Genomic DNA, 72,089 nt, shown 5'->3' with positions numbered 1-72,089 from the left:
CTCCTATTATTCAACCCCTAATTGGTCTCAACCATTCGAACTGATGTGTGATGCTAGCGACTTTGCTATTGGTGCGTGCTAGGCCAGCGGCGTGACGACAAACCCGTTGTCATTTATTAAGCTAGTAAAACTCTTAACGGATGCTCAAGCGTAATTATACCACAACCGAGAAAGAGTTCTAGCTGTTGTCTATGCTTTGGATAAGTTTAAGCCCTACCTAGTTGGAACATCGACCATAGTATATCGCGACCATGCCGCATGATTCGGTACTTACTTTCGCGAAAAGGGGCCTTAAAACAACGATTATTCTGTTGGATCCTTCTCTTACAAGAATTCACCACGGAAATCAAAGACAAGAAAGGAACCGAAAATGTAAGTAGCCGACCATTTATCAAGGCTGGTTGGTGAAATCGATAGTGATTACGAAGCTATCGGTGACTCCTTCCGGGACGAATACTTGTACTCTATTTTCTCATCTCCATGAATGTGCGGATATCGTTAACTACCTAGATTCTTGAGGAAGTCCCCTCCTTTTGGTCGTCGATCATAAAAGTTCTTATCCTTTGTAAAATATTATTTACGGGATGAACCCTACCTCTTTAAGTATTGTTCCGACCAACTCATTTCGTCATTTGCATTCCCGGTTTGGGAACACCGGCGTATTATCCTTTTGCCATGAACAATCTTGTGGAGGTCATTTCGATGGAAAAAAACTGCGGCCAAAGGTGTTACAATGTGGTTTTCTTGGCCTACCCTTTTAGCGCGATGCACCACGAACATTGCGTAGCTTGCATTCGTTATCAACACTTAGGTCGAATTACCAAAGCGAAATATGATGCCCCTAAATCCTATATTGATTGTGGAAATTTTTGATGTTTGGGGCATTGATTTTATGGGACCCTTCCCTATTTCTCAAGGTTTTCTATACATTTTAGTAATTTGTAGACTATGTGTCCAAATGGATTGAGGCACTTTCGCATGTATTTCGAATGACCATAAGGTATGTCGTGAGATTTTGTAAAGAAAACATTTTCTCGTTTTTGGTGTTCCCAAAGCTATCATCGATGATGGGGGTACACATTTTGTAACAAAATTTTTGGGTTTTAATGAAGAAGTATGGAGTTACTCACAAGGTTGCTACTCCATACCACCCACAAACGAAAGTGGCCAAGTGGAAGTCTCAAGCGAGGAGAGAGATAAAGTCTATTCGGAAAAAACTATCAACCCATCAAGAAAATTTGGTCTCTCCGCTTATCGGATGCCTTATGGGCATACCGAGCGACATTTAAGACACCTATAGGGATGTCTCCTTACGCATTGTTTTGGAAAACCTTGTCATCTGCGCGGTTGAACTTGAGCATCGTGCCTTTTGGGCCATCAAAGCCTCAATTACAATATCATCGAGGCGGTGAAGCGAAAACTGCAATTAAATGAAATGGAGGAGATTGGAGTGATGCTTATGATCTCTCGAAATCCTACAAGGCTAATATGAAAGAGTGCGACAAGCAGATTTTTCGTAAGGATTTTAAAATTGGCCAAAAGTTTTTTTGTACAACTCGGTTACATCTTTCACGGTAAATTGAAAACACGATGGTGCGGTCCTTTCATTGTGTCGGTTTGTGAAACATTATGGGGCAATCTCTTTGCTTAATCAAAGATATAGCGAATTTCAAGTCAATGGACAGCGCCTAAAACATTACCACAAATTCGCTCACGGATGTTGAGCGGACTCTTCTTGAATCCACATTTTACACCGACTAGATGTTTCGTTTGGCGTGCTTTCGATCTTGTTTCTATAGAAGTGCGCCATTTTGGTAGCGGGCCATCTTCTATCTTATGATCTCCAAAGTTCTTTTGAAGTGTGTGGTTGCGGCGGAACCTTAGTCCGCGAAAACTCTTTTACTGAGCGGAATTATAAATGTATTACGTACCACACGAGCAAAGCGTGCTTTCACGGTAAGCGATGGGTACCTAAAATTTCAACTCCTTCCTTCTCTTCCCTTTTCTACTCTCTACCTCGCGAACTTCAGCTAATCATTTGGTGTAAGTCTCACTCATCCACGAATAGGGAATGGCGTGTAGTTCTTTTTGCTTTCGTAAGCGGCGTCTTGTGAAGGATGGGCTGGTGTATGCATTGCCAAACACCCCATACATCTAGGCCGGACTTCCTATCGATACTAGCCGGTTTAAGGTATACTTTTGTCTAACACCAAAGCGCAGGGGGATAATCTTCGTCGCCGCGCCGTTTCTCCACCATCGGGTTGGGATTCGTCTTGAGAATCGGCGATAAAAGACTTCGATTCGTCTTGAGGATCGGCGTTAAAAGACTTCGCCTTGTAAATATGTTTATTTTGTTACCTTTTCCCTTTGCATTAAGTTTTGCACAAAGGGATTAGGTGTCAAACCTCGGATGTTGCATACTTGGAACACAAGCGGGCAATGGATTCCACCGGACCAACCCTAGAATTGGTTACTTTGAGTCCCTTGGGGGCGGTTTGAGGATAGCCGTATGTAAAAGGGCAATTTATTAGGCCGTAAGCGGCGCGGTCCGGGATGGTACCGATCTGCCCCTAACCCCATAATACATAGAGGTGAAACCCACGGTCGGCTGGATTGGGTTCGCTCGAGCCGACATGGCGGTTGTCTATGATTTAAGATGGTGACTCCACGGACATCCGGTGTTTTCGCGTATATCTCCCTTGTATGTAAATAAAATCCTTAAAAAAAAAAAAAATTGTAACTTTCAAGAATGACTCATACAATTGGATAGAATTTTTTCGTACCGATCGTTTCGATATCTCATTTCGTCAATTCGGAGTCCAAGCGAGTCATGGAGATGCGCATTTAGATTTTTAGGTCTAAATCGGGCTTTAGGCTTGATTTGGGCTTCGAAAAATTTTTGGCCCAACCCAAATATCGATTTCTCGACCCATTTAAACCCAAACAACCCGATAACAGCGTCACTATTCCACGATTCGTCTTCCTAAAACCGGATCTTGCCCCTCTCGAATCGGTCTCGCCGCGGCAGGGCCCACTAAAAAACCGGGTCTCGCGAGACCCTCCACACAATTTCCGTTCAAGATTTCCTTCCGTCGGATCATCCCAATTCTTCCCCTCATCAATAATCAATAGCCATCCTCCCTCTTAGATCAGCAATGGCTGGAAGCGAGGGTTTTGTGTGGAAAAAAATTTTGGAAATTTGTTTGAAAAGGGATGTTTGCTCCATTCTTTGATCGCGAAATTCACTCTAGAGGATGGGAGAGTTTGTTATATACCAATGGAGGGCTTTATTCTAAGGATTTGGTGATGAAATTCTACGACAATGGAAGCTTTAATGGCGACCATTTTTGGATCACCGTCGAGGGTGTCGCCCGCGAAGTCACACGGTGTTGCTCTCGGGATCGCGGGCATTCCAGCGGTGCGACCGCGGTTGACTTCGGCAGCAGTCCGTGTACCCACGGACTTCACGACCTAATGCTCGACATGCTTATCGAGGGAGAGTACAACATCGGGGGAAATCTTGGCGTATCGGTATTTCGGTGCGGCGGCGTAACCGCTAGCGGTGACTTCAATGGTTTGGGGACTGAGCGTCATTGGCACCTCGAAGCCTTCCGACATCAACAAGACCTTCCTCCACCTTCTCACGGATCCTCCGGGGCGAAAGGGTAACTTCACGCATCGTTACCTTTCTTTTTGATATTATCACACATGCCACTCTTAGGTCAGACCCCCCTTGCCGTTCTAGTGCGCCAAGTCATGATTAATCTGGGATTTACATGCGCCCCCCCACTACTCCCTATACCACAATATGAGAATATGCTAGTCTTTAAGAAATGCATACAAGACCCTTGGGAACCCACGGCACCTAGGGCTGCGAGCCGCTAAGCGTAGGATCCTCTCACCCACCATACTTTGATGAGGACTGCCATGAGTAAGATCACCCAACCCCATAGAGGCCCTACATGCGGTGAGCGATTAGTCGAGACATGTACACTTTCGCCCGGTATCGATGGGGCGTACCTTGGGCGAGTTAAGGACCGATATGACCACTTCGCCCGCGAGTCGATAATGACGGCATGGGTGAATTCAAGGAAATGAGAGCCTCCATGACTACATTTCGGGGACGGTATGCTTAGTCGCGAGAACCGGTTTATTGAATGTTCATGGCGAGCGACATCGATTCGAGCTTCAGGTGATGGATACTCGGTGATATCCGGGAGCAGTTAGCCTCCACGGGAGCTCGTCTTTGCCGCGACGTCTTGAGGACTCTCGGTTCTTCTACGCGGCCCAGGGACTCTGCTTCTGACCGGAGGATCATCAGTAGCTAGTTTTATTTTATTCTGGTCTTGTATAATATTTTTATTTAGATACTTTATTTACGTGTTTGAATTTTCTAGCTTAATAGTACATGGTTCCTAAATATTTCTATCTTAACATATTAGCTATATCTAATATTTTAGTATATAGGTAGGAACATATATTGGTAATAATAAATTATATATATAAATATATTTTAAATGTCATACTTAAACAACAAATTTTAGCGTAAACTAACGTTTTATAAAGCGTTCATAAACCGATAATGAAAAAGCATCTAAAAAGCGGTCGAGAAAGCGGTCATGAACCACATCTAAAAAGCGGTCGAAAAGCGGTCATGAACCACATCTAAAAGCGGTTGAGCGAGAAAACGGAAATTTTCTTCCTATAAATAAGTTCAACTCTTCCTCCCTATTCACTCATTTCTTATTCTTCCCTCTTCACTTCTTATTCTAAAAAGCGTTTTTAGATCACTCCAAGTTCAAGATTTATGGATGCACTAGAAAAGTTTGAGCGTGGCGCGACTTGAATATGCTACTCAAGTTTTCATGCTTTCGGTTGTTTTGTTATAGTCATGTTGTTAATGTGGCATATAATTCTATCTAATATTTAGGTTTGTAGTTAAGTCATCGTATCATTATGTTGTGTTTCCATACCATTTATGCGTTCTTACATCCTATTGTGATAGTATATCTACATTTTCCTTGTCCTTCTATTTTACCCTTTAAAAAAAAAAAAAAAAACAAAGGGGCACTCCTTGTCACATGCCCCATTCTTCTCATCTACACTTCATCCACTTTTGCGCACATCTTAGAAGATACACGTGGTCTAACTACCCTGTGACACCTCGAAACGTATCTTTTACATTTTCGGATGGGTGGCTATTTATACCAAGGATAGACACCTCAAAATATTTAACTTTCCTTTTTCCAAAATAATTTTTCACCACTCCATCTTTAATGGCCCTCACTCGAAGTTTCGTGCCTGAGCAAAATTTTATGGAAAATTTTCAAAATGGTCTTTTTCATCCTTTTTTTGACACTGAAATATTACGTCGAGGATGGTACCCTCTTTTACACCATAAGCAAACATTTTATTCCAGAGAATTGGTCTTGTTATTTTATAAAAGCGGTTATTTCCAAAACGGACAATTCTTTGTCCGTGCTAACGGATGCGAGCATGAATTAACTATGGAAATCATCTCTGAGGTACTTCAAATTCCTATTACAAACCAAGGAGTACACCTTCAGGATTCACCTTTCGATAATATCCGGCATCGATGTTTGCAACTATCCTTCACGGCGAATACAACCGGAAAAACCGTATTTTTTATCAGCGATCTTTACAAAAGAACCAATTATCCTGTGATCCAATGGGTAGCTCATAATGTCCTAGGCACATCTAAGACTTCGAAATAACCAAACCACTCCTCCATTTACTCACGGGTGTTGCGGACTAAGCTGCAATGATTTTTGCATTATTAAATTTCTGCGGAATGCGATCGACGCGTGCGGGGAAAAAGGCGACTCCTTTACCAACCATTGTAACACTTATCATGATACATTGGGGTTTTTCTAGCAGTTCTCCTCATACACCTCTTGAGCGGCTAACATTCTTACCATTCACTTTCGGTATGTAGAAGCGGATTACGGAACCCGGCGTTGCAAAGAACCATGTCGATCTGAGGACCAAGCGGCGATTGTTCCACCGACAACATTTTCTTGAAAATGCATTATGCAGCGTATTTAATCCAATGGAAGGGCTTCGCTTTAATTCAACAAGGACTGATGACATTATTCAAGCGTCGAACATTATTATCACCGGCCTTCTTGAATTTAGGGGACTGCGGACAATAAGCGAAGAGGAACAAGCACAATTTTGCCGACCACAACCGGTTCTTGGCAAATCACACTCTCATAATGGAAAACCACGCCAAGATTTACGGAATGAGAAAGCAAAATGTTGCTTGGTAATTTGCAAGGATTTGACATAGAAAATCTTATAAAGCGGATCCCTTCCACAACGGGATCCTCGCCCGTTACTTGGGCCAATGAAACCATTTAAATTTTGCAATTTTATATTATTTATCATTTTCTTTTTAGTTTTTAATTTTCATTATGGTAAATTGTTTTTACGTAATTATTCTCATCATGCTCTAATATTTGTTTATCCTTGTCTAAACAGGTCACATTTTTTTTTCACACAATGGAAGCTCAAAGATGATTCGAACAATCCTTCCATTCATTGTTGAATTCTCCGGCATATGGACATCTTTTCAGAGACTACATCACTCAAGTTGGGTGGAACTCTCTCATTCTACACCCGGAGCAGACATACTCCCCAGGTTTGGCAGTTTATTTTTATGATAACATGGAAGATCTACCACCTGTCCAGGGTTTCCCTTTGAATGGGTTTACACTACGTATTGGTAACACCCGACACGCCTTTTATGAGCCAACAGTGGCTATGGCTCTAGACCTTCCTCCTCTTCAGCCAGATCTCCCCATCCAATACATGATAGAGAATGACCTTAATGACTATTCTAGAGAAGATTTTGTTGCCCGCTATGGCAATGGCCTTGCCCACGTCAAAGAACGTGCCGAAGCTAGCCGATGGCCAGAATTCACTATTCCACTAGCCAGTATGACCATGAATGTTGGAACTGCCATGTTATTTATTCTTCTTAACATCATGGGAGATTGGCATTTTTCCACGGCATCGAAGGCAGCATGTAAGACATTCCATGCATTGGCCCAGTGATAAGAGCCCAAAACTGTAGTTTTAACCCCTTAATAATCATACTGTTAGACCAATTATGTGAATAATAAGTAAGAGTTAACACCGATTACGCGTTTTATGCATTTCAGGGCTTCAAAGTCCATTATGTGCAGAAATGTACCACTTTAGCGAGATCTGAGGGCAAAAAGTCGTGAGAACTTCAAAAGCCGTATCTTTGGACTCGGACCTCAAATTGGGCATACCTTATGTCAAAACGACCGGCTCGGAAAGAGCTTTGTAATGGTCAAGCCTTGACCCAATCAGAGGAGCAGAAGTGGACGAAAAGTCTGTGGAAGTCAACTGCAGCTGAAGAGGCCTTTTGGGAGTGAAAGAATTGGGTTTTGGGGCGATTCTGCGGCCCAACCCATGGCTCCAAGCCCATGCACGAATTTTGGATCTGAATGTATAAGAACAAAAGCTTAGTTCATTGTTAATGGTAGATAGTTAGGTTAGAAAATAAATTAGATTAGTTAGCCTCCATTAAACCTTAATTCTAGATCTAGTTTTCATTAGATTAATTAAGTTTAATTTCATTTCAATTCTTGTTTTAGATTAAACTCTCAAATTATTGTTCTTGATTGATTAGATAATAAAAATAGTTATTTTGACAATTTCGATTTATAGATCTAAATTCCATTATTGTTTGTTATCATTTCATAGTTATTAATTAGATTTCGATTATTGTTTAGTGAAATCGCATAAAAGTTAGAATCTTTTCATTATGTTTAGTTTATATTCAATGGGAAATGTTAGTTTAATGAATCAAGGCTAAAACCTCCATTAGAGGGTTGATGAAGCCTTGATGAAAACTTAGTTGTTAGTGTAGAATTGTTTGTAGATTCTATTCCACTCTAGAAAGTCGTGTTTAAGCCATGAGAATGGGTGGGCGACTTCACATGCTAGTTATTACTTTCGGTAGAAATGCCATGAACACTAGGGATTAGAACTTCGAATTTCTTGCCGTAGAGCGTGAGAATCGAGATACAAGAATCTATACTAGGTTATTAAGTTGGATTCGAGGTGGATTCAATTCCCCTACAATCCTTTATCTAGATTCAAAAACAAGCATATTCCCATAGTATTAGTAGTTAAATTCAACGTAGACTCATTTTAGTTTCATCATTAGTATAACACCCTTCATAAAGCTCTCATTGACTTAAAAGAGCTGACTAGTTAGACTTAGAAAACAATCCGTGCTAGGGAACTAGGAGTGGAGCGAACCCATTACTCCATTTAGTGCAATTCGCATTGAGAGTAGAAGCTTTGATAATAGACACCGTAAAAGTATTAAGTTTAGTTTACTTACGTTTGGATTCATCGTTCATTTTAAGTAGGTAAACTATTCATTTTACATTTATCAAATGGTACCGCCATCTTAGTTGCACTTTAGCATTGTTTTCTTTGTAGAAGTAGTCATTTTTAAGTCCCATTAAACCCACCCACCCTTGTTTGATTCATCTTGTGGTTGCCGTTTTCAGTTTTGGAAAAATTCCGAAAAGAAAACGCGAAGGCCGCCAGCCAAAGAAAGCGCGACCAGCTATCTTCTTGGACTTTCGCTTATACTGGCTGGCGCCAGCTAAATTCTAAGAGAAGCGACCAGCTAAGTTCTTGGAACTTCGAATTTGGAACTTCGAGGCAGCCGCCCTACAAGATAAGCGCGCCGCCGCCATTTGAAATTCGGATTTCCCGGGTTTGATTCGAACCGAGTTGTCAAGTTTTTCGGTGTTCTAATCTCTTATTTACACTGAACACGCGTAAAACAAGGCGCTATTATTCAAACGCGTAGCAAGGAGGCATTGGTACTCCTTCTTCCACTCCTCGCATCTTACGTGGGAGGAGTTTTAATTCTAGTATAATCGGGGGCTTTTTTCGTAGAAATAAATACAACACGCCTATCTAGAATTTCACACACTACACGATATTATGGTGAAGAAGAGACTCTCTCTCTCGACTTTTATAAAGCTTTGGCGATAGCCCTAAATCTTGCATCGTTCTAGCGGACTAACGGGGATTTTGAATTCCCCAAACATATTTAATCTGTTACCCGTTTTCCATGGTCTAGACCATGAAAAACCTTACCAACATCGTAGGATTGAACAAGTCCTTACAACATTCCATCATCCTACCGTTGGTGCGGACAGATTAAACCGAGGGTATTTCCCTTCACCTTAGCTGATAAAGGCGTCTTGGTTAGCGCTTGGCCTAATTGCAATGGACTTCGTGGGCCAAACTTGTTTCAATTTGTTTATGGAACATTTTACCCCCCCTAAAGGCGGATGAGATGCTTTCCAAGATTCATTTTTTCGACAAAATCCTCATGAATCATTTTACGAGGCTTGGAATCGTTTCACCGATCTGCTTATAGAGTGTCCACACCATAGCTTAGCTAAAAGACCGTTAGTTAGGTGCCTTTTTCAAAGGACTTCTACACCACCATAAAGAAGTCCTTGACATAATGAATGGGGGTAGTTTCCTAAGTAAAGGAGCCAATGAGGGCTTACAAATTTTTGGAAGATCGGACTAAAGCGTAATAATAATTGGGGGGTAGTGGCGATTACTCCGCTCCGCTAGTTCTTCCTCCACGATTTAAGGCTACCCGGTATGTTTGAGGTTAAATCAGATCTAGAGCTTAAAACTCTAATTGAATCCCTCACTAAAAAGGTAGAGGCTATTTACGTGCAACAAAAGCCTATCCCGTCATGAATGTAAATTCAAATCCATGTAGTTTACATTTGGAGTCACGAGCATCCCGACTCCTTTGTCTATAGCCTATGAACATTCTTGTTCTATTAATAGTGAACCTAACGCCCCTTGGAGACAAAATCCCAACCGGTTGGAGAAATAACCAACAAGTCACACCTCCGAGTACAATAATCAATATGTTTAGGCCAACACACGGTTATAACCAAGCTCCTCGGGACAAGGGCGAGTCGGGGTAATTATAATAATTATAACAACCAAGCCTGACCTCGACAAGGTCAAGCACAAGGTCAATATAGTTATAATAATTATAATGCTAATAGAGGTATCGTTAGGTAAATAATAACTATCACAATCCGCCTATAAATAATCAAGCGACATAGTTCAGTCCACACCACCCGTGACTATTACACCCACACAACGGATCGTCTTGACACCTTCATACAAGTGAGCCAACAACTTTTCCAAACCATGGCTCAATCTAACCAACACATTCTACAATGTTAATAATTTAAACCAGCGGTTAGCCCAAGAGAAGCCCAACCAAAAGGCGTGTTTCCGGGCCAAGCGATACCCAACCCTAGAGCGGCAAACCACGACCTTTTGGGTAGCGGTAATACTAGTACGGAAACTACAAGCGTGGGTGAGCTAAATGCCATCACCACTCTCCGTTACGGAAGAGTGGTTGATAACAAAGTAACTATGCCTATAGTTACCCCATCGATACTCCTACAGCGGATATCGAACTAGATATGCGAAATAGAAGCCGAAGAGCCTACAACTGTAGAGGTACCGGTTAAACCACAACCTAAGAAACAAAAGCCAAGGTTAAACATCCTGTTGATCCATATGCTAATTATAGAGAAAACACCGTTTCCCCAAAATTAGCCATGTTAACTAGGGATACAAATTATGAGGAGATTAGGAGCGTTTTCAAAATCTAACTATAAACCTTCCCTTTTCGAAGCTATTAAAAGCTACCACACCATGCTAAGTTTCTTAAGGAGTTGTGTACTACTAGGCGTAAGACCAATATACCAAAAGACTTTTTTTAACGGAACAATTCAACGCTATCTGAAAATAATGGAATTGTTAAGTCTGAGGACCCACGGTAGATCCCTCTTGTACAATGCACCTTAGGAGATTCTCACGACGACGACGTATTTACTAGACACGGGGGCTAGTGTTAACTTACTCCCGTTTTATTTGTATAAACAAATAGGTCTAGAGGAGATGCAACCTACTAAAATGACATTGCAATTAGCTGGTCGGTCTATTAAGTATCCTAAGGGTGTAGTGGAAAAGCGTGCTTGTTAAGGTCAAGGATTTCTACTATCCGGCTGATTTTGTTATCCTCGATCTGAAAGTAAGCTAATGACTCTGTACCGATCATATTAGGGCGTCCTTCTTGGCGCTCGCCCGCCGGCGGCTTATAAACTGCGCGATGGTTCGATGTCCTTGTCCTTTGGCCATCTTTCTGTTGAGGTAAATGTTTTCAAAACTAGGACCGCGATATCGATTCATCTACAAATGGAGAGGTTAGCATGATCGAGCTTAGCTCAAGATTACTTCAAAAACATGTTTCGGAGAAGCAGTTAACAAATTCCTTTCCCGGAAATTCCGACTTTAACAATGACTCCCTGGTAGTAGGCGAAATAGAAGAAGAATTCCTGCAACTCTTTTGCACGGCTTCTTTACCAACAGCGAGTCCCCTTGCCAACAACCATACATCCTTTGATGCTATGGCCGGAAGATGAATTTTTCAATCTCTATCCCGGTGATCCTTTTGACCCAACTATTGAGGAATGTCTTGCACATATCAAGATTTCGATGATATGGACTTGAGAGCTCTAGGCGAGAATCATTCACCTTCCCTCACCAATATTCCCCACCCTCCACCTTTTCAAAGGAACCTCGAGTTTGCACTCGATCCTTTAGTTTCTCATGTGCTTCATGATTTTTTAAATCCACCTATTAAACAAATACTTCCCAAGGATAAACCACTAGACACCTTCATTTTTAGACTTGAGGCGGTCCCTAACTACACCATGAATGAGTTTTGTGCTAAACCCACATCCTCATTTTTTCCATGCTTTCCCTTTAAAACTTATCCCAATCCACCATATCTTCCACAACCATTCACTTTTCCACACTTATTCACTAGGACACCCTCTCATTCAAAGATGAAACATAAGGTGCCTACTTTCGGTTATGTTATAGGTCTATCCGACTTGGCTTTCATTCCACTAGGTCGTAGGAAATCTTGGTGCTTGATTGTGTTTGGATATGTTTTCTTTGATATTTATTTATGGAGCGATCCACAACTATTTAGGTTGTTGATATATGATAAACTACATATTCATACATATGTTTAGATAAAGTCTCGAGTATCGACTATAAGCGACTCAATTCTTGTGTTTGGTGCATTTCCTTTCATTTCCTTATATTGGTGAATGCACCATTCAGGTAACGGACCCTCCCTATGGAGTGTGTGGCTGTAAAGTACGGATCCTAAGTCCACGTTTCACATAATTCCGTTTTCCACTCTTGCATGTTTTTCGGTTTTGAGTCATGTTTCTCTATGGTGTGAATTATGTCTTTCTGCTTATTGTTTTCCTTTATATTAAACCTAATTCATAAAAAGTAAAAAGTTTAAAGCTATAAAAATAGTAATCTAGCAAGTCTCGGGAATCGACTTTAAAAGACCCCGTTTTAAAACAAATTTTACAAACCTGTTTTCAAAAATTTGTTTGGGGAATAAAGGTGTTTGGTTTTTCCATTCTTGATCACTTAAATTCCTATTCTTACCCCACCTCGCTCCTTGAAGAGTAGCTAGATTTCTACTTGTTTGTTGTTTTGATGTTGTCTTTTATTATTTTTAGTAGATAGGATGTTACGTTGTTAAATTCCGTAGTTAATTTTGACTTTTGTAGTGAAATGTTGTTTGAATGACAATATGAATATAATGTCGTTATTTTCATTGTGCGTGATTAGTTAATGTTGATCCCACCTTCCCAAACTGTTTGGGGGTGGTGTTATCTATTCCAGCATGATTTTATATAAACTTCATTCATTCTACACTCACAACCTACACTACACCTAACTTCCATCACTCACCTTTCACTCCCACGTTTCGTCTCAATTTTCAATTTTCAGCAACTCCGCGCTTTTCGCTCGCCTCAGGGGAAGCGCCTTTCGGCGCTCTCAGATATATTTTGTTCTGAATTTTGCTTTCGAGGCGCCAGCTTCAATTTGACCACCCTCATCTACTGGACCTAGAAGCGCCCATACCATGTTGAGCGCGACCCGCGCTAAAACACTGGAATTCTAAAAATTTCAGAGCGCGACTCGCGCCTTATATGAGCGCGCCCGCGCCCTGACTTCCGTGGACCAGAAAAATTCCAGTTTTCTACGGGTAGTTTCCAGATCATTCATAGCTATTCCAGAGCGTAATTTTGAGATGACATCTCCTATAATAATACCAGAACAGTCTTTCAAAGATTTGTTCCAAAGCACTACTTATGATGCTTGGTTTCGCGAGGTGATCACACACGTAGGCTAGGAACCGCTTATGGGTCTTGCTAGAAATTGTTCTTGGACTTGCCATGCCCGCTGAAATACAAGACCCATGATGCTATTGGGTAGATAATATGCATGTCCGGGGTGGAGGTAAGTTTTAGTTTACGTTGAGTGTGCGCTTATGTCCCAAGCAATTTAATTACGTTAACCCCATAATGGGTGGAACTCTTATAGAGTTCGCGTCAATTTTTATTTCCTATATTAGTACGTTCTAACCTTGTTTTTGCGGATGTTTCTGAATTTCACGCGGCGTTTCCATGGTATTTTTCTACCCTCTTTATTTAAATGCTTTGAGGACAAAGCATGCTTCTTGTTTGGGGGGCATAGAAAACGTGTAATTAAGACATCCGCTAGGATATAAATATATAATATGCATTTGTTTTCTAGTTAAAAATTTCAAAAATTTAAAAATATAAATAAATAAGTTATGCTATACACTTAGGAATATTGGTATTGTTCTTTCTCCATGCTTTTAACAATCTAGAAGTCTCAATAAGTAGCATTTGCATCGGAATAATTGTTAGAAACTTAGGTTAATCGTAGGTAATAATCTTTGCATCTATCTATAAATATATTACATGAGTATCTATGATTGTTAGCGATGAAGTTTCTGAAATCTAGGCTAGAGTACTTTATTCTACAAAATCTGTGAGAATATAGCCTAAAAGCCTTATATGAAGCGAAACATTTGAGAAATGACACAAGGGAGAAGTAAAATCCGGATAGAGAAATCACACGTCCACTTGCTTGATCACTAAACCATATCCTAAGTGAGAATTTAGGCGCTCTTTGGATCGATATAGCCAGAAATTCAAACCTATGAATTATTTTCCGCTAGTCGCCACTCGAGCCTCTTCTTTAGCCTTCCATACACCACAATTCCTTTTACCCTTTACAAAAAACAAAAACAAAATAAAAAAAAAAAAGAATAAATCAACCTACCCAATTTAGAATAAGTCGAGAATAGAATGAGTGAAGAAAGAAGAAAGAGAAAACACAGTGTAAACAAAAATTGTTAGTTGCTTCAGAAAATAAAGAAAAGAAGTTTCCATCCAAAGAAAAGAAAAATAGAAATAAAATAAAAACTCCAAAAAATAGAATAAAAAGGAGTCAAAAGCCAAGGAAAAAAAAAAAAAAAATGGCTAAGGATGGAAACAAAGTGTAGAAGCAAAAAGAAAATAACAAGGTTTTCTCTAAGTTACATAATCTGAAGACTCTATTATCTCGGACTTGTCCTTTTTGAATATCCATTTCCTTCCTTCTTAAACCATCTCCTAATCCCGTAACACCTAATAAAAGACCTCTAGCTCGATTAGGAATAGGTTAGTGTGATAGTAAATTGGCGGATGTGTTTGATCGACCGGCTTCCTTGTTGTCATTGAGATTGTAAGGTAAAGTGTGCCCACTACCTAATTGGAGTAGCGAAACTTGAGTGGAAAAATCAGAGTGTTGTTTCTTGACTATTATTGTGAGAACCTATTTAAGGACGCTTATTCGAAGTTTCGAGGAAACAAACCCGCTAAACATTTGATAGTACTACTCATTGTATATATGTTTATTGTAGATGATTGATTATTATGCATATATTAACTTAGGGTTTTGATTTGGTTATTCTTATGTAATTGCTAGAGATGTATAGATAGTTGAGCATGAATAAGGAAACAATAGTTTTATTTTCTTAGTCGTTGTAGTATAGATGAAGTTTGTGAGTACCTTGTTTGGAAACTCTCCGAGGGCTATAACTTCGTCCACTAGGGAATTCCTAGTGGTTTAAGGCCTTGTTGCATATGGTCAATGCAATCGCACTCAGTTAAACGAGAGTAGTTAGAACTCCATTTTTGGTCACTTATTCTAATTTCTCATATTTGCTTGAGGACAAGCAAAATCTTTGTTTGGGGGTGGTTTGATAAGAGCCCAAAACTGTAGTTTTAACCCCTTAATAATCATCTTTGTTAGACCAATTATGTGAATAATAAGTAAGAGTTAACACCGACACGCGTTTTTATGCATTTCGGGCTTCAAAGTCCATTATTATGCGAAATGTACCACTTTAGCGAGATCTGAGGAGCAAAAGTCGTGAGAACTTCGAAAGCCATATCTTTGGACTCAGACCTCAGAATTGGGCATACCTTATGTCAAAACGACCGGCTCGGAAAGAGCTTTGTAATGGTCCAAGCCTTGACCCAATCAGAGGAGCAGAAGTGGACGAAAAGTCTGTGGAAGTCAACTGCAGCTGAAGAGGCCTTTTTGGGAGTGAAAGAATTGGGTTTTGGGCCTGATTCTCTGGCCCAACCCATGGCTCCAAGCCCATGCACGAATTTTGGATCTGAATGTATAAGAACAAAAGCTTAGTTCATTGTTAATGGTAGATAGTTAGGTTAGAAAATAAATTAGATTAGTTAGCCTCCATTAAACCTTAATTCTAGATCTAGTTTTCATTAGATTAATTAAGTTTAATTTCATTTCAATTCTTGTTTTAGATTAAACTCTCAAATTATTGTTCTTGATTGATTAGATAATAAAAATAGTTATTTTGACAATTTCGATTTATAGATCTAAATTCCATTATTGTTTGTTATCATTTCATAGTTATTAATTAGATTTCGATTATTGTTTAGTGAAATCGCATAAAGTTAGAATCTTTTCATTATGTTTAGTTTATATTCAATGGGAAATGTTAGTTTAATGAATCAAGGCTAAAACCTCCATTAGAGGGTTGATGAAGCCTTGATGAAAACTTAGTTGTTAGTGTAGAATTGTTTGTAGATTCTATTCCACTCTAGAAAGTCGTGTTTCGCCATGAGAATGGGTGGACGACTTCACATGCTAGTTAGTACTCGGTAGAAATGCCATGAACACTAGGGATTAGAACTCGAATTTCTTGCCGTAAGAGCGTGAGAATCGAGATACAAGAATCTATACTAGGTTATTAAGTTGGATTCGAGGTGGATTCAATTCCCCTAATCCTTTATCTAGATTCAAAAACAAGCATATTCCCATAGTATTCGTAGTTAAATTCAACGTAGACTCATTTTAGTTTCATCGTAGTATAACACCCTTCATAAAGCTCTCATTGACTTAAGAGCGACTAGTTAGACTTAGAAAACAATCCGTGCTAGGGAACTAGGAGTGGAACGAACTTCGTACTCCATTTAGTGCAATTCGCATTGAGAGTAGAAGCTTTGATAATAGATTAACGTAAAAGTATTAAGTTTAGTTTACTTACGTTTGGATTCATCGTTCATTTAAGTGAGGTAAACTATTCATTTTACATTTATCACTTGAAAGAACGCACCACTGACATTACATTGAGAACTAGTAATTGAGAATCTTAAGAAGGCTCGGTCTTTTTCGGCAAGACTATATCACCCCCGCGATTCTGGCATGGAGGATAGTGAGGACGTACTTCCCTGAGTTTGCAGCCACCTTTCAGGACTGGATAAAGGTCGACTCCATGTGTCCAACAAACAAGATAATTCGTTCCTTGCGATTTCGGACATGGACACGCCCTGCAAGGTATCTTAAGAAAGTTCGTTCTTTCCCTAATGATGAAAAAATGATAGCTCATCTAGACAATGCAAAGAAGAGGAAATGGAGTGAAGTCTGGAAAGCTATGATAGATTGGCGGGATGCGAAGGAATGGCATTTCTACAGGGACGAGGCAAGGAGGGACTATCCCCCAGTTCAAGGCTGGGGCAATGTGAGTTGATGCTTGTACATATTGGTTTTATGTTTTGATGTGAAATAAATAAGTGACCTAACAGTGTGCTACTCTAACAGTGTGCTTCTACTTTTATGATGTATAATATATAGTGTGGTACAATAAATTTCTGTGGATGACGTCAGCTTTATTTTTGCCCAAAGACTCTCAGGTATAATCTTTCTTCCTCTAAACACTTTGAGGACACAGTGTCCGACTGTTTGGGGGTGGTGAGAACCTTTTGCAAAAATTAGGCATGCATTGTTTACTTAATGTCTAAATAAACGTATTTAGTGACAAATTCTCGTTTCTCTTTCTATGATGAAAAATATTTAGAAATCTCACCCTAGCATAAAAATTAGGACTTGTTCTTAGAAACTTAATTTAATACGTATGCAATAGTTTTTACATCTTTTCATGAGCATTCATGCACTGACTATCATTAAATGTATACAGCAGTAAGTTTCTGGGACCCAAGGTTAGACAACTTAGTTTCCATATCCTGTAAGAATCTAACCAAAAGCCTCAAATGTATGATATATGAGTAATGACACAGAGGAGTAGTTCTTCCGAATAGAGAAGTTCACACGTCTACTTACTTGATCACTACCCAAATCCTAGGCGAGAATTTAGGCCTCCTTTGGATCGATATAGCCAAAAAATTCGTGACCTAAAAAAATTTTACCGCTAGTCGCTTAATTGAACCTTTCATTAATCCTTTCTACTTTACCAATAAAATCATTACCCATCTAGTAACCACAAATAAATAAGCCTACCTAGATGATGAGTATGAGAAATAGGATTAAGTCGCAGAAAAATGAAGAGAAAAACCTTGTCACAAATCAAAATCGGTTACTGCTTTTTTAAGAGAAGAAAAAGAAAATAGAAATATGTTTCCAAAAATGGAAGAAATATCAAGGTTAGAATTTCCCCAAAGATCAAATCAAAAGGGAATACAAAAGCTTGAAAAATCCAAGTATGGAAACCATGTTAGAAAAAAAAAAAAAAAAAAAAAAAAAAAAAAAGTATAAATATCTCAAGACCTTATTCTCTCATACTTATCATTTTTGAACTTTCCATTCCATTTTCTTCTACACTACCACCTAAGCCCCATAACACCTAATAAAGACCTCTAGCTCAATTAGGAATAGGATAGTGTGATAATAAGTAGTAGTTGTGACTTCGACCTCGGCTCCTCCGACCGTCATTGAGTATGTGAGGAAACGCGGTGCCCATCGCATTAATCGGAGATAGCAAAGCTTGAGTGGAAAAATAAGAGAGAAATTGTGTTTCGACACATACCTGTGAGAACCTACTTAAGGACGCTATCCAAAGGATCCAGAAACGGCCCTGCTCATACTTTTCATTATTAGATCACTGCATGCATGCTCATATGTAGATGTTTCGATTATTGTATGTATATTAACTTGAATTGAAAAGAATTAAATCCTTGTTTCCCTTACTAGTGAGATGTCTAGATACCTGAGATTAATTAAAGAAACAAGCCTTTGTTACTAAGTCGTTGTAGTATAAATGAAGTTTGTGAGTATCTTCTCTCGAAAACTCTCACGAGGCTATAACTCGTCCACTAGGGAATTCCTAGCGGTTCAAGGCCTTGTTGCATACGGTCAATGCAACCGCGACTCTGCGAAAATGAGATTTAGCTTAGGACAACACATTTTTATCACTTATCGTTTTATGTCTCTTCTTTGCTTGAGGACAAGCAAAGTCTTTTTGGGGTAGTGTGATAAGCACCCAAAATTGTAATATTAAACCCCGAGACATAGCATTTTGGTCGATTATGTGTTTAATAATCATGTAATAATTATATTTTCGTACTTTTGCAGGTTTCTGCGATTAAAATGAATATAGTGATAAAACATGCATCAAAAGTACGTGAATACGGGAATATTTGGAGTTTCCCACTCGACCCCGTGAAGCCGAAGTTCCCAAAAGAACAGAACCAGGGCAGAACGGGCCAACATATAAAGAAGCAAGAAACTTCCGATGCTCAAATCGGATAAATCTAGGTGCCGACGTTGGCTAGTGAAGCTGCCAAATACAAGAATCTGGGAATATTGGAATTCCCGCTCAATCCCCGTAAAAGCCCAACAAAGCCCCGACTAGAGCGAAGTTTCCAAAAGAACAGAACCAGTGCAAGACGGGCCCACATATAAAGAGGCAGGAAGCTTCCGAAGCTCAAATCGGATAAATCTAGGTGCCGACGTTGGCTAGTGAAGCTGCCATAGCGACCACGGGCTAATTTAACTCTACGCAAGGACAAAAAGTCGTAAAAACGCCAAAATCAGCGCCGCCACTGGACACACTAAGTGGACACACTCTGCGGGCCCAGAAGGCATGATGAGTCAGCATAGGCAGGTGGCAAGTTTCTTCTTCAATTTGATACCACCTGGCAAGAGAGAAGACACGTACCAATTCAAACCAGGTGGTTTAAATTGAAATGAGCTACAAGACGAAACTTAAAATCTGCAAAAAGACAAAACTTTAATACGTTTAAAACAAAACTTTGATTCTCAAAGTTTTGAACTTTTCAATTAGCTAAAAACCAAACCTGATTCGATACCAAATGAATTCACGTGAAGGGACATCCGCTATATATATATGGGGGTTCGCCTTCATTAGAAGGTCTTCAAAGATATTAATGCTTTAGCTACGCTTTAATTTTTTCTTCTTCAAGACTTACATTTTTCGGCCATTTTTATTTCAAAGAAATTTTAATAAAGTAAGTTATTTTACCCTTAATAACAGCTTATTTCTTTTCTTGTTTAATTTCGTCCGCATTTATTTACTTAATGTATACAAACAAGTTTTATTATTCCTTCTATGATGATGAGCTAATCCCCCTCGGGGAGTGGTTATCTTCGCTTCGTGTAAAATCGGATTGACTCGTTAATATTCTAGAATCACTACTTAGGAATTAGGCATAGAATTAACATCCGTCCCAAAATGACGGAGATCGCACAAAGTTAGAGTGTCGATGCTCGGGATAGCCTCGCGTCGCGATCCAAAATGTCTCGCGACTCTGCGGTGTCGGTGTCGACGACTCTCCAATTCGTCCAGCTGATGTGAACTTGTGCCAGGAGCGGAAATAATATACCAGAGATGAGGTATTATCGAAACTCCTTATGCTAGTGAAATGCGACCTAGAGATGTGGGCATGCACTAGGGATCAATACTCGACGTCGTCTCCGAAACGAGACGAACTAGAGATGTAGTGATTTAGTAATAAAAACTGTTGAAAAATGATTCTTGCATGAGCATGATTAACTCTCTCCCTGTTTCTCTACATTTTGTTTACCTATATTTAATCACCGTAGTAATTTACATTACCGTTAATTTAATTAAAACCAACTAAAAAGAAACCTAAAATCCTACTCACTTTAAGTTGTAATTCCAGTTGTGAACCTATCCAAACCCTAAGGCTTGGACGATCCCTTACTCGACCTATCCTACCAATCCCACGTGAGTAAGGTAACTTGACTAAAACGTACGACTATACGGACGTTGGAGTTTAGACTTTGGACTTGGACTGTGGACCTCGGACTTTGGACTGTGGACCTCGGACTTAAGGAAATAAGTAACTGAAAACCAAGGAACGTGTAAAATAAGTGTTTTTATCATAACTTAAACTTAATTACTCTACTAAAAACTAGATCTAGAGTTCTATATAGTTTTAGGTCTAACTAGCTACCATTAACAAAGAGTTAAGCTTTGGTTTTTATACTTTCAGATCCAAAAAATTGTGCATGGGCTTGGAGCCATGTTTTCGGCCAGAGAATAAGGTCCAAAACCCAATTCTTTCAGTCCAAAAAGGCCTCTTCAGCTGCAGTTGGCTTCAACAGACTTTTCATCCACTTCTGCTCCTCTGATTAGATCAAGGCTTAGACCATTGGAAATCTCTTTCCGATTCGGTCGTTTTGACATAAGGTAGGCCCCATTCCGAGGTCTGAGTCCAAAGATACGGCATTCGGAAGTTCTGCTGACTTGTGTGCTGTTTCTGCCCGCGTCGACTTTTCAGCTTTTGACCGGGCTTTAGAAAGGCTTTGTCTTCTTGAATCTTGGCCTTTAATCACAGAACTGCTTAGTAACCGACCTTTGCTCCTTTATCTCGCTAAAGTGGCACATTTCTGCACATAATGGACTTTGAAACCTGAAATGCATAAAACACGTGAATCGGTGTTAACTCTTAATTATTACTCACATAATTGGTCTAAAAGTATGATCATTCTGAGGGTTAAAACTACAGTTTTGGGCTCTTATCAAACCACCCCAAAAACAGCATTTTGCTTGTCCTCAAGCAAAGATGAGAAATTATAATAAGTGACCAAAATGGAGTTCTAACTACTCTCGTTTATTTGAGTGCGATTGCATTGACCATATGCAACAAGGCCTTAAACCACTAGGAATTCCCTAGTGGACGAGTTATAGCCTCGTGAGAGTTTTCCAGTGAAGGTACTCACAAACTTCAACTATACTACAACGACTAAGAAATAAAACTATTGTTTCCTCATTCATGTCCCAACTATCTATACATCTCACTAGCAAATGAATAAGAATAACCAAGTCAAAAACCTAAGATAATATATGCATAATAATCAATCATCTATGATACAAATATAAATACTATGAGTAATACTATGAAATGCCTAGCAGGTTCGTTTATGAAAACTCGGAATAACGTCCTTAAGTAGGTCCTCACATAAATGTCAAGACGAAAACCACTCTGATTTTTCCACTCAAGTTTCGCTACTCCAGTATGCAGTGGGCACACTTTACCTTACAATCTCAATGACAACAAGGAAGCCGGAGTCGATCAAACACATCTGCCACTTACTATCACACTAACCTATTCCTAATTGAGCTAGAGGTCTTTATTAGGTGTTGCGGGGATTAGGAGATGGTTTAAGAAGGAAGGAAATGGATATTCAAAAGGACAAGTCTGAGATAGTAGAGTCTTCATATTATGTAACTTAGAGAAAACCTTGTTATTTACTTTTGCTTCTACACTTTGTTTCCATCCTTAGCCATATTTTTTTCTTTTTCTTTGGCTTTTAACTCCTTTTATTCTATTTTTTTAGAGTTTTTATTTTATTTCTATTTTTATTTTTCTTTTCTTTAGATGGAAACCTCTTTTCTTTATTTTCTGAAGCAATTAACTAACTTTTGTTTACACCGGTTTTTCTCTTCTTCTATCTTCCTCATTCTATTCTCAGACTTATTCTAGATTGGGTAGGTTGATTTTTTTTTTTATTTATTTTGTTTTGTTTTTGTAACAGGGTAAAGGATTTATGGGTTATGAAAGGCTAAGGAAAGGCTCAGAGGGGCGACTAGCTGAAAATAATTCATAGGTTTGAATTTCTGGCTATATCAATCTAAAGAGGGCCTAAATTCTCGCTTAGGATATGACATAGTGATCAAGCAAGTGGACATGTGATTTCTCTATTCGGAATATACTTCCCCGAGTTTTAGTCGCTAGTCTTAAGAGAGCCCAAAGCATGAGGCGTAAGTATCTTCTTATGCCTGTTTTGGTAAGCCGCATCATGCTTAGTTGTTTACTTGTATTCTGTGCCCAATTCACATATTGGAAAAGGGTTGAAGTCATGAGACCCACCAATTGGGTGGTTCGCTCATTGCGAATTATGACTTGGCCGGGATGGCAGGTGCAGCCTCATTTGGTCACCCCGTACATCCCATCAGACATAATAACACTTAACAGGTTAGCATTAGTAGATGATAAATGGCGGCAAGCTTGGCAAGTTATAATGGCCTGGCAGGATGCGAAGGAACCTCATCTCTTTGATGAGGAGGAGGATGCTTAAGCGGGAGATAAGGTAAGTTTTTAGTTTTGTTATTGTCTGCTTATGTCCCAAACAATTTAATTCTGTTAACCCCATAATGGGTGGAACTCTTATAGAGTTGCGTCAGTTTTCCTTCCAATATTAGTATGTTCTACCCTTGTTTTGCAGATGTTCTAGAATTTCACGCATTTCCATGGTATTTTCCTACCCTCGTTATTTAAAATACTTTGAGGACAAAGCATGCATTTTTGTTTGGGGGGGGGGGGGCCATAGAAACACGTATAATTAAGGCATCTGTTAGGATATAGATATGTATAATATGCACTTGTTTTCTAGTTAAAATTTTAAAAAATTCAAAAATATAAATAAATAAGTTTATATTATACAAGTAGGAATATTGGTATTGTTTTCTTTCTCTATGCTTTTAATAATCTAGAAGTCTCACGTAGCTTTTGTATTAGAATAATTGTTAGAAACTTAGGTTAATATGTAGGTAATAATCTTTGCATCTATCTATAAATATATTACATGAGTATCTATGATTATTAGCAGTAAGTTTCTGAAATCTAGGCTAGAGTACTTATTCTACAAATCCTATGAGAATATAGCCTAAAGCCTTATATGAGCGGAACATTTGAGAAATGACACGAGGGAGATGTAAAATCCGGATAGAGAAATCACACGTCCACTTGCTTGATCACTATGCCATATCCTAAGCGAGAATTTAGGCCCTCTTTGGATCGATATAGCCAGAAATTCAAACCTATGAATTATTTTCCGCTAGTAGCCCCTCTGAGTCTTTCCTTAACCTTCCATAAACCGTAAATCCTTTACCCTATTACAAAAACAAAACAAAATAAAAAATTCAACTTATCCCATCTAGAATAAGTCTGAGAATAGAATGAGTGAAGAAAGAAGAAGAGAAAAACCTGTGTAAACAAAAATTAGTTAGTTGCTTCAGGAAAAGAAAAGAAGTTTCCATCCAAGGAAAAGAAAAAGAAAAATAGAAATAAATAAAAACTCCAAAAATATAATAAAATGGAGTCAAAAGCCAAAGAAAAGAAAAAGAAAAATATGGCTAAGGATGGAAACAAAGTGTAGAAGCAAAAGTAAATAACAAGGTTTTCTCTAGTTACACAATATGAAGACTCTATTATCTAAGAATTGTCCTTTTTGAATATCCATTTCCTTCCTTCTTAAACCATCTCCTAATCCCCGCAACACCTAATAAAGACCTCTAGCTCAATTAGGAATAGGTTAGTATGATAGTAAGTGGCAGATGTGTTTGATCGACTCGACTTCCTTGTTTGTCATTGAGATTTAAGGTAAAGTGTGCCCCTCTGCACACTAGAGTAAAATAAACTTGAGGAAAAATCAGAGTGGGTTTTGTCTTGACATTTATGTGAGGACCTACTTAAGGACGCTATTCCGAGTTTTCAGAAATGAACCTGCTAGGCATTTCATAGTATTACTCATAGTATATATATTTGTATCATAGATGATTGATTATTATGCATATATTAGCTTAGGTTTTGACTTGATTATTCTATATTCATTGCTAGTGAGATGTATAGTTAATTTAGAGCATGAATAAGGAAACAATAGTTTTATTTCTTAGTCGTTGTATTATAGATGAAGTTTGTGAGTACCTTCACTGGAAAACTCTCACGAGGCTACAACTCGTCCACTAGGGAATTCCTAGTGGTTTAAGGCCTTGTTACATATGGTCAATGCAATCGCACTCAGCAAAACAAGATTAGTTAGAACTCCATTTTTTGGTCACTTATTCTAATTTCTCATATTTGCTTGAGGACAAGCAAAATACTGTTTGGGGGTTGTTTGATAAGAGCCCAAAAATGTAGTTTTAACCCCTTAACAATCATACTTTTAGACCAATTATGTGAGTAATAAATAAGAGTTAACACTGATTACGTGTTTTTATGCATTTCAAGCAGTAAAGTCCATTATGTGCAGAAATGTGCCACTTTAGCGAGATAAAGGAGCAAAGGTCGGTTGCTAAGGAGTTCTATGATTAAAGGCCAATTTTCAAGAAGACAAAGCGTCTGTAAAGCCCGGTCAAAAGATGAAAAATCAAAGTCCACAAAGTCAGCAGAACTTCCGAAGACCATATCTTTGGACTCAGACCTCAGAATTGGGCCTACCTTACGTCAAAACGACCGTCTCGGAAAGAGCTTTCCAATGGTCTAAGCCTTGACTAAATCAGTAGAGTAGAAGTGGACGAAAAGTCTGTTGAAGCCAAATCTAGCTGAAGTGTCGTTTTTGGACTAAAAGAATTGGGTTTTGGGCCCGATTTTCCGGCCCAAAACATGGCTCCAAGCCCATGCACGATTTTTTGATCTGAAGCATATAAAAACAAAAGTTTAGCTCTTTGTTAATGGTAGCTAATTAGACCTAAATTATAGATAATTCTAGATCTAGTTTTAGTTGTTTTTAATTAAGTTAGTTTCAATTCAATTCTTGTTTTAGATTAAACTCTTAAATCATCGTTCTTCATCATTAGATAAATAAATTAGTAGATTCTTGTTCATTTCGATTTTTTGTCATTTACAATTATTTAGATCTAAATTCCTTTATTACTTGTTATTCATTTCCTAGTTATTACCTAAGATTTCAATTAATGTTTAGACAAATTGCATAAAGATAGAATTTTTATATGATGTCTAGTTTTAATTCAATGGGAAATGATAGTTGTATGAATCAATGCTAAACCTCCATTAGAGGGGTTGAAGAGGCCTTGATGAAGCTTGATCTTTGTTAAAGTTAGAAATCGTTGTGATAATTATTCCACTCTAGAAACGATTAATTCACCATGAGAATGGGTTTAATCGCTCACATGCTAGTTATGAATTGGTAGAAATGCCATGTATAATTAGGGATTAGAATTACTATTTTGATATGTGAAGCATTCAATTTGGATCACGACGAGTCTTTGTTAGTAGGATTAAGTCGACTTAAGGTGGATTCAATTCTCTTTAATTCTTTATCTAGATTCAAACCCTTAGTATTCTCTCATTTCGTTATTCGTAACTTGTTAATTGAATTCACCTCGTAGTATAGAATTCCCCTCGTAAATCTCTCACTAGACTTATGATTGATTAGTTGACACGAAACCATCGCATGCTAAAAAACTAGGAGTGGAACGAACTTCCTACTTTACTATATTTTAATTTGATTGAGAGTAGAAAACTTTGATAAATTAGGCACGTAAACTATCGTTTAGTTTTACTTACGTTTAGAGTTTCATCGCTTTATTCATTAGTAAAACTATTCTTTTTACGGTTATCATCAGCATACCATCGTGCACAAAAAATAGTATACAGATGCTCATCCGAAAAAGACTCAGGTATGGAGTCAGAATCACTATCATCGTCGTTTGTAAGTCTAGATAAGTGGTCGGCAACTACATTTTCGACCCCTTGTTTGTCCTTTATTTCTAAAGTGAATTCTTGTAGGAGAATAAATCCATCGGATTAATCTCTGCTTAGCATCTTTCTTTGCGAGAAGGTATCTAAGGGCTGCATGGTTCGTTTAAACTAGAGTCTTAGAAGCAACCAAATAAGGACGAAACTTATCTAAAGCATAAACGACAGCTAAGAATTCTTTTTCAGTAGTTGTATATTTCCTCTGAGCATCGTTTAGAGTTTTACTAGCAGAATAAATAACAGTGGATTTATTATCTAGTTTCTGTCCCAAGACAGCACCAACTGCATAATCACTAGCATCACACATGAGTTCGAAAGGTTTAGACCAATCGGGAGGATGTATAATGGGTGCAGAAGTTAAGGCGGCTTTTAAAGTTTCAAAAGCCTGTTTACAGTTACAATTAAAATCAAAGATGGCCTTCTTTAAAAATAGATTAGTTAAGGGTCTAGCTATTTTCGAAAAATCTTTGATAAAACGCCTATAAAAACCTGCATGGCCTAGAAAGGCTTTAATATCACGGACAGTCCGTGGTATAGGTAGAGTCACTATCTTATCTAGTTTGGCCTTATCTACTTCGATGCCATCACTAGATATGATGTGACCTAGTACTATGCCTTTTTTCACCATTAAGTGACATTTTTCCCAATTTAAAACGAGACTCTTCTCTTCACATCGTGTTAAAACTTTAGACAGGTTAGACAGGCATTCGGCGAAAGAGTCTCCTTAGATAGAAAAATCATCCATGAACACTTCCATGAAACGCTCTACCATGTCACTAAATATATAAAGCATACACCGCTGGAAGGTACCAGGAGCATTACAAAGGCTAAAAGGCATTCGTTTATAGGGGTATGTTCCAAAAGGACATGTGAAGGTAGTCTTTTCTTGGTCATCAATATCAATAATAATTTGGAAATATCCAGAGTAGCCGTCCAAAAAACAATAAAAAGCATGACCAGCTAGACGTTCAAGCATCTGAGCTATAAAGGGTAAAGGAAAATGATCCTTTCGTGTCATGGCATTTAAACGTCTGTAATCAATACAGATCCTCCATTTCATAGGACCATGCGTGGCAACATATTCACCCTTGGCGTTACGTACCATGGTAATCCCTGATTTCTTTGGAACTACATGAATGGGACTTACCCATTCGCTATCAGAGATTGGGTATATGATACCCACATCGAGTAACCGTAAGACCTCTTCCCTTACCACTTCTTTCATGGTAGGGTTTAAATGACGCTGAGGTTCGTGGGAAGTCTTTGCGTTATCCTCTAAATGGATACGATGAGTGCACATATTAGGGTCAATTCCCTTATTGTCGGCTAGGGACTAACCAATCGCAGAACGATGTTCCCTAATCACCCTGATCAACCATGTCTCTTCCTCCTTAGATAACACAGAAGATATAAATACCGGATGACTACCATCCGGATCAAGTTGAATATACTTTAACTCAGGAGGAAGAGGTTTAAGCACCAGGGTGGAAGGAATATCGATAAATACTTCTGGAGGGTCCTTATCTTGACTAATGAATACTTGCTTAGGCAGCAGGTCTTCAAACTCTGTATATGGAGCAACCGAAGGGTCTACGATTTGTGTAGACTCGAAGATGGTGTTGACTTCCTCTATGTTGGAGTCATCGACAAAATCTGAACTTCCAAAAGAAAGGAATTTATGCATATGGTTTTCTGGAAACGTGTTATTAAAGTAATCTTGAGCTAAGCTCTCGATCATGCTAACCTCTCCATCTATAGACGAATCTGGTAACTGTTTCATCATTTTAAAAACATTTACCTCAACCAAAAGATGGCCAAAATACAAGGACATCGAAACATCCTGGCAGTTTATAAGCGCATTGGCAGTCACCAAGAAGGGACGCCCTAAGATGATCGGAATAGAGTTGTTAGCGACTTCTGTATTGAGGATAACAAAATCAGCAAGATAATAGAAATCCTAGACCTTAACAAGCACATTTTCAACCACGCCCTTAGGGTACTTAATAGATAGATCTGCTAATTGCAACGTCATTTTAGTAGGTTGCATCTTTTGTAGACCTATTTGTTTGTATAGATAATACGGGTGTAAGCTAACACTCGCCCCCAAGTCTAGTAAAGTGGTCGTCATGTGGGAATCTCCTAAGGTGCATTGTACAGTAGGACGACCAGGGTCCTTGTACTTAACGATTCCATTGTGTTCTGTTAAAGTTGGAAACTATTTAATTAAAAAGGCGTCTTTAGGAATATTTGTCTTACGCCTTTTAGTGCACAACTCTTTGAGAAACTTAGCATGGTGAGGTAATTTTTTAATTGCATCCATAAAAGGTAAGTTTATCATTAGATTTTTAAAAACTTCCCTAATCTCGTCGAAGTTTGTATCCCTGTTTAACATAGCTAATTTCTGGGGAAACGGTGGTTTCTCTCTATATTTAGCATATGGATCAACTGGATGTCTAACATTTGCTTTCTGCTTCTTAGGTTATGGTTTAACTGGTACCTCTACAGGGGTAGGCTCTTCAATTTCTATTACGGTATCTAGTACAATCTCCAGTGTACGGACAACTGGTGGGGTAACTATAGGCATAATTACTTTGTTATCAACCACTTTCCCAGAACGGAGAGTGGAGATGGCATTTAGCTCGCCTACATTTTCATTTTTCGTATTAGTATTACCATTTACCTCAAAGGCTGTGTTTGTTATTTTAGGATTAGCTATCGCTTAACCTGGAAACACACCTTTGGGTTGCAGTTTCTCTTGAGCTAACTGCTGTAAGGAAAGTTGGATGGCTTGTAAAATCTGTTGTTGAGATTGCATAAAGGTATCAAAACGATCCGATTGTGGGGTAGTATTTGCTACTGGTTATGTGACAGGAACTATGTCACGTTGATTATTAATGGGTGGATTTTGGTAGTTATTATTTACCGGAACAATACCTCTATTAGTATTATAATTATTATTGTTATAATTATTATAATTATCCTGACTTTGTCCTTGTCGTGGTTGAGCTTGGTTACTATAATTATAATTACCCTGACTTTGTCCTTGACCTTGTCGTGGTGGGCCTTGATTATAATTGTTTGCTAGCCTAACATTTTTATTATTAAACCCTGGAGGTGTTATTTGTTGATTATTTCTCCAACTCAAATTAGGATGTTGTCTCCAAGGGGCATTAGGAATAGGAAAACTATTAATCGAGCAAACATTATCTTGTTGTGACTGTTGTTGTTCATAGGCGAAAGGACAATAGGAGTCGGGATGCTCTGGACTCAAACAGAAATTACATAGATTGGAGTTGACATTCATGATGGGGATCGGCGTTTGTTGAACAGAAATAGCCTCTACCTTTTTAGTTAGAGATTAGATTAAATTTTTAAGTTCCGGATTGGGTTTCATCTCAAACTTACCGGCGGCTTTAACTGTTGTAGAAGAACTAGCTCAACGGGGGAAATCGTCACTACCCCCAGTTATTATTACGCTTAGTTTGATCTTCTAAAAATTTATAAGCCTCTAAGACTCCGTTACTTAGGAAACTACCCCCATTCATTATGTCAAGCACCTCTTTGTGGTGGTGTAACAGTCCCTTAAAAAAGGCACGAACTAGCGTGTCTTTCGCGAGGTTATGGTGTGGATATTCTATAAGTAGATCGGTGAAACGATTCCAAGCCTCTGAAAATGATTCATGAAGATTCTGTCGAAAGAAATGAATCTTGGAAAGCATTTCATCGGTCTTCAGTAGTGGGTAATGTTCCATAAATAGTTGAACAAGTTTAGCCCATGAGTCCACAGAATTTGGCGCTTGGGCAGTTAACCAAGACGCCGCCTTATCTGCTAAAGTGAAGGGAAATACCCTTAGTTTAATTTGTTCAGCACCAACCATAGCATGTGTTGATAAGCCTTTTCATGGTCTAACCCATGAAAAACGGGTAACAAATTAAATATATTTGGGGGGATTCGAAAATCCTCCACTGGGTCTGATAGAACGATGCAAGATTTAGGGCTATCATTCAAGGCTTTGTAAAAGTTAGAGAGAGGAGACTCTCTTTCTTCAGCCATTACTTCAGGTGGTGTGTGTGGTATATTAGTTAGAGGTGTAGTCGATGCTATACTCGAAAGGCGTGATTGTTGACGTTGTCGGTTGATTACGTTAGGCATTTTTCTTCGGCCTGACCTTAATTTCATGCAAGGCTAAGCCAATCTTAACAAACACAACAACACTCTAAACAATCCTGATATGCTAGTATGAACCTCTAACAGGAGATGTGAGGGGTGGAAGAAAAGAGTACCTGAATGCCTTCTTGCTTCGCTTATAAATAGCTTCTTGTTTATGCGTGGTCAGTGTGTATAACAAGTTAAAACACTGAAAACTATGAAGAAATGGAAATTTGAAACAAACCTGTGGAAATCGGGCGGTTCAAAGATAGGGCTTAAGGTAACTTTCGGGTTCGATTTGGAGTTCAGGCTCTTTGAAGCAGTAGCTCAATTTAGCCTTGGTGGGGAGCAGGTAGCGCTCAGGGAAAACCTAAAGGTCCAGGCGCTTCAGCGCGGTGGGCGCTCATGTTTTGCCTTGGCAAGGCTCGGGTCGCGCTCAGCCAAAGAGTGGAGTTCTAGGAGCTTAAGTGCAGGTCGCGCTCCGTGTAATTTTTCAAGGAAAATTTTCAGTGCTGAAACGGACAACCACAGTGAGAATCAAACAAAGGTGGGTGGGTTATGGAACTTTAGAAAATTAACAATTATAAAGAAAACAATCCTAAAGGCAACTAAGATGGCAGCGACACCATTTGATAATCCTAAAATTGAATAGTTTTACTTATAAATAAAGCAATGAAACTCTAAACGCAAGTAAAACTATAAACTAAACTTGTACTAGACTTATCAAAGATTTCTACTCTCGATACTATTGAAGTAGAGTTGGAATAAAAGATTCGTTCCACTCCTAGTTCTTTAGCATTCAAGTTTCCTACGACTATCAATCCTACCAAAGTCAATAAGAGAATTAGGAATTATACTACGAAATGCTGCGTAATACTAAAGTTTGAATCTAGAATAAGAATTAGGGGGGAATTGAATCCACCTTGAATCCAACTTAAAAAACTAGCATATATTGTTGTAATCCAATTCTTACGTTCTTACGATAAGAATTGGTCGTTCAAATCCCTAATTATACATGGAATCTCTACCAATTTAAAACTAGCATATGAGGACGTCCACCCATTCTCATGGCGAATCAACGTCCTTCTAGAGTGTAATAGACTCTTACAACGATTCTAAGCTAATAAAATCAAGTTTTCATCAAGGCTTCATCAAACCCCTCTAATGGAGGTTTAGCCTCGATTCATCAAACTATCATTTCCAAATGAAATTGAATAAGACATAATATAAAAATTCTAACTTTATTAAATTTAACTAAACAATAATTGAAATCTAAATTAACAACTAAGAAATTATTAAATAACAATAATCGAAATTAATCTAAACAATCATTAAATAACAAGATCGAATTTAACAAGAACTAACTATTTTATTTATCTAATGAATGATATTCAATGATTCAAATAACTAATCCAAAACACGGAATGAAACTAATTAATGGAATGGAAACTAATTAAATAAATCCAAAAACTAGATCTAGAACTAAGCTTTTAAATGGCTACTCTTATGGCTACCTTCTAACCTAAGCTAATTGATACTTAAGAGCTAAGTCTTGTGTGTGGAAATGGAGGAGACCAAATCCACATTTTCTTGCATGGGCTGAGGGTCCATGTTTTGGGCCGAAAAATCGAGTCCAAACCCCAATTTCTTTAGTTCACAGGGCTCTTTTCAGTTAGCTTTGACTTCAATAGGCTTTTCGTCCACTTATTCTCCTCTAATTGGGTCAAGGTTTAGACCATTGGGAAGCTCTTTCGAGCCGGTCGTTTTGACATAAGGTACACCAAGATCTGAGGCCTAAGTCCAAAGATACGATCTTCGGAAGTTATGTTAACTTTTGTGTGTTGTTTATGCCCGTCTTGGCCTTTAATCCCAGAACTTCTTAGCAACCAAACATTTGCTCCTTCCTATCACTAAAGTGGCACATTTCTGCACATAATTGACTTTAATGCCTGAAATACATAAAAACACGTAATTAGCATTAACTCTTATTTATTACTCGCATAATTGGTCTAAAAGTATTATTGTTAAAGGGTTAAAACTACAGTTTTGGGCTCTTATCACTTAATTCTATAGAGAATATGGAAGAGGCGCAGGCAGCTTTTCAGGCCGATGTCTTGAGACGTTTGCCCCAGCCCGGAGGTTCACCTTATTTTTCTAACTCTAGACGTGAGCATCATCGTCGTCGTCCTACTGTTGGTTATGGACCATCTTCATCCTAGGGATAGCTTATTTGTTTTGATGCATTTGATTTGAATTTATTTTTGTTTTATAATAACTATTTAATTTTTGTACTTGTTTTAATATCAATTACCTTAGTTTAATTATTTGTTTATTGCATTCTGTAGTTAAGTAGTTAGTATGTAATTGATTATGTGATTATTCATCTATGCACATATTGTAAAATTGAATGCATGATTAATCACATATTCTTTACTATATAGTTTTTTTGTTGAAATTCAGCATGTTTAGGTATTTGACTGGACTATTGCATGAATCCCCCGCCCTCAAACTGTTTGGGGGTGGTATATTTAAATTTAGCACAATATATGTGCACGTATGAACTTGCATGTTTTAATCACATTTTATAAGTTTTGGGCCAAAATATAAAAACCATTGGGCCTTGTTTAATTTAATTGGGATCTACAATATAATTAGGTATCTGATATTTCGAGAAATTTCAAAGTTTTGTGGAATTTCATAAGCTAATCTAATAGAGAAACCCATTATATGCAACCCATTGGCCTTGTTTACATCAATTGGGATCCATAATGTAATTAGGAACCTTAAATTTTGTGGAATGTCAAAATTTCAAGGAATTTCAAAAGCTAATCATATATAGAAATTTCAAAAACTGAAATAGAATTCATGTGTAGGAAACTATTCTAAAAATATGTTTTTTTCACATGTTTTATTTTAGCAATCATCTGGCCTTAGACTTAGCAACCAAACACTATAAAAACAATCTCTAAGCAAGTAGTTTCATAACTGAAAACCCTAAACACATCGCTACATCTCAGAGCGCGCACGCGTCTTACACAAGAACAAACTTAGCGCGCACCGTGCTCGTATAACTTTGGTATCAGCATTCCTACTCGTGCACTGCGCTCTCCGAAGGGTTATTCTAAGCACACACGCGGCCTCACCTCAACACAACAGGCTCGGACTTCCAGGTTATTCTTTATAACTTCTACTACGTTAATTTATTACTCGGTTGTTATGTCTACTCCAAAAATTATACCGGAACCGTCTTTTTATGACTTGCTTGATAGTGACATTTATGGTTTTTTCTTCGACGACATGATTAACCAATTAGGTTGCCACCCTCTATTGGTATATATATCCATGTGATACTTATTCATATCAACTTACTACTTATTTCTATGATAATTATAAATTTTTTAATAACCAAGATGGAGAACAAGTGTTCTCTGTCACCATAAACAATGATATAATGGATTTAAGCAAATATTTGTGAGCATTGGCCCTAGGACTTTCTATGTCTCCTGCCCAAGACAACATGTCGGATAATGCCTCCTATTATAACTATGCATACTTCCATGAGACTTATGGGGCGGGCATTTTTATTTTAGAAAGCCAAGGCCAACATAACATAGCCCTTAAAAGCTTGTCCCTTAACATAGGCTCTACTATGTTTTTCATTAAGCTCAATATATTAAGGGAATGGCATTTTTCAACTGTGAATAGTGTCACTTGTAACGTCTTCCTTGCTTTAGCTGAGGGACGTATGCCTTTTGATATTCCCAAGACCATAGTGTATAGTTTAGCACGATCCCATACAATGAGACATGAGTTCTTATGCCCATTATGGTTTGCCGCATAATGACCTTTTTTTTCTGGAATTCTGTACACGTTTCACTGATTGGGTTAAGGTTGATACAATACGCACGACCAATGCTATAGTCCATTCTTTACATGCTATGGTTTGGCCTAGTTAGCGTCTACATCCTCACCTAGTATCCCTATATACCCCGTCTGACCAAATTGCACTAAATAGGTAGGCTAGGGTAGATGAAAATAGGATGAATGCTTGGAAAGTAGTTATCGATATGTAAGACTTAAAGAAGCCTTATTTCACAAGTGAGGAACAAATGGAGGGTAATGCCTAATTACCTCAAATATATATGGTAATATTTATAATTTCTTGTTAAAGTCCGCTTATGTCCCAAGTGATTTTTATTTACAGTTATCCCCATTATGGATAGAACTCATATACACTACACCAAAACAGTTTATTAGTAACAAATGTACATCCGTTATAAAAAATATTAGTAACGGTTATCTTGCGTTGACACAAAAGCGTGACAAATAATAGTAATGGGCGTTAGTAACGCTTAATATCCATTAGAACATTTACTAGGGGTTAAAAAGTGTTACTTAAATTAATTTCAACAATGCATAAAAACCGTTACAATTTATTAGTAACGGTTATTAATTTTGCATATAATTTGTTTGCAACTGATAAAGTGTTGGTAATATTCCCTTTCTAACATTTGAAAACCGTTACTAATTTTCAATTGCTAACAGTTATGTATCCGTTACTAATGAGTTTTCATTGTATAAAAATAATTTGGTTTTTCTAGCCCTTTTATATGGGGCCACCTGCACTGTTGCAGTTACCTACACTTGCACTTTTTTTACTCCACAATGTATGAACTGAATATTTCCATTCATTTATAACTCTAACAATTAAATTATTTCATTCATCCACACAACGAAACAAAATGGAAAACACCAAAAAAGTTCTAAATGCGTGCCCGTGCCAACCAAATAAAATAGTGAACTTTAGTAATCAAATCATTCCATCCATCCGTAGTAAAACGTAATAAAAACAACAACAAAATGCTCTAGACTCATGGGCAAATCAAGTACAACTTATATTTTCACAAAATCTTTACACCCATACACTTGGGTTCCAAAAATTCTAGTCATGAAAGAAAACATTGTATATATTCATATCATACCAAGTGATAACTAGTGAAGAAAAGCAATTTCTAACATAAATCATGCCTGCAAACAAAGTCACATAAATATGTGTTAGCATATTATTTATAAATCACTCATCCAACGAGGTTTACAAAAAATCAAATGAAGTAGCCAATCATTTCTCCTTGGAAAGATAACAAAGTACAATGAAAAAAATAAACGATAGGTATTAAAAAGAATAAGACTTATCACAAAAAATAGTTAACTTGAAGAAGCTAACCAAGCCAAAGATCAAAACTCATATTGTTAACAAAAAATACACAGTTATTAACATTCAAGAAACAAACATTTATTCCTTTACTATCAAATTCTTACAAAGTAACTCCAAACTTCTAAGTAGCTATGCCTAGGACTGATAATGTTTCACTAGTACCAATTACAATGCTATTGAATTCCCAATTACCTAAGTAGGGGGGGATATGCATACTTTTTGACAAACCAGCTAAACTATAAGTTAAGAAAATTGATAGTACAAACCAACGAACTGCAAGTACAATGATTCAAAAAAATTACTTACCACTCTAGCAAAGAGGGCAAGGTAAAGCCCTTAGCGTGCAAGGGGATAAGCTAGTTACAACGACTAACCCAAAAAGTCATTGACAAGGGGATAAGAAATCACAAAGTCACTTATCAAAAACTAGAAGTATTTAGCATGCTTCACATGTTAAAATTTACTAAGATTTAGTCTCTAACAAATGACCAAACCTAACTATTGATAAGGAAGTGAGAGAAGATTCACTTGCCTATGAATTCCTCCATTTAAGCAAGCGCTCCCCCTTTACTTTAATGTTCCTAGCTCATCTCCATGTCGCCCAATGCAAAACCTCAAACTTCTTTAATTGAAATTGAAATTGCCGACTCTAATTCTCTCCCTCTCTCGTCACCTTTAGCATGCAAAGAAACATGAAAGAATGAAAAAGAATATCAATATCTACCCATTTAAAATCAGTTTGGGTACTTGGGTCACACCCAACTCAACCCACATATATAAGAAAGTACAATTACAGTACAATGATGTATCTTGAAAAGAACAACATGTAGGACTTCAAAACAGTATAATTACAATGATGTTTCTGAATTCTAGGAATTATAATTATTGCGAGTAGTATTAAGAAAGTGGGAAAGACTTACCACAGTTCTATTGTCCGCTCTCATTCTGGAACCATCCCATTAATACTTTTCTATTCGGACTCTTGGATAATTTTCATTTGTAAGGCATAGTTTGTCCAAGCCTTGTATTGAATTGCATTGTACTAAACTGCAGGATCACTAACTAAGTCCAATGCCAATGGCAAATCCCTGTTTGGCCACATAATTTCATCATGTAGGTCCAAGACTAGGAGTGACCACAACAAATTCATAATTAATCAATAAGAGAAATACCTTCAGATTTATATGAATCCCTTCTTTCGCTTTGTTTCATTGATTAACTTGAGAAGCAAAAGCAGGAATATAGTGGTCGGCATATGACTCTCCAATAATGTAAGTCATTTTCAGCAAATTGAGGATGCTAAGCTAAAAGTGCCTAACATAATAAACAAAAAAAATTTAATCATCAGTGTAAGCTTTCATACCAATATCTATTGAAAACAATTATTTTCTACCTTCTTTTTCCCCTAATGTTTTTTATGAGACACATAGTTAAAATTCTATACCAACATAATTTCTGAAGGCATGTAACCATTTACTTGCTAGCTACTAGATAAAATATAGAGAAAAAAAAATAGTAAATTAGAAACATTCTCATCTGAAAAGATCAAATACTTGAGATGATAAATTTGGTATCTAGAAACATAGATAGACTTATGGTAGATGGATTAACATACCTGCAAAAAATCATATAGCTCGTTGCTAACTCCTTCGTTATGGCGAAAGTGACGTCACGCTTATCAGAACTGTAGCTAAAGCCGGTTCCAATTGGCTGGTCGACACATATTAAGTTTGATGCCTTACAATACCAAGATAATATATCAACATCATCAGGTTTTCCGTGTTCAAATTGGACATAGTCGTAGACCTTAAAGACGAAGCATAATACAGATAGAAGTAAGTAATGAAAAAAAAAATAAGATAACTTGGTCAAAATTAATAATTTGCATGCCAAAAGGTGAAGCCTAAATTATGGAGGATATCCTGTGTCTTTTTACCACCTAAACTAACAACCAATAACATGAAAGAGATCAAGTTGCTACTTTAAACAAAATCATTCAATACACCCTGGAGTTTAAGACATGTCTCTTGGTTTTCCTTCGTAACCAAAGGACTAAGAGCCACGCAAATGAGAAAAATAGTACCTCTTTTCATTAAATCCTAAATTGTTAAGTTAAAACTAGGCTCATCATAGAAAAGAATTTAATGGCAATTGCTTGGGATACCAAAGATGAGAAAATAAATCAATTGCCTATATGCAATATGATAAATATCAAGGAACAAATAACTAGTAGCACAAACTCATGTTAGATTTTTAATTAATAGCTTACTACTAAGTAGCATTAGTAAACGTGTTTTTGAAATTGAAAAAGAGGGAAGAATAGTATCCCATTCCTTACTTTTGATAGTTAAATAGAGAGTACATGTACAAGCACATTAATAAAAAGCATACAAAAAATAACAAATGAGACAATCAAGGAAAGTACATGATGACGGTACCCTTTTCTTTCCCTTTCTCTGTTCCATGCTATGATATCTTTTTTGAGGAAATAAGATGTAGAAATATGGAGGAAATTATATTAAAGCGCACCGTACCAAGTAATTCAACTCTAGTTATTCAATTACTATATAAAACAAAAGGAATTGAAAGCTACCAAACCACACCTACTAAATGGAATTCAATGAATATAATCTTCTTCCTGTAATTGACAACCCCCCCAACCCAAAAAAAAAACCATAGCATAACTATTACACTCACATGGAGGTGGAGGTGTATCTCCAATGAGAATTTCCTGGGAAAGAACTAAAAGCAAGAGGGAAACATACCCACGACTGTACAAGATGGACAGGAACCCATATATGAATGTATTCTTAAACATCTCCACACAGTCCAAGCCTTAAAACTACAAAAAAGCAACATTAAAAGTCTAATTAACTTTCGCAAATGGTTGTAATTATAAATTTCAAGACACAGCTACATAATTAATCAAAGTTTTTACAACCCCATATCTTCAATTGCATACAAACTAATAAAAACACGGCTAATAACATGACCCAACCCAAGACATAAGAATCCAACCCAGAGTAATTATTTATAATAATCGATAAGTCGATCTACCTAAGGATTAGCTTGTCCAAACTGCACCTCCTTGTTATCCCAAACCAATTATTTTAAGTTAAAAAACATGTCATGTTTTGAGTTAAAAGGTACATACAATTGTCTCCTCTCATCTCTAAAATATGATATATTCAACACTACAATAACAACTCATGTGACCTTTTTCTTTTCGATAACCACAACTCATGTGACATAGTCTCACATTAAGCGTCACGTATATATAGCTACTCTATAATCAAAATAAAATAAAGTGACCTAGGTTTACTTACTGGACTTGAATTAGCCCATCCAAACATGGACTGAAAAAGAACCCACACAAAAACAGCTCATTAAACCAAACTCCAAAAATGAGGTTGCATAACAAAACCACCCCAAAAGCCAACTTTTTATTCACAAACGCAAAAAAAAAAAAAAACAGAGAGAGATAGTAGAGTGATTAAAACCCTCAAAACCTTTATTTTTTACAAAGCCGTGTTTTTTTTTCATTAGATAATTATAGTGTAGCAGGAAGACATGAAAGGCATATCACTACGGTGACATTAAGGTGACGCCTATAAACACTTGTCGTGAACTTACTATCCCACATTCATGATACTGCTCAGAAAACACTATATTAATGTACATATATATATATATATATATATATATATATCAATACATCCCATAACTTCGCAAAAAAAGTAAAATAAGACAATTTCTTTTAATCACACTTGTCATCTAGAGTGTGGTCAATGGTCAGCAAAATAGAACCTGCAAGATCCCATTTTAAATGCACTTCATGTCTACATCTTCTTACCAACCAAAATATTTTTCCGAACAGCCTAGGATCTCATTTGGCCACCGCTGAGATTGAGATTTAGTACAACTGATTAGACACTAAATATGCTAACAAATAATTACTTTAGGCAGTTACCACACTATCCTTTTTCCCCTCCCAAAGAAGAATAAAATAAATTTGAACTTTGGGAACCCTAATTGCATGACCTTATTTAAACATACCTTGACTAAATTTGTGTGTGCTTCACTTCAATCTACCGAGAATCTCTACAATTTGTTCACAAATGATGAGAAAGAGGTTAGAAAATCGCGTGGAGTTCTTATGTCAAAAAAAAAGAATGTCAAAAATTGGGGAAGAAAGAGGGGACAGAGAAAACACAGAAAACAATAAAAGAAAGAGAGCACGACTAACCAAAATCGAAACCCTAGTAGCAACAGCGGTGGTGCAATACCTCGTTTCTATTTTTCTTTTTTCTTTTTTAGGGCATATGTGTGCGAGAACTAAAAAAACTCTTGGCTTAAGTTTTCATTTTTTATTCCAATGTGATTTTTATTTTGATTTTTAACTTTGTCACAGATTACTAAGCATCACTAAATTTCAAATAAATGTTACAAAGGTGGGGTTCTAGGGACATATCTTATCTTAACACGTAAACTAACTCAAAAGAGTTAGGACATTTATAAGTTTTGAATTAGGCTAATTTTTTGTAGATATGATTTGCTAACTATTCTAAACAATGTCACAAATAATTAAAAAAATAAAAAATTTCTAAACTTGCCAAATATAGTATCAAAAATGGTGAAAATGAATGGTCTACAATTAGCCAAATTTTGTAAATTGTTAACTATATTTAGCAAGTTTGGAATTTTTTGATTTTTTTTATTATTTGTGACAATGTTTAGAATAGTTAGGAGATCATATCTACAAAAAATTAGCCTAATCCAAAACTTATAAATGTCCTAACGATTTTGAGTTTGTTTACGTGTTAAGATAAGATATGTCCCTTGAACCCCTCCCATGTTACAAAATAATTTAAGTATTTGGATAGATACTTACTAACGGTTAGAAACATTGCTAACGGATAAAAAGTGTGACAAATTAACTAACAGATTAATATGTGTTACAAATAAGAAAACCCAAATGTTACAAAATCACCCAAATGGTGTGATAGGAGTTGCGTCTGCATTTTAATTCTTTATATATTTGTATCGTTTAACTTTCTCTTATAGGTGCTCCCATTTCCAAGCATGTTTCTATGGTACTCTCTATCCTTTATTTTCATTCCATACTTTGGGGACAAAGCATGATTATGTTTAGGGGTGGCATAGAAATATGCTGTAAATGTTTATGCACATATTAGGTTGTATATTATGTATTATTTATCGTATATAAAAATAGAAAAAACATTAAAATAGTTTATACTATGCAGGATAATGGTATTATTTCCTTTTCCATAATGATATTAGTCTAGAAATCTCAAGTAGCAATAGAATTAAGAGTAGTTCTTAGAAACTTAGGTTAATATATAGGTAATAGTCGTTACATCTTTTCATTGATATCTTGCATGAGCATGTATTAGTGAACTTGGCAGTATTTTTTTGAGACCTAGGTTAGACTACTTAATTTTATATATCCTATGAGATTCTAGCCTAAAAGTCTTATATGAGTGAGTATCTGAGTGATGACACAAAGGAGACATATAATCTGAGTAAAGAAATCACACATCCACTTGCTTGATCACCATACCATATCATAAGCGAGAATTTAGGCCCTCTTTGGATCGATATAGATAAATATTCATACCTATAAGGGCATCTCCAATGGAGAGTGTATTCATACATACATAGGTGCCACTAGGATTTTATGACCCCTCTTACACACTAATAGTTTCCACACCCAAAATGGTATCCAATGCAACAAAGCTTAAGAGTTTGTAAAATTAAAAAACTGAGAAAAAATGATGGTCAAAGTCTGTCGTAAGTGGTTTAACTAAAAAAGAAATAAAATGCACGTCACTTTGAGTAACGTCCGTGGTTTACCTAAAACTAGCCCAACCAATAAATGATGGTCTTTGCCTGTCACAAACATTACAATTTTCAAAAAAAATAAAATAGACGTGACTTTAAGTGACATTCGAACTTCTTTTTAGTTGGGACGCACTACACCAAAAGGGTGATTTTGTAACGCACCCATTTTTCACTTAGTAACAATTTTTTACCGTAACACAGTTCCTAACAGTTAGAAAGCGTAAGTATGGCTTGCTTTCCGTTACTTTATTTTTAGATAATTAGGGGGATTATTTAGTCACGGTGGACTAACAGATGGATTTCGTTAGAAATAAAATAAAAATAATTTATGAAAAATAAAAAAAAAAAAAAAAAAGTCCAAACCACATTAAAAGTTGGAAACCCGCACTCATCTTTCTCACTTTCAGAAGTGGATAGCTAAAACCGGCAGTTCCTCATCTATAATGAAGGTTAGTTTTGTTTCTTCTTCATATTCTGTTACTTCACTTCTTCTTCTTCTTCTTTTTCTTCTTTTTTGGGTTTGGAAAACCTAGTTTTTTTTTTTGTTTTTTTAAAAACATTTCGGGACTTCCTCTTCAATTCTTTTCTTTACCTTTTGTGTTTATCTGGTTTGGTTGGATTTCAGATTTCGGTTTGAGAATGAGTTAGAGTTTCTCAATGGTACGCTCTCAACATTTCGGATTTGGTCAGCTAATTTTGGTAAGGGGTTTGTGAACATTGGGTTTCTAATTAGCTCTTAATATTTTAAATTGTTTGATAAAAATTAGAACTCTGCTCAAAAGTTTTAATTTTTTCTATTATTCAACCTACGCAGATCTTGTTTTGGTATCTTGGTTGGACGAAAAAAGGTATGAAACGGTGGAATTTTGTAATTTCATTGTTGGCTTTACTTTTAATTTTCCTTAAGGAGATATTTCTTGTTGAATTGTATATAGGTCTCTGATCTTTTAATTAGTGTAGATGTGATTGGTGATGCCTCTGAAAATATTTTTGTGTTTGTTGTCGCCCCTTGTATCTGGAAGGGTATGGCTTAACCTCAACCTGAATTTTGGTTGCTTAAATTATGTGTCTATTGGGTTTTTTTTTCTTAATTCATCGTGTAGGATGGAGAAGATGGTTAAAGGGATCAATGGCAGGTTTGTAGTCTTTGCGTATATGTTATTTGTGAGGGCCCTTGGTGTTGAATAAGTAGGCTTTCTTCTGTAACCTATGTACGTTACTGGTGCCTCCTTTAAAGGTTACAAGCCATTATCCTTTACCTTTAGTTAGATATTTTGAATCTGTTGCAAAACTTACGCATGAACTATTTTTTTTTTCATTCTTTTGTGTGAGATTTTGTTTGCTTAAATATTATGTACTAGCTTTTGTTTGTGAAATTGAAGTATGCTTGTACTTGGACATTGCAACTGAACTAGACGATACTTTGTTTATAACCGAAAAGGACTTTAGGTTGTATTATGGAACTGTACTTGGACATTGCAACTGAACTAAACGATAGATTGCTAAGGTTGGAACCTAAAAGGACTTTAGGTTGCATTATAAAACTAATCAGTACACCCTTTGGTTGATTTACTAACTCACAATTTTCACTTTCTAAGCTTTACACATGTGTTATCTTTAAACATGCATTAGGTCTCAAGTCAATAATCTTAAATGTTGTTGGTAATCTATTGAAGTTTTTTTAAAAGAAGGCAGCACTTGGTCACTTTTATTCCTAAACTAGCTTCTTCGTCTATGTTGTGCGAGTACATGTTCTTTATTTTATGTTCTTTTGAGGTTGATAGTTGATATTCATCAGTCAGGAATGCGGAAGTTCTTATTGGTTTATCTGTTGCAGGTGATCAAGATAAGGGATCAACCATGCAGCTTAGACAGTCCTATTTTGTTTGAAAATTATGCACCAAATCATTCCCTTGGAGGACAAAGGTCTGGTGTAGGTCTTAAGCTTGTCATTTGTTAAGGTACGAAGTTTTGGTATATTTTTCTCTTTGTTCAGTATTATAACTCTGGTTTGCAGCAAAGGTACGGTTTTTTCTTTTTATATTTATGTTTTTTTTCTATTAATTCCAGTACTTTGGTGGTCTTTTTTGAAAATGGGCAGATTTTCTGCTTCTAGTTATGCTCGTTTTTTATTTTTTAATTATATTTCTGTCTTCAGATTATGAAATTCGGTATTGAATTTGTGTGATCCCCATTCTTGAATTGTGTTTGGTCTCTAGTCTTTTAACTCAATATAAATTCCATCAACTGTTTGAGTATATCCCACTTTAAGTTTGCATGTTTGGAATGGCGCCTATATTTCTTTCAATTACTTCATTTGATGTTATGCTTGACTATGGTGAATGATGGATTGTGTTGCTAAGAACTGTGTTTCCGGGGGGGAGGGGAGGGGATGTCCTGTTTCATTCTTGTTCTCTTTTGTTTTTGACTTGCAATCTGTGCTAATAATGTCGTAGTGTTTGGAATCAGTTCACGTTTAATCCTTCCAATACCAAAATAGGTCGAACCTGATCCTATTTCAATCATGTTATTGTAATTTTATGAAGTCGATTTTAAATTTAATACTTGTTTCAACTCGCCACGAGAACTTAGTCTTTGCATTGAAAACATCAGTGACAAAGTTAATCCTCTAACTGCCTATGTTCACTTTAGAATTCTTAGTGTGTTACAATGGCATTGGCTTGGTATAGATACATTTTCGATATGATATTTACCAAGTTGTTAACCTATTAGAAAGCTTGTTCAAATGCGTTCAAGGCGGGAGGCTCCTTTAGGTACAATTTTGGGTATTGGTCGTTATAAATATGCATGCTGATTTTAGGTTTTTAGCCTATTTTTTTTTTTTAGAAAAAATATGGCGCATCACATTCAAATCAACCCAAAATATGGCGTTTAAGTACTGCCTAAGCCAAGTGTTCAATTATTTTCTCCTTCCTCCATTCAGTACACTTTTGTTCTATTTTCACAATATCTAAGGTACAGTTGAGAGGACATGAAACAGAAAGGATATAAAAATTTGCACTAGTGTTAATATGTTATGTCCTTGCTTCTCCCTAGCAAGACTTCTTGTACCTAGTCTGAAAGATGATCATTGCTGCTTGATCTTCTTCCTTCATGTCGACTGGAGTGTCTACTATGTTTGTGGCGCTTGTGCAAGTGTGAATGCTCGTCCTTATCCACAGAGCTTCTTGGTCTTCGAGGAGGTGGAGGGTCCTCAAAACGTGTTAGATACCGTCCTTCTGGGGGAGGGGAAATACCAAGCCTTTTCAGATCATCATAAGGAATTGGCCGCAGTGGTGCTCGAAATGGTCTCTCTCGTCCTCCAAAACGAAGCTGGGCTGACTCTTTCTTACCACCAAGGCCACCTCCTAACCTTTGAGGAATCCAGCCCGGCATCAGTTGCTGCCGGTTATAATCCACAATGATTTCAATGTCATCAATGATGGAATGGTGAGTGTCCTGATATGCACGTCGCATCTCTCTTTGAGATTGAAACTCCACAAAAGAATAACCACATGATGCACCAATTACAATATGTCGAACCAAACGCAAGTTCTTCACCTTCCCGTACTTACCCATTGCCTTGTGAAGGGTGTGTTCATTAGTGAGGCGAGAAAGACGACCAAGAAACAAAGTAGAGTAAGGATCACCAATGAGGTTTGCATCTCCAAAGGGGTCATATAGGCCAGCTGAAGAACAGAGAAGAGCTCTATAAACGGCGTTATCATGAGGAAGAATGTCCGTTCCGTCTATGCTTCCTGATTGAATCGGGTGGTACGAATCAGCATAGAACACCGAGTTTGTGTTACCACTACTCATTTCAACCACTCCTATTAATGTTTCTGTGTAAGTCAAGTGGGAGCTTTTTTTTAGCCTATTTTTGCTTGGTAGGAAATCGGATTTGTACCTTCAAAAAAGGAAAATTGTGATAAACAGGTGTCATGAAAACGTAAAGCTTATTTGGACTACCTAGAACGAAATGATTAAACTGTGAGTTTGTCTAGTTTGACAATGTATCGAGTTGGCATCTAATTTAGAATCCAATATGTTCTTTACGTACAGTTTTGGGTATTGGTCGGTTTGTGTATATAGAGGCTGATTTTGGGTTTTTAGGCTACTTTCATTCGATAGAAATTTGTAATCCACATTGTAGTTTTGTTGACAATATACTTTCATATCATTTATACTTTATTTGCTTTTTGAGCCAACTTCCGATTCGTCTGTCAAGTTGAATTGAAAGGTGTTAATTGCGAGTTATTCACTTCACAATCACTCTCAATTTTTGTATTTTCAGATCAGTGGGAACTTCAACAGCTGGCATTGTAGTTGCACAGAGTGCGAGTTACACAGAGCACTTGGTCCATCTCTCCAGCAAAGTTGCAATGATTATCTGTGGATCCCAAATGGCTCAGGTGATGATGTGCGTAGCAGCTCAATTTGCAATACTGATTTCTTTGGAAGTAGGGAGCCATCAATTTGGGGTATCCAATGGATTTATTTTGAAAAAGGAGATGCAGATAATCTATTGGATGCAATGGTTTCATATATGTGTGATGCTTCGGGGATATTGCATCGGTTAGATCCAATAGTATCGGATCACCTACAAGCTCCTCGGAGACAGATTGTCGCTTCTTGCCAAAGCGCAGCAGAGTCAATCCGGATGCGATCGGTTGGGAGAAAATGATTCAGTCCATGGAGCTCGGAAGAACTGGTTTTGTTTCTAGACGGGGAAAGATCTTACAAAGTGTCCATCTAAATCTTCACTGAAAAGATCGAGAGCTAATTTGATTGCCGAAGAACAAGAAATGGGTTTTGGGTGTATTCTATCTAGGAAGGATACCAAGCCATGTCACATTGGCCAAAAGAAGGTCAGGAATAGTGATGTTCAAAAGCCAAGACCGAGGGATGACATAGGTTGATCCAAGATCGAGTTAAGGAGCTCACGAGAGCTTGTCCCAAATGGTGGAAAGGTGTATACTTGTTTTATAGTAGTATATCCTCGTTCTCTGCTTTGTGGTTTTACCGACTTTTCTGCCTTTTGCTTTCAAGTAATTCACATTTTTTCTTACGTGATGAAACAATGTAGCATTGATTCTTTGTTGGATCAAACCATAAAGCACATCTTGTTTCTAAGAAGTGTTACTAACCGAAATGAGAAGTTAAAAGCGGTGTGTATATACAGATGTAAGTTGTTGTAATGCCTAAAGAAGCATTCTTCTTTTTTTCCCACCTAGGTGGAATGTAATTTATTAACTACGTATCAACTCCAAATCTGAAAACAACAATCTCTGCAGGCTATTGACAAAAAAAACTTGGAGTTATTTGAAGATCAGGGCAAGGAAAATGGTGCAAGCTGGGCTGTTGAAATGGGGAGTCAATTGGAAGTTTGTCCAATTGTCGTCAAGGACCTTGAGCACCCAGGGCACATGCTTATAGAGGTCTGTATTATGTGTTGTCTCTTTCAGCCATGAGTGCATTTTTGTAAAGAAAATAATGTCACTGTCAGATAATCAGAAAAGTGACCTTGACGTCGGACGTCATAAGTCATAACCCCTTAAGGTATGTTCATGATTTCTTTGTAGTTTATTGATATTCCAATCCCATCTAGTCAAACTATGTATGAAAGCATAAAAACCGTTTAAACCTAAGTAAGATGGACATTTTATATTCTTGAAATCCCCCCCCCCTAAAAAAAAATCTTCCCCGCTCCGCTCATGCCCCCACTGCAATGCAGTATACTAGTGTATATAGCGTCCTTTTGATTCGAGGATTAGTTCTTTGACTTAACTGGCATTGGCCGAGATGGTTAAATAGCTGGTTCTACGAATCAATATATATTTGGGTAGTTAGGTTTACGACCGAGGTCTGAGGTTTTAATATATGTTATGAAAGTATATTATTTGATTTTCAGGTTATGACGGGATTTATGTCTATGAAATGTTGAAAATACAAAGGAGATTTTGCCGAAATTTTTATGTCTTTCGTCAAGGTGTCTGACAAGGTTATAGGGTTTTGGGGCGTTACATAAACTTTCAATACTATGCTTCTATTGCTACTAGTCTATTACCATACTCTCTTTTCTGAATTTTGTAGTTTAAGTATAAGGAGCTACTACTTAAGAATAAGATATAATGATATAAGTATATATCTATACATATTTGTTTTCTACTGCCCGACTCATTTTTATTTATTTCTATTGGTGTATATGATGAACAGGACTTTTCTGATGATACCATTCCAAAGTCATCCCCTGATGCTTGCAACTATTGAAAGTGGGAGTTTTGTACAAATGACGTGAGAGCTTGAGTTTAGGGACAAGTCCCATTAATTTGGAAAACAATGTATATTTCATTCGTAACAAGTCCTATTTATGAAAAGACGTTTTGGTGATGTTATTTTAATAAAAGATTATGTGATTAGATGTACTTGTGAGATTTCTTGTTTATGTTATGGATGATTGTAGAATACCCAATAAGTGGGGACATCTTTATGCAGGTTAGTAGTGTCCCAAAAAGAGTGATTTTGGAGGAAATTATTTTTTTTACATATGAAATAGTTTTGTAACGGTGGAAAACCGTAATTAAGCTTTGTAATAAGTAACACTTACGAAGCAACAAAACCGTTACCAAAATGTTACAAATTCTATAAATCAATTACATCAGTAAACGTTACTGACTTTCTAAAACCGTTACTGTTGTTGGAAAAGAGTAACACAAAAAAGCGTTAGTAATACTATAAAACCGTTACTGTTGTTAAAAAAGAGTAACGGTCAAAAAGCGTTACGAACTCTATAAAAGCGTTACTAATGTTAGAAAAGAGTAACACAATTAAACAAATAAAACCGTTAGCAAATATTTTTAGTTACGGAAAAAACCGTTACAATAAATATTTATGTAACGGTTTTAAACCGTTACGAATATTAATAACGCATTAGAAACGCCAAAACTGTGACGCAAAAAAACCGTTACAAATATTTTTAGTAACGGTTTCTAACCATTAGGAATGTCCTATTTTGGTATAGTGACGTTACTTTAAGTGACGCCTAAGATGTTTATTAACTAATAGCCGGATGGGGAATTCCTTACCCCCTCTATTAACTATTAGCTTATCACCTAGGATTTACATCCCCCATTGGAAACATGTTTTTTACATTTAGAGTGTAAATTTTACACTTTAAACAATTTACACCTCCCATTGGAGATGCCCTAAGTAATTATCCGCTAGTCGCCCCACTGAGACTCTTCATTAGCATTTTCACAACCACAAATCTTTTATCTTTCTGTTAAACCAAAAAAATTAAAATAAAAAAATAAGCATACCCATCTTGAATGAGTCTGAGAAATAGGATGAGTAAGGAAAATAAATAGAAAGGAAAACCAAAATTAGTTAGTTGCTTCAGAAAAGAAAAAGAAAAGTAGTTTCCATCCAAAGAAAAGAAATGAAATGAAAAGAAAAATAAAAATAGAAATAAAACAAAAACTCCAAAAATAGAATAAAAAGAGTCAAAAAGCCAAAAGGCTAAGGATGGAAACTAAGTGTAGAAGCAAAGTAAGAACAAGGTTTTCTCTAATTACATGTAATTGAAGACCATATTATTTTATACTTGTTTAATTGAATATCCATTCCGTTTCTTCTAAAACCATCACCTCAGCACCGTATCACCTAATAAAAACCTCTAGCTCAATTAGGATTAATCTGGTGTGATAGTAAGTGGTAAATGTGATTGATCTACCTCAGGTCCTTTGGACGTCATTGAGATTGTGAGGAAACATGCGCCCACTATACACTGGAGTGAGCTAACTTGAGAGGAAAAATTAGAGTATTTTTGTCTTGACAAATTGTGAGGAGCTACTTAAGGACGTTATTCAAAAAGTTTCAGAAACGGACCTGCCATTGCATTTCATAGCATAGTTCATAGCATGCATGTGTATATTTATATGATTTGATTATTATGCATGTATTAGCTTAGGTTTCAAAAGCATTGTTCTTATTATATTTTTATTGTGATGTATAGATATCTGAGATTAATTAGGAAATTTTATTTTTATCTTTTAGTCGTTGTAGTATAAATGAAGTTTGTGAGTACCTTCTCTTGAAAACTCTCACGAGGCTATATCTCGTCCACTAGGGGATTCCTAGTTGTTTAAGGCCTTATTGCATATGGTCAATGCAATCACACTCTGCGTAACGAGATTAGTTAGGACCACATTTTTTGCCATTTATCAGTTTTTATTTCTCATATTTACTTGAGGACAAGCAAAATGCTGTTTGGGGGTGGTGTGATAAGCACCCAAAAGTGTATTTTAAACCCCTTAATAGTATTCTACTTAGGCCAATTATGTTTATAATAAATGAGAGTTAGTACTGTTTACGTGTTTTTATGCATTTCAGGACTTGAAGTTGATTAGGTGACTAAAAGCACAACTTTTTCATGGAAAATGAGTCAAGATGATTGTCGAGGAAGTTTTATATTTAAAGCCCAAGAATCATGGAGAAAAATATTTTTCAAGCCCAGTCAAAGTCAATCCGGATAGAAAGAGAACAAAAAAGTCAATAAAACTTCAATAGGTCGTATCTTTGGACTCAGGCCTCAGAATTGGGCCTACTTTATATCAAAACGACCATCTCGAAGTAAGCTTTCCAATGGACCTTGTCTTGCCCCAATCGGAGCTGTAAAAGTTGACGAAAAAGACACAAAAATAATTTCTAACATCTGTGGCCTCTTTAGACTTAACCTAATGAACTTTGGGCTCACTTTAGAGGCCCAAAGTCCCCCTTTTTGGCCCATGCACAAAAATGTAATCCTATCCTTCTCCTATAAAGAGGGTTAAGGCTAAACTTTCACATCTCTTCTTTTCTCTCAACCCCTTAGTTTAATAATTAGTTTTAGTGTAGTTTAGAGTTAGAATAATTTTAGCATTTGTAGCCACCATTAAACCATTAAATAAAAAGCCTTTATTTTGATTCTTGTTCTTTTACATTATGTCGTATATTATTATTAATTACAATCCAATGACACAAAGCTAAACCTCCATTAGAGGGTGGGTTCATGAAGCCACGTAAGGATGGTTAGCATTTAGTTTCTTATTGTTTTGCAAAGAACTTCAAGTTCTTCATTGTGAGTGTCTAGATATAGAGCTCACAATGTAGAACTAGAGTTTAGAGCCACCATCAAAAAGATTTGTGGTAGAGCTAAACTCTCATGCTAGTGAAGTCTTGGTCCGAGAAGACTAGGTGTTCACTAGGGATCAAACAAGCGATTTGATAACTAACTAATAGTAAATCGAATCGCATGGTGAAATTTCTCCTCTATAATCCCTTTTATCATCTTATTAAACAATATTTTTCACCCTTAAATCTACTATTTTGACTCTCGCTAGTAAAACATATTTTTAATCTAAACATGCATTCAAATAGTGTACAACTGGAGTGGTACGAATACGACTACTCCTTATTATTTCTACGATATTGAGAGTATTATTATCTACTATTTTCACCTCTTTCACTACTGTTCTAGCATAATTAATTATTGTTTCTAGTCAATTAAAATCATTTTTATCAATAATAAAGGTTTGATACCCTTTCAATGATGAAATAGGTCTAGAAGTCTCAATTTGGCTACATACTTTGACTTGATTCTTAGAGATCTTAGTTAATTAGAGTGTAATAGACCTTGCATTAATTCTTGAGTATCTTTGCATGAATCTTGATTGCATTTTATGAGTAATGAACTTCTGGAATCTAAGTGTCAGATGAATTAACTAGAAAAAACTCGTGAGTCTGAGCCAAAAATCCTCCATTGTATGTGAATTTTCTTGAGTGATGACACCATGGATGAAGCTTTTTTTAGTAGAGAGATGCACACTTCTTCTTGCTAGATCACCACACGGACACCTAGGTAGAATTTAGGCCTTCTTTGACCATTTGAGCCTGATATATCCCACCTATATATATCATTTCCTTAGAAGCCCTTTTGAAGCCTTGTTATTAAGCCTTTTTCTTGTGAACCAAACTCCTTAACCCATATCTTTTAACCCATAATATAGCCTACCTAAGTTGTTACTTAAGAGTTAGGATGGCTGTGAAGAAAATAAAGAAAGTGTACTCAAAGTTAGTTGCTTCCTTAATAGAAAAGTCAGAGTTTCAAGACCTTGTCGCAAGCCAATTAAAAATGAAAATGGCAAGAAGATGTGCCCACCTTAAAAAAAAAAAAAAAAAAAAAAAAAAATCGAATTCAAAATCGTGGGCTTCCTTGAAAGTTACAATTTGAATTGAAGAAGCACTAAAGTTCAAAGTTTCTCTAAGTAGTTGTGAAGACCCTATTCTCTTAAGTAATAGCTCTTTGAAATATCGATTCCTTTTCTTGTGAACCCCTACCTAAGCCCCATTACAATCCATTTAATACCTATAGCTTCCTAGGCTAAGTATGGTGTGAAAGTAAGAAGATGATGTGATGATTGACCTCGACTTTTTTGGTTAGTCATTAAGAGTGTAAGGATTGAGTGTGCCATCGCACACTAGAGAGACCTTGACTTAGATTGTACTAATATGAGTGATACGTGTCTATGACACAACCGGTGAGAACCCAAGTTAATGATTATTTCTAAAGACACTAGAAGTGAAGTTACTTGTGCATAACATTGCATCTTTTCATAGCATAGTGCTTATATTGCTTAATGCTTGTGTTTATTGCATTCTCATTAACTTTGGTATCATGAAAATTGAAGTTTATTACCAAAAGAGATGAAAGGACTTTGCTGAGATAACTTAGGGTGATAACCTTGATAATCGAGTCTTTATAGTCTAATTTAGGGCATCTTTAGGTAAGATATTATCCTAGCATCAAACACCAAATTTCTAATAATTTGGTGTTTTTTCATCTTCAGGAGAGACACATGTTGATGAAAACATGTTTTTTCATCTTCAAGAGAGACACATGTTGATGAAAACACAAAAAAAACACCAAACCAAACACCAAATCGGCCAAAATTTGGTTCCAGCTTTGGTGCAGTATCAACTCTCCAAAACCGCGCGATTTTTCTAACACCGCATGGGCTTGGGCTTCTAAGTGGACTTCTATGGCGCGGTTTTGCCAACACCACATGGGTTTGGGCTTCTATGGCGCGGTTTATCCAAAACCGCTTGCGTGATATGATCCAAAATGATTAGGAACTACTGTGCAATTGTATCTAATAAGAAATTAGGAACTGTGCAATTGAAGAAATTAGGAATTGTGCAATTGTATCAAAAAATGATAAAAATGATCCAAAACTTATGATCCAAAATGATAAGAATGATCCAAAATGATAAAAATAATCCAAAATCTATGATTATGATTATGTATCCAAAATGATAAAAATGATCCAAAATCTATGATTATGATTATGTATCCAATATGATAAAAATGATCCAAAACCTATCATATTACATAAAATTTATTTAGCTCTCTTTTGACGCCCCTTACCACTCGATGACTTTCCTCTTTCTATTTGGATACTCCAAAGCTGATCCTCTAAGTTCCTAACCTGAGAACCAAGATCTTCTCTTTCTGCATGAAGGTTAACTACCTCAGCCTGAAGTTCCTCATATCCCTAATGTTGTTGCATGTACACCTGCTGAATATCCTCAAACGCTTTTCGAGTCTCGTCATATGCACGTTGGGATTGCTGATATGTTTGAGAATATGCCTCCTCTCTTTCTTAGCTATAATGATACACGGCAGTCCTCATCCTATCAAACATATGAACCTGGTTCTCATATCTTTCCCGAACCTCAACCTAAAATTTTTAAAAAATATAGTATGATCGAGTACATATTATATATATAATGAAGAAGATAAATAAAACAACTAAACTCACCAGGTTATACCGATCAATCTGCGGCTCTAACTCATAAAAATGACCATCAGGCACCTCAGGAATGGAAATGTAAGTAGCCTCCCTATCAGGTCCACACACGGCAAACATCTAAGGATTAGTGGCAGACACAGGAGTTGGATGATATACATTCATAGGTTGTAGGTTGTAAACAGGCTGTGGCGGCTGAGGAATACGTAGCTCACGTCTTATCCCTTCTAGGCCTACAAACTCGAAGTTGCTATCCCGACCAACAGGGGGCAACAACGGACCCATAGAGACACGGTTCCACCATCTATAATACTGATCAGCAGTCTGCTCAACAGCAAAAGAAGACGCATCTAGCCAAGGACTACCACTGCCAAGAACTTGAGTTCTTCTCCACAACTTAGCATCATTATCTGGTATGGGAGCACATTGAATCCATAACGTCTAGTCAACTATCTCCAACATCTATTGCCACAGTACCAAACCTTACCATCACGTGCGGCAAAAACAACTCGGTGACGTGACAAAACACAAGCATGCCGCTCAACATGATCGTCAAAGGTAGTAGACAAACACCAAAGTCTCCACTCAATAGATGACAATGATCTAATATCAATCTGAGCACGAGCCATACACTCATTATTTCTAAGCTGCCTTTTGTTACGAGTCAAGTGATGCCCTGACCAACTTACAAATCTAGGGCAAGTATCAGCAACCATGTCTATGTTAGGACAAAGATAACAGAAGTACTCATAAAATTAAATCTCTAAAAGTCTTGTGAATCCTGCAATCTGAGGACTTCTACTTCTAAATGTCTGTGAAGATTTGTCTAACGCCGCTATCAATGTGGCATATACTGAGCTACCAAGGTCATAATCTCTCATATTATGCAAATCAAAAACATAAGCATAATATCCAAGTCATACCGTAGAATGACCATTTGGAAATAAAACATGCCCAATAAAAAACATCAAAAAGCCTTAACATACACATCAACACCCTCACTACCAGGTAGAACAGTCAAAGCTAACTTTGCTCATGTATTAGGATCCAAGAAAGGTTCTATGTATGTAGTCTTAATATGAGATAGCTTAATACCAGAAGAATCATAAACATCCACATCCAAGCGAGGAAAAATCATAAGCATACTACCAATGTTCTTATAATTTGTATTAAAAAGTATCATTTGGCCTATACCGATACTCAACCCATAAATCATGGTGAAGTCTAGTGGTGTGAACCCTAACTCCTCACAAGGAAAATGAAATGTATGAGTTATATTCTACCATCTTTCTACTAAAGCTATGGAAACTGCCCAATCAGCCTTCTCATAATCTACATCAACCAAAAGACCCAAAAGTGCACACAAAATAATATCTCTAATATGTACAAACTCATCCAAACTCTTAAGAACCTTCCACCACTCTCTAACACCAAGTAAAGTTGATCTAACTCGATAGTCAATAACTTGCTGATATTATGGGAAAAAAATAATGCATATAAGATAAATAATTAATTGGTCCAACTCAACTAATTAATGCATAATATTCAAAATATTTAATCAAAACTAATTAATTATCTGAGAATTAGCCATTACACTCGACACGTGTTTTGTATCATGTGTAGAAGACACAACTTGCATATCAAGTGTTTCATCAGGATTAAATTGTCAATCGAAGTCATTCAATTGATACTCAAGTATATAGGGATGTCTATCAGTCGGCGTGACATCCTTGGCTTCTTCTCCCCTACCATCTTGTACTTCCTCGGGTTCTTTTACCTCTACATCATCGCTAATGTCGTTTGTGTACTGCCAATACTCATCGTCATCATCGTCGAAAGGTTGAAAAAGATCCATATAAAATTTCAAGAGTTTAGGTAGGTTTTTGTTTTTTTTACTAAGGAAAGGGTTTATCAGTTAAGAGAAAAGTTAAAAATGAATGAACCGTGCGGTTTTGGTCATGTTTATAAAGACATAGCACGCAGTGTTGCAAACACCACACAGTTTCTAGAAAACCGTGTGGGCTTGGACTTTTAAGATGGGCTTCAGTGGCGCAAGTTTAAGAAAGCCGTGTGGGCTATATGGCGCGGTTTATCCAAAACCGCGTCATTTGCTGTCGAATATTTGATGTTTCTCTTAAAGTTAGTTGGTGTTTTTTTGGTTTGGTTAAAATTTTTTGTGTTTTCTTGGTTTCTCTCCTAAAGATGCTCTTAGAACACCAGAATTTTATGTGTATATTCTCTGCAAACCCTCACGAGATAGCACTCGTCCTCTAGGGGTAACATTGATGTTTAACGGCTTGTTGCACAAGCTAAGTGCAACCGCGATTCCTGCGAAAGTGAGTTAGGATTTTCTTTTGTTTTGTTTTGCTCGAGGACTAGCAAAATGTAAGTTTTGGGGTGTTTGATAAGTGCCTAAAATTGTATATTTTATATATAGTTTTATAGGCACTTTATAATATTATTTATGCTTAATTGCGTATTTTTAATGTAAAACCATACATTTGCTGTATTCCATGGCATTATGCATATTTTTTGCCCATAAATGATTATTTGCATATATGTGCATGTCTTTGGAAAAGTCCCATGCAAAATATGTTTTATTAATTTTGTTTAATATTTTTTGTAGGAAATAAAAATGTTGGTCAAAGCCCAAGCCCATGAGCCAAAGAGGATCATTTAAAGAATCAATAAGTGAGAGCTCATGGAATAAATTGTACTATCAAGAATGGAAGGAAATGTTAGAGAATTGATAATTATGGAAGGAAATCAAAAAAGGATAATCACAACTACCACTATATATCATTACCATTTTCACCCCATTAAATATATATCCTCATTTCTATTAATCATTTACTCCCTTAATTTTATCATATCAAATCATTCCTTAATACCTTATATTTTTGCCACCATATATACTCCCCCATATCCTCTATATTCTTGCCAATCACTCCATTCCTAATTCAAAACCATATCATTCAATTTTATCCTTTATTTGATTACCAATTTATATATCCGCCCCTCATCATGCCTTGATAATATCTCTTCTATATTCTATTTCCTAAATTCTTTTATCTTATATTTTCTTCCCATATCCCAAAGATTATTTCCATTTTGTGTGAAGATATTATATGCACCAAGGTCTTCTTTGTGGAAGCTATAAATAGATGAGAGAATTGGCATTGAGGACACACCCATTTGACATCCATTTTATCTCCATTCTAGTATCCAATTAGTAGAAATTTTGCTTTGTAGTTTTAGTTCATTTAATTAGTGAGGAAGAGTGCTCTTGAGTGTGTAATTTTCCAAAGATCAACATCAAAGCAATAAAGGCGGTTTCAATGTTTACTATATCTCTTGTCTTTAATTATTCTTTCATCACTACTACAGATAGGCACATTAGCCACGGTTGATAAAATGGTATATCCCACTATTTTGCCAAAAACAGTGGCTAATAGGCACTTACCACGGTAAAGATGGCCAGTCTAATTTCAGTATAAGCATATACCACTAGTCTTGCAAAACAGTGGTGTATACTATGCCATATACCACGGAACTGTTTTGTTATTCGTATACCCCACCGTTTTTAAAAAAAGGTGTCTAATATTTTGCCCAAAAAAAGTATTACATGGGTAAAGCCGATACACCAAAACCCCACTTGCCTAAAAAAAAAATAATAATAAAAAGAGGAAAAAATTGTCTCACACTGAAAGTCACTCTTTCCAATTTCAAGATCTCTTCTCTAACTTCTATCGGTCTCTTTTCAATTAGCTAGCGTTCATCAAGTATTGATATCTCTCTCCCCAATTTCAGCTTAAAGGTATTTGTTTTTCTTTTTTTTCTTCTATCTATCTCTCAGGTTTTGGCTATAAATTTTATTGCTTTTGCTTTGTGTTTGTTATATCGTTGGTAGATACGAATTATATTCCACCTCTTGTTTGCACGACTTTGGATGAAAGAGATCGAAGACCATCAGGTGTCTCTACATTCCCCTCTTTTCCCTTTGCCCTTTTTTTTTGCCAAAGTAAACATATTACTCGTATTAGGCTAGCTAGACAAAGATATAGATCGATGAACTAAATATTCTCAATTTAAATAATTGACTAGATTAAGCAAAGAAGGAAATAGAAATCTGTCAAAGATTTATGATCAGTACTTAGTAGGCCTTAAATAGGTGAGACAATATTTAAATTCGTCTTTTCTCTTTGCCTGAGCATGCTTTTTGTTAATTCAATTTCACTTTTTTTGTTTAAGGTATTGTGGGTTTTCAATTAAGTGACCAATAGTTAGTACTTAGTACAAAGTAAAGGTTTCCAATTTCGTTGTTTAGTTAGTACCAATAGTTAAAGTTAAGTTTCAATTTCAAGGTAAAGGTACGGTTTTCAGGTTTCTCACCTCTTGTTTTCAGTTAGTACAAGGTTTTCAATTTCGTTGTTTAGTAACATGGGAACTAACCATGCTAAATCTAAGATTATTTGAGCATTCATAGTACAAGGTAAAGGCTTTTATAGATGATTCTTTTATCTGGACCAACCATATCTTGTTATATTGATTAGTTTAATTTACTCCTTTTGGTGTGAAGGTTCCTCTTGTAACCTTCCGATAACCCAGGTGATTGTATTAACTATTTAATGGTGATTTTGTGATGGTCCTTATGTATCACGAGATGCGAAACAAGTCATGAGTGCAAGTGGAAAAGTTATTAAAGCTTAACAATTGCTAAAAATTTGATTTGCTAAATCTCTAATCTTGAGTAATTTTTTGAAACTTTTCAGTCTCAAGGTCTCTCTTCCACCATTAATGAGATTTAAAATTAATTTTACTTGATATCGAATTGTTCATAGGTGATCAAGTTGTTTTATGATTTTAGATAGGCCTATAAAAAAATAGCTTTCCTTGTTACCAAACAATTGGAAATCAAATTTTGAGTCAAGTAGTTTCCATGAATGCACTTTCTTGTTGAAAGAGATATCTGCGAACCAAAAGTAGCCGCAATGATTTTCGTTGAAGAGAATTTTGATAAAAAAAAATTGTTTCTTGTTTTGTGTTAGTCTCGAACGAACTAAGTCCTGCCGCAAAGAGGGGTTAAACCCGCTTTTTCCATTTGTCCGCTAAACAAGGCTACTTGTTGGCAGTTGCTACTACTTCTAGGTAATCCTCTACTTCTATCCTTTATGCATGTATGGTTCTTGTTTTTTGTAGTATAATTTGTTATTATTATTATTATTATTAGAAAATAAATATGTTGATCTCATGTTTATAAATTATGAGAATTTGGGCGTTTAATCTATTTGTTGTGGATGCATGATCTGTCTGAAGTTAGTGGATTGAATCACCTCTTGGTTCTTATTAAACCCTCTATGGGCGTTTAACTTACCATTTACTACCCTTATTAAATAGATACACTAGACTTGTCATTTTATTTTAAGTGTATCAAGAATTTATCGTATAGTGGAGCACAAGGCAAGTAATTAATGCAACTACTTTTGTTTCATTGCATAGATGTTGTTATTTTGGTGGTATACACGAGGTTAGAAGATATGCAAAATTTCATTATTGATGTTATCATACATATTACATATTCATCTTTAGTTTTAGTAATATCGACTGTTTTTTTTCTTCCTTATAGGATTCTTTATGACAAATTTGTGAGTTGTCATAATGTTGTCGGCTTTGTAAAACCTTTATCCTTCACAAGAGCTAATGGGCATGAGAATTATTGTAGATAGCTTGATGAATACAAGTGGAAAGAGAGTTGTTATTATCCCCCTTACATTCCAAGGTATGTATATTGTCTGACATTTTTCTTACTACCCATGTTGTTTAGTCTTTTTAATTGGAATGCATATTGCAGTTTTAGTGCCTAATATCTATTTTTAACTACCTATGCCCGATCTTCTTCCAATGGACATTGGGTTTTGATTGTCATTAATTTATTGCGGATGACTTATAATTGGTTGAATTCGATGCATCATGTACCATCTAATAATGAATCACGTGTGTATGTATATGAAATAATTCGGTACGTGCTTATCTTTTACTTGCATTTAATGAACTTTTTACATTTATCTTATTTTGAAGTGCAGTCATTACAATGCAAAGACTTGAAGGGAAGGGAAGTAAAGGTCCAGTGAAGTGGGAGAGGATTATGGTAAACAGATTTTTGTGCATATATACATATCGTGCGTTTGAAAAAATATATGATTATGATATTTATGAACAGAGTTAGTCTGGGTATTACGTAATAAAGTTTATGAGAGAAATAATTGAAGTTTGTTAAGATAATTCTTTTAAAAATAAGGTATAAGTCATCATAACTTTAGCACTATATATATATATATATATATATTACTCTTCATTATTTAGTTATTACATTACCTCTTGATATTTGATCATGTAGATGACAAATTTAACCGTCAAAGATACATACACACGAGGAACTTGATGATGTTCGACTTCAAATTGTTAAGTTCATCCAGCATAATGGAGCATTCGAGCCAGTCACGTCTTAGCTAGGTTTCGACCCATTCCAATTAAGGTTTGGTGTTTGGTCTCACCATTATTTTGATGTTTTAGATGGAACAAGAAGATTGCTCTTTTGATTGATGGAACAAAGTTAGTCATTATTTTGATGTTTCAGATGGATTGGATGGTTCTTTGTGATTGATGACTCGAAAAATTATAAAATTCTTTTAGCATTTCAATATTGCATGTTGGATGTCTAAAGTTATTTCTTTTGTTTGTTGCATGGATGAATTATTTATATTGAGCAATGTCTTTTTAAATCTAGTGTGGATATGGTGAAAATGGGCAAGTTGTAGGTTCAATGAATAGGACGAAAATTGAATAATTAGGCGCTATTTTCTCTTTTAAAAAACTAGGTATAGACCACGGTTTGAATCAGACCATGGTAAATATCATCACTATTTCCCACCGTGGTAAATACAAGGTACTTTTTACCACGGTTTTATTAGAAGTATTTGCCACGTTGGTTGTTACCACGGTTTTAAAACAGTGGTTAAAGCCTTTTTACCACTGTATATAACAATGGTATATGAGTTTTTCTGTAATAGTGCATGTTAATTAATAGCATGGAGGGCTAAGCTTCTAACCCATGGTGGAAAGTGAAAGCTCTCCATGAAATTATTGTTATTTTGTTTTTGTCCTTTTTGTTAGAATCTCCACTATATGTGTTTTTGATGAAATCCAATGATACTTTTTAATTGATTTTTGCACTAAGGTTAAATGTGCATGGTTTCTATCACCGTGAAAAATACAGGGTATTTTTCATTGTTAGTTTATTCTTTTTGTTAAATATCTTTTAGACTCAACTTTATTAGTTATTAAGCGATTTTTGGGATTTTTTGTACTTCTTATTGTGGACATTGAATGTCTAAAAATTCCTCATTTGGAGTCAAAGAGAATAGAGGATTGAATTTAATATTGAGATGTTTTATCATGTTCTTAAAGTTATATTTTTCACTAATTCTAGAACTAGCATTTAAGATTTAGTGAAGTTTCAGAGAATTTAACAATAGATATAAAAATAAAATACAAGAATTGTTGGTGAGTCAGTAACTTTCTACCAAGGGTTTTGATAAATTGATCTTTGAAATTAATTGCTTTAGTTAGTCATTATTTCCTTACAATTTACTTTTATTTTTAGTTTAGAGAAGAAATTAGAAATCCCCAACAATTGTTTTAATATTAATCACCAAGTTAGCTATTGGCTTATGACATCTTTTCTTCCCCATTTATTCACTTCAAGATGTGGATCAATACCTCACTTACCGCTATTCTAATAATATTTTATTAATTATTTTGCATTTTTTGAGATTTTTGTTAATTGACAAGTTCTAGACGATGGAATTAAATATTCAAAGAATTTGTACAAATCAAATATCATCATGGAGAAGGGAACAATACCATTATCACAAAGTGCATAGTATAAACTATATTTATGATTTTTAATATTTTATAAAGAAAAATGTTAATTTACATCCTAAAAGTGTCTAATTTATGCAAATGTTTATATCCCACCCCCAAACAATCGAACGCTTATTCCTCAAAGTATAAAGTGATAAGGAAAGAATTTACCATAGAAACGTGGCAAAAATTAGTAGTACTTTTAACATAAATATTATAAAGATGATATGATAACATGAAACACAATTAAATTGTTATGTACTAACTAACATGGACTCTACTAGAATAAACATGACAGGCAAAATGTGGTAAAAAGTTTTGAAATGAAATACCAAAATACGCCACCTCCAAACAAAATTTGAAAACTCTTTTTAAGTTTGAAAATTTTTATGGCCAATACTCCAGAAAAGTGGTATTGTACAAAAACTTAGGTTTTTTAAAGTCAGATTCCCTAGTTTTACTAATATATGTTTATGTTTTTAATTATTTTTTTTTAAATTTTTATATGTTTGATTTTTGAAAAAAAAATATTACAATAAAGAAATAAAAATGAAACTCACTCCATAGAGAAACACTACTCAAACAACGAGAAAAAGTGCAAGAGATGAATGTATGAGTTACATGAAATGTGGACTAAGGATCCGACACTTACAACCACTCACTCCGAAAGGAGGGTCCGGTTACCTTAATGGTGCACTCCCATAATATAATATTGGAATGGAGCACACCGAATAATAAAATGAGTCTTTTATAGTTAGATACTCGAGACTTTATCTAAAACATGTATTAACATGCAGTTTACCATATATCAAAAACTAAAAAAATTATGGGTCTTTCCATAAATAATTAACATGGAATGCACCCCAAAACAGAATCAAGTACCAAGACTTTCTACAACGCAACTTAGTGGAATGAAAGCACCAAGACTTTCTACCACGGAACTTAGCGCAACTAGCTTGGTCACATCTATATAATTATGGTATTCATCTGCATCTTTGAGAAAGTCATCAATCTCGTCCAAAGAGTCAAAATTGTGAACTTTGTCTTCTTCCATAAGAGGGGTATCTACTAGTGTGGGGACGAATGTGTCGCCTGTACTAATGTAAGATACAAAACTCTCAATGGACTTCACTTCTCCTTCTATAGGAAAACCTAGTTGTCCCTTCTTGAGTCTAAACATATTAACCTCCATAGACAGATTTCCAAAGGAAAAAGTCATGGAGCCATCCCGATAATTGATTTGGGCATTGGCAGTTGGCAAGAAAGGACGCCCTAAGATGATGGGGATAGAATCATGAGCAACTTCTACGTCGAGAATAACAAATTTGGCTGCATAGTAAAAATCCTGAACTTTAACAAGAATGTTTTCAACTATGCCCTTGGGGTACTTAATAGAATGATCGGTTAACTGCAATGTCATTTTGGTTGGTTTAAGTTCATGGAGACCTAGCTGTTTATATAAATAAAATGGGAGTAAGTTAACACTCGCCCCCAGGTCTAATAAAGCAGTTGTTATGAAGGTATGTCATAAGTTGCATTGTACAGTAGGATGACCAGGGTAATTGTACTTAACAATTTTGTTATGTTCAGATAAAGAGGGATATTGTTAAGTTAAAAAGGCTTCTTAGGGTAAGTTCGTTTTTCTTTTCGTGGTGCACAACTTTTTCAGAAACTTAGCGTGTCCAGCTAGACTTTTTATAGCATCTAGAAAATGTAGGTTTATAGTCAGATTTTTAAACACTTCCCTAGTCTCATCAAAATTCTCGTCCTTTTTAGACACAACTAGTCTCTGGGGATATGATGGTTTATCCCTATATTTAGAATAAGGGTTAATAATAGTATTAACCTTGTCTTTATCTTTTGCCGTTTTCCATCTAGGTTTCCATATTGGAACTTCTATAGGTGTAGGATCGTCAATTTCAATGATGGGGTCTTACAAGGTTGTCCCTTGTGCATGTGGGTTAACTGGAACTTCTACAGTTGTAGGGTCTTTAATTTCTATGACAATATTCGGTATGGTTTCATTTTCCACTTCTGTTTGCGTGCAATCTTCAGGCATAGTCACTTTATTATCAACTACACTACCTGAACGAAGGGTAGTGACTGCCTGTAATTCCCCTTGGTTTATATTACCATTACACTGAATACTATTTACTTCAAGGGTAGTGTTTGTTGACTTAGGATTAGGCACTGCTTGACCTGGAAACACGCCTGTTTGATTATTATTTTGGTTAGGAGACATGTCAACAACCTTTTGGCACAAAGATTGCATCATTTGCATCGTTTGTTATAGCATGTTACAGTTTTGAATATGCTGATTTTTCATCAAGTTGGAGTTTTGTTGCATAATTTGATTTTGTTTTTCCAACAAGGTTACTACTACTTCGTCTGTAAATAATTTGACTGGTATAGTGGTCATAGGAGGAGTGATTGGAATTAAGGCTTGTTGAACATTCATGTCTAGATATTGATAGTTCTGGGTCATGGGCAGTAAACACTACAAGAAAAAAGGCTTTATATCACTGTTAAAAATAGTGACAAAAAGACTTTTGTCACTGTTTTTTTTTTCCAAAACTGTGACGGAGTGGGGGTCATTGATAAAACATAAAATTGAATAGCTTACCTACGAAATAAAGTGATGAACTCAAAACGTAAGTAAACTAAAACTATTTACGAGTCTATATTTATCAAAGTTTCTACTCTCTTTCTATTGAACAGATATAGTGGAGTAGAATGATTCGTTCCACTCCTAGTGCTCTAGCATGGAATTGTTTTCTAATCTAATTAGTCGGTCTTAAGTCAATGAGAGCTTTACGAAGGTGATATACTACGATACTTACTGAATTTGATTACTTGAATTTAACTATGAATGCTATGGAAATATGATTGTGCTTGAATCTAGATAAAGGATTAGAGGGGAATTGAATCCACCTCGAATCCAACTTAATAGCCTAACATAGATTCTTGTATCTCGATTCTTACGTTCTTACGGCAAGAAAATCGAAGTTCTAATCCCTAGTGTTCATGGCATTTCTACCGAAAGTACTAACTAGCATGTGAGGTCGTCCACCCATTCTCATGGCTTAATCACGACCTTCTAGATTGGAATAGATTCTACAATGTTTCTACACTATACCACTAAGTTTTCATCAAGGCTTCATCAACCCCTCTAATGGAGGTTTTAGCCTTGAGTCATCAAACCATCATTTCCCATTTCATTATAACTACACATCATATTAAAATTCTAACTTAACTAAATTAACTAACAATGGTTCAATCTATTTAAACTACGGAATGATAATCAACAAGAATTAAAATCAGATCTATAAATTGAAATAACACAATTCGAAATTGAGAAAACAACTATTTTATTTATCTAATCAATCAAGAACAATGATTCAAAGACTTAATCTAAAACAAGAATTGAAAATGGAACTAAAGCTTAAATTAATTAATGAAAACAGATCTAGAATTATCTATATTATTTTAGGTCTAACTAGCTACCATTAACAAAGAGCTAAACTTTGGTTTTTATACTTTCAGATCCAAAAATCGTGCATGGGCTTGGAGCCATGTTTTGGGCCAGAGAATCAGGCCCAAAACCCAATTCTTTCAGTCCAAAAAGGACTATTCAGCTGCAGTTGGCTTCCATAGACTTTTCGTCCACTTCTGCTCCTCTGATTGGATCAAGTCTTAGACCATTGGAAAGCTCTTTCTGAGCCGGTCGTTTTGACATAAGGTAGGCCCAATTCCGAGGTCTGCGTTCAAAGATACGGCTTTCGGAAGTTCTGCTGACTTGTGTGCTGTTTCAGCCCGTGTCGACTTTTCAGCTTTTGACCGGGCTTTAGGAAGGCTTTATCTTCTTGAATCTTGGCCTTTAATCACGGAACTCCTTAGTAACCGACCTTTTCTCCTTTATCTCACTAAAGTGGCACATTTCTGCACATAATGGACTTTGAAGCCTGAAATGCATAAAAACACGTAATCAGTGTTAACTCTTAATTATTACTCACATAATTGGTCCAAAAGTATGACTGTTAAAGAGTTAAAACTACAGTTTTGGGCTCTTATCAAACCACCCCCAAACAGCATTTTGCTTGTCCTCAAGCAAAGATGAGAAATTAGAATAAGTGACCAAAAATGGAGTTCTATCTACTCGTTTTTTGAGTGAGTGCGATTGCATTGACCATATGCAACAAGGCATTAAACCACTAGGAATTCCCTAGTGGACGAGTTATAGCCTCGTGAGAGTTTTCCAGTGAATGTACTCACAAACTTCAACTATACTACAACGACTAAGAAATAAAACTACTGTTTCCTCATTCATGTCCCAACTATCTATACATCTCACTAGCAAATGAATAAGAATAACCAAGTTAAAAACCTAAGCTAATATATGCATAATAATCAATCATCTATGATACAAATATATATACTATGAGTAATACTATGAAATGCCTAGTAGGTTCGTTTATGAAAACTCGGAATAGCGTCCTTAAGTAGGTCCTCACATAAATGTCAAGACAAAAATAACTCTGATTTTTCCACTCAAGTTTCACTACTCCAGTGTGCGGTGGGCACACTTTACCTTACAATCTCAATGACAACAAGGAAGCCGGAGTCGATCAAACACATCTGCCACTTACTATCACACTAACCTATTCCTAATTGAGCTAGAGGTCTTTATTAGGTGTTGCGGGGATTAGGAGATGGTTTAAGAAGGAAGGAAATGGATATTCCAAAGGACAAGTCTGAGATAATAGAGTCTTCATATTATGTAACTTAGAGAAAACCTTGTTAATTTCTTTTGCTTCTATACTTTGTTTCCATCCTTAGCCATATTTTTCTTTTTCTTTTCTTTGGCTTTTGACTCCCTTTTATTCTATTTTTGGAGTTTTTATTTATTTCTATATTTTTTTTCTTTTCATTGGATGGAAACTTCTTTTCTTTTTCTAAAGCAACTAACTAATTTTTGTTTACACAGGTTTTTCTCTTCTTCTTTCTTCACTCATTCTATTCTCAGACTTATTCTAAATTGGGTAGGTTGATTTATTATTATTATTTTTTTATTTTGTTTTTGTTTTTGTAACAGGGTAAAGGAATTGTGGTTTATGGAAGGCTAAAGAAAGGCTCAGAGGGGCGACTAGCGGAAAATAATTCATAGGTTTGAATTTTTGGCTATATAGATCCAAAAAGGGCCTAAATTCTCGCTTAGGATATGGCATAGTGATCAAGCAAGTGGACGTGTGATATCTCTATCCGGATTTTACTTCTCCCTTGTGTCATTTCTCAAATGTTTCGCTCATATAAGGCTTTAGGCTATATTCTCACAGGATTTGTAGAATAAGTACTCTAGCCTAGATTTCAGAAACTTATTGCTAACAATCATAGATACTCATGTAATATATTTATAGAGATAGATCCAAAGATTATTACCTATATATTAACCTAAGTTTCTAACAATTATTCTCGATGCAAAAGCTATTGAGACTTCTAGATTGTTAAGAGCATGGAGAAAGAAAACAATACCAATATTCCTAAGTGTATAACATAACTTATTTATTTATATTTTTTTTTTTTTTTTTTTTTTTTTTTTAACTAGAAAACAAATGCATATTATACATATCTATATCCTAACAAATGCCTCAATTACACGTGTTTCTATGCCCCAAAAACAAGAATCATGTTTTGTCCTCAAAGTATTGTAAATAAAGAGGGTAGGAAAAATACCATTGAAACGCGTGTGAAATTCAAGAACATCGCAAAACAAAGTTAGAACGCACTACTATAGGAAATAAACCGACGCAACTCTATAACGAAGTTCCACCCATTATGGGGTTAACAAAAATGAAATTGCTTGGGGACATAAGCGGACACTAAAAAAACTAAAACTTACCTTATCTCCGCTTTAAGCATCCTCCTCCTCATTAAAGATATGAGGTTCCTTAAGATCCTGCTAGTCCATTATAACTTGCCAAGCTTGCCGCCATTTATCATCTACTAATGCTAACCTTGTTAAGTGTTATTATATCGATGGGATGGGCGACCAAATGAGGTCGCACCGCCATCCCAGCCTAAGTCATTATTATGAATGAGCTTAACCACCCTATTGGTGGGTCTCATTACTTCAACCCTTTTCCAATCTATGAATTGTGCACAGAATCTGAGGGTAAACAACTCACGATGATGCGGCTTACCAACACAGGGCATAAGAAGATACTTACGCCTCATGGTTTGGGCTCTCTTAAGACTAGTGACCAAAACTCGGGGAATGTCATAGTGGCGACGTCCCTCAGCTAAAGCGAGGAAAATGTCACCAGCAGTACTGTTTGCATAAATGAACTGCCATTCCCCCAAAATATTCATCAGGATGAATAACATAGTGGTGCCTACGTTTAAGGAAAGGCTACCAAGGGCAATGCTATATCGCCCCTGGTCCATTACTCGAAATACCCCTCCCCCATAATAATCATGGAAATATGTATAATCATAAAGATATGCATTATCAGTCATATATGCCCATGTGTGAACAGGATCAGGTATTGGTATTCCTAAAACTAAGGCGACCAAATTTTTATTGAATTCATGCGTCGTGTCATCGACTACGACGGAGAATTCTTGATCTCCATCCTGATTACAATAGAATTTAACGTGGTCATAGAAATAAGCAGTAAGTTGTGGTGAATATGACTCGTCATCACTTACCAGTAGATGACGCCATCCTAACTGCAGGATCCTGTGTCGGAACTAGTGTCCATAGGTCTCGGTGCCCAACACATCTTCGAAAGACTGTTCAGGTATGAGTACAGGAGATGTCATCTTATCTACTCTTTGAACAGTTCCACAAAAAAATCTTGGAATGACCCTGTGAAAATTGGAAATTTCCGATTCACGTAAAGGTATGGCGTGTCTTGCCAGATATAGAGGCGTGATCGGTCGCTCTTTGTAAATGCGACATAGTGTTATGGCGCTGGTCGCTTTGGTATGAGGGCTGGTCATTTCTAGCTCTAGGTCGATAGTAGTATGAGGGCGGTCGCTCGACAAAATTTTCAAAAAAAAGTAAAAAGGCAGCGCCTTCGTTAAGCGTTAAAACCGGAGTTGAAACCGGAGTTTAGAGCAAAAAGATAGTAAAACTTGGAGTGGATAGTGCGGGATGATGGTGGGATGTATTGTGGTTTGTTAGTGTAGAAAGAAGGGAGTTTAAATAGGTTATGAGCTTCCAAAACGAATCGGGAAGTTCCCTATTTGTTTGAAGGCAATTTCATAAATAGGAAAATTCCTAAACTGAAAACGGAAACAAGCCATTTTCATGATTTCCTAAAAATCCTGGTATCTTTCATACTGGATTTAGAATAGTAACTTCTAAACTCTCCTAGATTTCATGCTACCACCACACAAGTCATAGATATGCCAATATCGGCCAAATTATCAACCTTTCCTCCAAGACAACTTAACATATATATGATCATATAACGACTTATGCTCGGTCTAAATATTTCCACCCCCAAACAATTCGGGAAGGTGGGATAAATGATAAAACAAGCAAAGACTTCGAAAATAACCAATTATATTAAAAAATAAAATAAAATATAAATCCAAACAACATTAAATAAAGACATTACTATTTAAATTTAACTCTTACTGAATTAAAATCCTTCTAATAAAACGAAATTATGAAATAACAAATAACTCCAACCGGGTGAACACCTAGTTTTGTGATGATGATGGACCCCGAGATGGAGATTGGCTTGAACCCCTCGTCCTTTGGCGACGACGCTCATGCCCGGACTCGGCTGAAACAGAGTCCTCCACGGGTGGCATCGTCGTAGCATCTCTATTCGGAACAAGCGTTGGGCTTCCATCTCAGCACCGAGTACTGCATACTGGGTTTGTTGTTGCTGGTGGATAGTCTTCATGTTATACAAGATATCGTCCAGAACCCCTTCGAGCATTTCAAATCTCCTCCGAAGGTTCCCTTGCTTCTTTGAACTACTATCCGTCTATTTGGGATATCTCCACAAATACCATAAACGCACCAAGCAAGGCAGTTTTTGCAACACTTGCATCGTTCTACATTAGAATTACACTTCTCTAATGCATCTTCATCCATCCATGTCATATCTTCCCTTTCATCCTCCGACTCATCCATTTTTTCTTCGCACAACGGCCAAGTCTCTTGGATGCAATCCAGTATAGATACTTGCATTAGAATGCAATTTGATCTTAATAGGAGCAAATCTTGCGACACAACTCTAAAGGAGAGCATGATCTTAGTGATCAATACGGAAAGCGCTAAACTCTTCCCCACTCCTCGAATCACATTAAACATTAAATCAAGGATGCAGAAATTATACTTCTTTGTTTGCAAAATCCAGAGAACGTCGCGGACACATTGCAGTCGATATCATCGACTTTGTCTTTCCCGGGGCGTTCCTACCAATCCACCGAGCTCTGACCCGGTTGATTGGTTCTCGTGGTGGTCCGGGCGGACGAATGGGATGTCGGATTGTATTCACCCTCCACGGCGACAAGTATCCTTCATCAAGACGGGAACTCCGGTAGATACGGGATTCCTGAATTGTCGTTACGAGGTTGCTTTCAAAGCGTAATTCCTAACAGTTCGCCAACAACCGTCCTCGTTATTTCCCTCCTCGTTCCTCCTAACTTTATGAAAATCCTATCCCTTCCAATTCTCGCTTTTTATAAAACTGTTCTACCAAATCATAGTGATAGAACTCCTCGAAAGTACCACAGTCCATTCCAATGCCTCTTAATCATCTCCGTCATAAAAATAAATCGGTTTCGGAAACAAACGCGTGCTTCGGCAAAAATTCTACGTCGTAAGCGCCATTGAAGTTTCTTAGACAAGTAATGGTTTTGTAGACTGTGGGGAGGCGAGTGTGAAGAAAAACTACTAAAAAAACACGGTGGTGGCGGTGGTTACTTGAACTGGTGGCTGTTTTTCGAGTTAGGGTGGTGGTGGTAATGGTTTAGAGAAGATTTAAGTTGGCTTCGATTATCTTGGTGTGGGTGTAGTTAGGTTTCCTTCTCTCTCTCTATTTTTTTTTTTATATTTTGGTTTTCAAAGTTTGATTTAACTTGTAACCGGCAGGATTGAAAGGGAAACACTGTGCGTGTGGTTTGGGAAGGAAGGAGACGCACAGTCGTGCGTGCGGTTTGGGCCCAAGCCCAATTTGAATTCCGAAATTTTCCAATTTTTCGCGCAATTTCAAATTCAATTTGCCGCTTCGTTACTGGCCCGATTTTGGCAAATGAGTTATGGAAATGATCAGTAGAGAATTTCCAATCCAATGACCCATAAAACACTCAATTCCAACCATGGGTGACGTATAAGACGGTGGAAGAACGCCTCGAAGTGCGTGTGTGACGTAAGTTATGCGAACGAAGGAATTCTAGGTTTCGATTACGTCAACCCAATTGAACTACAAGTAATGGGCCTAAGCAACACCAATGGAAAGTTCGAGCAATCCCAATGGAAAGATCGACTGCCCACCCCCAAACAAATTTTTAAACACAAAATTTGTTTAAAACGTGGGTCGTTTAAAGTCAAATTCCCAAGACTTGTTGGATTGCTATTTCTATGATTTTAGAATTTTTTTTTTTATTTATTTTTTTATTTTTTATTAGTTTATTATAAGAAACATGAAAAACAATAAATACATAATTCACCCAATAGAGGAACATGACTCAAAAACCGAGAAAACATGCAAAAGTGGAAAACGTGAATTATATAAACTGTGGACTTAGGATCCGGTACTTACAGCCACACACTCCATAGGGAGGGCCCGGTTACTTGAATGGTGTACTTATCAGTATATGGAAATGAAAGTAAGTACACCAAATGACAAGGGTCATCCTCATAGAAGGGTGGTCCCGTAAAAGGACTTCCTCTACATCGAGGGACGTGGTTCGTGAAAATGTTTTAACCGTTGACCATTAACTTGAAAGGTACTGTTGTCATTTGGATTTACCAAGGTGATTGCCCCGTAAGGGGTGACTTGATAACTAGAAAAGGGCCGGACCAACGGGTTTTAGTTTGCACGGGAAAACATGTAGGCGGGGAGTTGTAAAGCAAAACCTTTTGACCGACCACAAACTCTTTGTGAAAGATATGCTTATCATGAACACGTTTCATGTTAGCTTTATAATCCTTAGCGAGATCGCATTTAATCGCTACAGATTTCTTCAAGCTCATTCAATTGCAACTTGCGTTTGACACTGCCCTCATCAATATTGAAGTTAAGGCTTTTTATAGCCCACGAGCACGATGCTCTAATTCAACGGGCAAATGACATGGTTTCCCAAAACAAGTCTAAAGGGAGACATACCTATAGGAGTTTTGAAAGCAGTTCTATACCATAAGGCATCCGATAGACACTTTGACCGTCTTTTCCTATCGGGTTTACAGATTGTTTCTAAAATCTTTTTGATTTCCCTATTAGAAACTTCTACTTGTTCGCTAGTTTGTGGATGATAAGGAGTTGCTACTTTGTGTGTAACTCCATACTTTTTCACTAGGGATGCAATAACTCTATTGCAAAAATGTGTTCCACCATCACTAATGATGGCTTTCGGAATGCCAAACGGACAGAAAATATATTCTTTGATAAAAAATACAACGGTCTTATGGTCATTGCTATGGCAAGCTAGGGCCTCTATCCATTTAGACACGTAGTCCACGGCAACTAGAATATAAATCAAACCGTGGGAAACTGGGAAAGGTCCCATGAAATCAA

The 72,089-nt window shown here is 36.5% G+C and overlaps 2 long non-coding RNA genes, 1 other non-coding gene and 1 pseudogene across 4 annotated transcripts; 1 reads left to right on the top strand and 3 right to left on the bottom strand.

The window, feature by feature from the left end:
• Positions 1-9,376: 9,376 nt before the first annotated feature.
• Positions 9,377-9,479, bottom strand: LOC147497274 (small nucleolar RNA R71). Its single transcript, XR_015197242.1, has one exon. It is a non-coding gene; the product is annotated as a small nucleolar RNA R71 (small nucleolar RNA).
• A 25,785-nt stretch (positions 9,480-35,264) lies between these two features.
• LOC147497273 (uncharacterized) lies at positions 35,265-40,063 on the bottom strand. Of its 2 annotated transcripts, none has more exons than XR_015196830.1 (9): positions 39,948-40,063; positions 39,758-39,802; positions 39,509-39,601; positions 38,467-38,543; positions 37,317-37,507; positions 36,874-37,015; positions 36,622-36,789; positions 36,234-36,374; positions 35,265-35,514 (listed from the first exon to the last, which is right to left on the bottom strand). It is a non-coding gene; the product is annotated as an uncharacterized LOC147497273 (long non-coding RNA). The 2 variants fall into 2 exon arrangements; XR_015196829.1 differs by having other exon boundaries at positions 37,317-37,438.
• A 1,654-nt stretch (positions 40,064-41,717) lies between these two features.
• On the top strand, positions 41,718-46,031 carry LOC147497271 (uncharacterized). The gene is made up of 5 exons (XR_015196822.1): positions 41,718-42,012; positions 42,189-42,262; positions 42,378-42,411; positions 43,401-43,524; positions 45,858-46,031. It is a non-coding gene; the product is annotated as an uncharacterized LOC147497271 (long non-coding RNA).
• On the bottom strand, positions 44,461-45,408 carry LOC147497272 (U11/U12 small nuclear ribonucleoprotein 35 kDa protein pseudogene; annotated as a pseudogene).
• Positions 46,032-72,089: the final 26,058 nt, after the last annotated feature.

Source organism: Coptis chinensis, chromosome 5 (genome assembly GCF_015680905.1).
Source record: "Coptis chinensis isolate HL-2020 chromosome 5, ASM1568090v1, whole genome shotgun sequence".
Taxonomy (NCBI): domain Eukaryota; kingdom Viridiplantae; phylum Streptophyta; class Magnoliopsida; order Ranunculales; family Ranunculaceae; genus Coptis; species Coptis chinensis.
Note: the sequence above shows the minus strand (reverse complement) of the source record. Positions and strands in the feature narration are given on the sequence as shown.